The sequence below is a fragment of the Miniopterus natalensis genome, chromosome 12 (assembly GCF_054644295.1).
Source record: "Miniopterus natalensis isolate mMinNat1 chromosome 12, mMinNat1.hap1, whole genome shotgun sequence".
NCBI classification, from domain to species: domain Eukaryota; kingdom Metazoa; phylum Chordata; class Mammalia; order Chiroptera; family Miniopteridae; genus Miniopterus; species Miniopterus natalensis.
In genome coordinates, this window is record NC_142092.1 from 5,576,787 (window position 1) to 5,647,299 (window position 70,513).

At 54.5% G+C, this 70,513-nt stretch overlaps 1 protein-coding gene across 1 annotated transcript; it reads right to left on the minus strand.

Annotated features, from left to right (window-relative positions):
* Positions 1-39,665: 39,665 nt before the first annotated feature.
* GADD45G (growth arrest and DNA damage inducible gamma) lies at positions 39,666-41,074 on the minus strand. Its single transcript, XM_087823118.1, has 3 exons — positions 40,942-41,074; positions 40,670-40,771; positions 39,666-40,560 (listed from the first exon to the last, which is right to left on the minus strand). The coding sequence occupies exons 1-3, from the start codon at positions 40,992-40,994 to the stop codon at positions 40,158-40,160; spliced, it is 558 nt and encodes a 185-aa protein (XP_087679244.1). The 5' UTR covers positions 40,995-41,074; the 3' UTR covers positions 39,666-40,157.
* Positions 41,075-70,513: the final 29,439 nt, after the last annotated feature.

Below are 70,513 nucleotides of genomic sequence, written 5' to 3' on the forward strand. Positions count from 1 at the left end.
CCTCACCGCACTCCCGGCCAGCGTGGAGGGGACCGTGGAGCCACCGTGCCTTGGGACTCCCTCTGCCATGGAGAACCTCAAGTGTCCCTGGCTCTGCCCACAAATCACCAGATGTCCCAGCGAGCATCATTTCAGCCACAGTGTGCCCTTCAGATGCCCAGGATGCCCCTCAGAGACCCACCACAGGCTCGTTCCCACTGTGAGCGCCAGAGCCAAGAGACATCAGTCAGCCCAGGCAGGTCCTTGCACTGTACATCCATCTGTCAGGATTTCTGCACCTCTGTCTTCTGGGCATTGAAGCCTGACTTTCTGGGGTGAGGCCTTCCGTGAGCCCGCTCAGTACCCCTTGTCAACACCTAGACCAATGAGGCAAGAAGGCCTAAGGCCTGGCCACAAAAGGCCTGTTCACACACCCTCTGGGTGAGTGGGTGGGTGGGGCCCTAGTCTCATGGCCCTCCCAGGACCAGCCCTGTGGGCTAGGCCAGCTCAGACACACTGAAGGCCTCACATATTGGCAAAGAATATGTAAGTTACACGTTAGTCCTGGTCCCGTGTGGATGAGGGGCTCTGGACCAGGAAGCTTCCTCCCTCCCCCGATGGCCAAGCCTTCCGTGGCCTTCATATCAGTCCCCAGTCACCTCTGTACCTTCCACCAGAGCCAAGTGCGGTGAGTCCTCCTAAGGCAGGGATTGGAGTGGCCTGAGGATGAGGTGCCCAGTCGTGGGACATGGACAGAGCAGAGACAATGCCCAGCTGGAGGACTCCTGAGAGACAGCCCACCCGAAGCAGGAAGCAGGCATCGCCCTCAGCAAGTGAGAGTGACGCCTGCACTAAAATCCCCTGCAGATTTGGAACCACTTCCATTCACAGACGCCTGTGCCCGGGCCAGGAAGCGGCAGGGCGTCCAGTCGGGATCACATGGAAGCCTCTGTCTCCCGCTCTTCTTGCTCCCTTGGGCTGTGACTTCCCTCACAGGCCAGGGCACAGGGGAGCCTGCTGGATGTGGGCCGGCCCACCCAGCCTTCCCCTCCAGCTGTGCAGGGGGATGGAAACCCTTTGCAGCAGGAGGCCGGGCCCAAGCCTCTCCTTGCCTGCCTGCAGCTGTGCCAACCTCATCCACCCATCCCATCCACAAGGGTCAGACCCGAAGACACAAGGCCTGCCCCACCCCTGCCAACCAGATGCCGCTGACTTTTCTCACTCCCCTGCCACGTGACCAGCATTGAGCGTCTTCCTCTGAGAGGAGGCCTTGAGCTCCCAAATTTAATAACGGAGACAGGCTAAGATCTCCCTACGCACTGGGAATAAACCAGCCACAGGTGCCGAATGGCTCAGCTGTCTGGCACCACCAGCCAGGGGAAACCGAGGCTGCCTCAGCCATGCCCAGCAGGCGAGGATGGCGCCTGGTAAGGAGAAGGCACAGCCTAGCCCATATCTGTGGCCATGGACAAGGAAAACAGTGCCTCTGCAAACCAGGACTCGGCGCCAGGCTTGCTGTCCTCGCTAACCTCGTGCGCATCCCTTCCCTGCTGAGGTCAGCGCGGGCACGCAAACCCACGCTCTGGGGTGACGGGGCTTCCCACAGAACACAAGACTTGCCCACGAGCCAGAGAAACCAACCCCTTCGACCTCCCCTGCCGGGAACATTACCACCGGCAACAGGGCTATCAGGGGCTAGTGGAGGCTCTAGCCTCATGTTCGCAGCAAACAGGGTCAGTCAGCACTGGCTGGGACACCTGCTGGCAGGCATCTGGTCTCGAGGCTGCAGCTTGTGGCCAGGCTCTCAGGCTCATCCTCCGACCCAGTGCCTACTGAGGGAACCCTGAACTTGAGCCAGTGAAATTCTGTCTGAGCCTCTTCTGGGCCTGGTTTATCAGACTTTAAAGAAGACCAAGAATGACGCCCACCCACTATTGGGGAGGGGAGGCTGGGAACCAGAGGAGCCAGGTGACCCTGCAGGTGACCCTGCTGGCAGGAAGCTCTGAGGCTCCCTGGCCTCCTCGGGCTGGAAGACTCCTGTGGGCACACATCACAGATGCCGCTTTGGGGCTCACCTGAGCTCACCTGTGTAGGGCGGGGCACTGTACACAGAGGCGGCCGTCCTGAATCAGCTCCTTCTGACTCCTTCCTAGGGGAGAGTGGCCAAACAGGTTTTCAGGTGGCAGCTGAGTGCAGTTCTTGCATGCGGAACACTTGTCCCTCCAGTGTCCTGGCGGGCTGCCTGCATTGCCCAGGCTCACCCTGCCATCCGAAGTTGACAAAGGTGTGTGTGGGTGTCTTATCCTTCATGTGTCTCCAAGTGTGGCCGGGAGTATCCAGAGGAGGTGGAAAGTCAGACTCTGCCTCTGTGGAAGTTAAACTGTGATGAGTTGGGGGGGCACTGAATTCTCCTTTGTGTAGATTCTTGGGCTGGTACCATCCGGGAGCCCTGACTTTCCCACCTGAGGAGGGGCTGTGCAGATTGGACAGGGCGCCCCCCAGCTGCGCTCCCATAATTAAGTTGTGGAGAGAAGACCGCCTGTTCTCACTCTTTTCTTTAGTTGTCTGTAGCAGTGATTCCAAATCTGGGAGGGGATTTTAATGCAGGCACCAGGCACTGGCCCAACCAGAATCTCTGCAGGGGGTCCCAGGAATGTGTGCTTATCAGAGGATCCCGAGGGATTCTGAGGCTGCAGGTCACAGAGCCCAGGATCCCAGCCCCCACTCCAGGGCTGCATAGCAAAGCCTGAGGAGTCTTCAAAATTCCCATCAATCCCCTCCAGTGGCCCAGTTGTTTAAGTGTCATCCTTGTGCACCAAAGAAAGGGTCTCAGGTTTGATTCCTTGTCACGGCACATGCCCAAGTTTCAGGTTTCGTCCCCACGCAGGGTGCATACAGGAGGCAACCGATTTATGTTTTTCTCTTGCATAGATGTTTCTCTCTCTCTCCCTTCCTCTCTCTCTAAAATCAATAAAAACGTTTTTTAAAAAAATTCCCATCAGCCAGGTGAATTTCACCCTTCCCATTTACCTTTAAAATTTAACCAAATCCTGGAGCAAAATTCAATGCAGACTGGCCATCTCTTGCTGAGGCGTCCGTCCCTGTGTGTTGTGTTTACTGTGCTCCATAGGCTTTCCCTGCAGGCTTCTGTCTTAGGCCCTGTCTATGGCACCGGCACCCATCAACCAGGCCTCCCTGGAGCCAGCTGTGTGTCTCCCTCCATCTAGAGAGCAGGCTTCTGGGGAAAGGGCTCTGATCTTGGTGTTTGAGCTCCCAGGGATGCTGGGGCACCTTGTTCTGCACACTGCTCCCTCTGGGGCAGACACTGAGGTGGCCCCACCTTCTGACAGAGCCCTCTGGAGTCGCCTGGGACTCTTCTGAAAGCCACGTCACAGGTCTTCCTTCTTCCAGGAGGAAAGGAGCTAACAGTGGTTGAAATCCACCATCTTCAGGACTCATGTCTGTCTTCCCACATACAAAGGTCTCTGGACATCCGCTGAAGGAGGTAATCACGTCCCCGTGAGACGCCACTTGCCCAAGGCCACTCAACTGGCAGAAGAGCCAGGATTTGGGCTCCAGCCTGCCTGACACAAGCCTGACCCTCACTCAGAGGGTGGTGGACTTGGGGGGTTGCTCTTGTTTTGGAAGCTGACATCTCTACAAGGCAGGGAGTGGAGGGCCAGGAAAGCAGGGCCAGGCCCACCCACCCAACTCGAGGAGCCTTGGGTAGGCGAAGGCCAGGTCATCCGCCAGTGGGGCAGAACACACACAGAGGCCACCCCTTGCCAGCCCTGGGGACCTCAAAGAAGCCTGCTTGCCCTGTTTCCCTCTAGTCCTGCCCTGGTGGCCAGCAGCTCAGAACCTTCTGGAGGACAGTGATGGAGACCAGAGGTCCCACAGAAGCCCCAGGGTAGTGACCACTGTGAGGCCAGGCAATCAGAGAGTGTGGCTTCAAAGCCCCTGGGTATTCCTGGACCCCATTACCTTAGTACACTTGGGGGGGGGGGTCTGGGTCATTTGTCCTGGCATCCCAGTCCCTCTCAGACCCTCTCAGAAGTCTTCCTTTGCCTCAAGAACCCTGTACAAGTTCTGTTCTTCCCAAATCTGGGGTGTAAAGATGAGGCAGTTTTGGGGGTGACATCAGTACTTGAACAGACATAGAGCCCCAAGCCCTGACCTCCCAGCAGGCACTGTGAGCACCACCACCGAGCTGAAGGTGTTCATCTGCTGTGGAGTTAGGGCCCCCAGGGGTCTGGTGCCACAACTGTGGACCTCTGCAAATGCCATTGGAGGCCAGAGAGAGCCGAGTGGACCAGGAGCAGAGCCCTGAGTACTCTCCACATGGCCCACAGGACACATTCCTCAACTTCCCACAGAGCAAGGACACTGCCCCAGCTGCCAGGACTCCCACCCTCCCTCATCACAGCCAGGCCATGAGGCAGGGTGGGCCTGAGAGGGTGAGACGGGGTTAGCCTGCTGTTCTCCCACCTGTACAGTGGGTTACACCCCACACCGGGGCCTGCCTGGCAGTGTCCTGACTTCCCCCATGAACCCCCTGCCGATGAGGAAACTGAGGCTGGCAGCAGTGAGTGATGTGCCCAGAGTGAGTGAAGTGCTAGGGCCCTGCAGGAGACCGCAGTGAAGAGGCAGATGACAGGCTGAGTTTTACAACGTGTTGTGCTTCTGGCCTCCCTCCCTCTGGGGACCGCCATCTGCTGCTGGACCCCTTCTGAGGCCACAGTAGCACGTGACCATTTGTCTGTAAACACAGTGAGGAGCCCAAGGATGCCTGGGAGCTGCATTTCCAATTTACCAGGAGGCACCGCTGTTCCCTCCACTGTCAGTGCTGTTTCCAGTCTCTGGTCCCAGGAAGAAGCCCCTCCACAGGCAGGCCCAGTCCCCTCTCAGATCTTGGGCCTTCTTGCCTTTCCTCCAGGCCCGGGCCCAGCCCACCCGCGGCCGGAGTCCAGAGGAGGCGCTCAGGCAGAGGCGGCCTCGGGCCAGCAGACCGAGAGCCTCTGCGATGGTCAACAGCAGGCTGGCTCAGCACGGGCCTGATAACCCGTTGCAGCTGGGAAAGGCCCCTCGGGGCCCGTGGTCCTTATGTGGTGTTCTGCCCTGAGAGCAGGACACAGGGAGCCTGGAGCCTGGAGCCTGCAGGCTAGCACAGAGGCGGGAGAGTCGAGGGGCTGAGAGCAGCCACGCCCTCCCCTGAGGGCAAGCGAACCACCAAAAAGGAGAACCACTGACTGCACCAGCCTCCCAGGGAGGTGGCGTGCTGCGCGCTGACCTCGCCTCCCACTGCAGGCCTCTGTCCCCCCCCCCCCCCGGGGGTCCTTCCTGTCCCGGTCCTGGAAGGGGTGCACAAAGCTCCCTGGGCACTGGGTGAGAGCATCTGGTGGCCCCAGCACATGGCAGCTGCTCGCAAGCAGGTGTTTTCCCTGCTCCCTCAGAGGGCTTGTCCCCAAGAAAGCAGCCTTCCTGATGCAGCTTCCACTGTGCACGAGCCGGGCACACCGTTCTCGGCAGGGGAGGAAAGCATAACCTCTTAGAAGTTTCTCTTAGGACACAATCAGATCAACTCTGTGCCTTGAACCCAGATTCCAGCCCTGAACCCTGCAGAGGGCTTTAGAGCAACCCAAGAGAGAACACTGCCGCCTGGGCATCCTCGGTGGGCTACAGCTCTGGAGGTGACCTGCTGAAGTGACACAGAGTGACCTTCTTTCATCTCCCGACACCAACCATGGTAGTGTAGGGGGTCAGGGAGGCTGCACCCCACCTCACCCGACCCTTCCCTGTGAGGAGACCAGAGGGTTTGAAAGAGGGGCAGCTGATGGGGGGTTGGGGGAGTGAGGAACTGGTGCCAGCAGAACTGGGAACTCAGCAGGGGCTGTGGGGGACCCTTCCTGAGGGAGAGCATGGCAGCCCCACAGAAGGGCTCCTGGTGCCCATGAGTTGGTGGCAGGCCAGAGCTGGGAGAGTCCTGAGCCCAGCCTGGGAAGCCCTGACTCACAGCCAGGTGATCCCAAGTTTTGGGTCAGTGTCAGGGTGGCCATGTTACACAAGGCCAAGCCTCCCCCTCTGAGTTTTTATTAAAAAGGGCTGAGTTCCACGCCAAGCTGCCCGGGGCCCTGGTGTGAAGGGGCGGGAGACCTCCAGGATGAGTGGCTGGCTCTGTTAGCCAGATGTTTGGAGAAGGAGAGCCAGATGTGCTAAGACAGGAACAGAAGACTCAGACGCCACGGCCTGAGGCAGGGCACGGCTTGGACACCGCAAAACAAGCCAGCATCCCCTCATTCTCCAGTCGTGGCCTTGGCACAGGACACTCCCAGGGGAACGTGGCCCTGCAGGTGGACGGAGCCTGAGCCAGCTCCCACGCACAGCGTCGGTGCCTCCTACGCCTGCCCCCAGAGAAGGAGGCCCTGAGTGCTGGGGAACGGCTGGGCCTGCCTCCACCGCAGAGAAGCATCCCCGCTCCTTTAAGCCTTAACTAGACCCACCGGGCTCCTCCAGACGTCAGCAGTCACAGTTCCAGGAGAGCTTGGTGCCAGAGCTGAGGAAGCCAAGTGGGTGGCTCATTGTGGCGGGTGCCGCTGGGCGGCCACAGCTGGTTTCGGGGGAGCAAGCTGGAGGGGCATCTGCAGACGTGCTGTCCACCGGAGCTCCCGAGGCTGAGGGGGAAAGGATTGTGAGGGGTCACACTCACTCCTTCTTCTTGAGGCTCCGGGAGTGTCAGACCTTGACCCCAGGCCTCCCCACATTCCCACACACTCCCAGCCCTTGACCTCCAGCATTGCAGTGTCATCAGGATTGCAGGTTGGGAGGTGGGAGTGGGGAGGAAGCTGGTGAGCTCAACAGGTGAGCGCTCAGGACCCCAGACAGACCTCGGGACCTTGGGCAAGAAACCTCACCCTCATTTCAGTGCAAACTACAGGTGAGGATGGCCTTAGATGTGGGCCTTAGACGCTCGCTTTGTCTTAGGAGGGCGTGCGCTCCACGCCCCAGGACACCCGAAGAGAAGCCTCTGCCCGTGGGCCAGGCCCAGGGCCGCCGCTCCGGGGGCAGCTGGGAAGCACCTGCTCCGCAGAGGCGCAAATTTGTGACAATAGTAACCAACCACCTGCACACAGTCGCCAATTTCCAAAAGGTCCCAAAACGTCTTAGGAACTCCCCAAACAGGCAAATCTCACAAGTTATTTTTTAGTATTTGTTGTTTTATTACTAACAGATTATAAAATTTTGTCTTATTCTTTCATTATGAAAATAAGATCAAGTCAATGATTTTTGAATGTGCCCTATGGGTCAGGCAGGACTCGCCCCTTTCCTGATGCCCCCTCCATCCCTCTCACCGCCCAGCACTCCTGGCCAGACAGGAGCTGGGGAGAGGGGGTGATACCTCGGAGCCGCCGCTGCCCCTCCATCTCCCCAGCGGCCAGTCTCCCTGCGCCCGTTCCCAGGCTGCCCGAGAGACTTGCTCGCGACGGGCTGCAGCAGCAGAGATGCCTGGCACATCTGGGACTAGACACAGCAGCTTTGCAGCTTCCACCTCCTGTCTTGGAACCTTCTCACTCTGCGAGAGGCCAGCGGCCATGGAGGAAATCCAAGGGCCTGCAACAGCCATGGGAAAGGCCACCCATGGGTGCTCTAGTCAGGCAACTCCGTTGAGGCCCCCTCAGGTGAGTGAAGTGGTCTTGGACTCTCAGGACAGCGCACCGCCAGATGGGTATCACCAAGTGGCCTCCGTCAGCTCCAGGGGGAGCTGGGGACCCGCCAATGCGCAGCCTGTCCAACCTCCTGACCTGTGGGAAATCAGGACCTACAATCAAATGATTGTTGTTCTAGCCCTGGCCTATGTTGCTCAATGGTTAGAGTATTGGCCCTCACATCAAAAGGTCATGGGTTTGACTCCTGGTCAAGGTTCATACCTGGGTTGCAGGTTCGATCCCCTGCCCTGGTCAGGTCCATGCTGGAGGCAACCAATCAATGTCTCTCTCACATCAACGTTTCTCTCTCCCCCCCCTCCCTTCTCCCTTCCACTCTCTGTAAAAATCAATGGAAAACAATATCCTCAGATGAAGATTGACAAAAAAATAAAGATAAATAACAATAATAATAATAATAAATGATTGTTCTAAACCTCTCAGTGCAGGGTCACGGGTCTGCAGCACAGGAAACTTTCACTCACTTTTAATCTTGGTGAGCTCGCCCCATCCCCCAGTGACGCAGAGCATGGTGAAGGAGATGACAGCGATACTGAACAGGCATAGGCTAGCCCTGACCTCACAGCCTCTGGGGCACAAGGTCCTGTGAAAGGAAAGCTCCCCCGTGCACGTGCCCACCTCACCCGCCGCGGGGTCGAGTCTGAGACTGTGCGCGCCTCACCCCATGGCCGTGCGGGCTCACGCTGGGCCAATGTGCCTGAGCGAAGAGGCATTGTTAGCAGACTCTTGACTTGAACTGATTTCAGTTGTGTTTCAGTGAACACCTGCTGAGGTTGAACAGGTCCAGGCACTGCTCGCGGGTGCCTGCAGTGAGAACCGCTTTCCATGCCAGCAAGACGCTCTGTCTTCATTACCGGGCCCCGTGGGTTGATGGGAACCCTCATCTGCCTCAGCCTCTGTCCTGATAGTGTGAGATTCTTTCTAACAAGGGGAAATGCCCCAAGGGTGATAAAGTGGATTCAGAAGAATTGAGGACACTCAGCACCTTAGGGACGACGTGCCCGTGGAGGGAGCAGAAGACCTGACCATAGCCCTGCTCTGTGTTCACCAGCCAGGGACCCTGGAGAAGCTGCTTATCCTCTCGAGCCTCAGTGCCTCCATCTGGAAAACGGGCTGGAAGACAGAGCAGACGGGTGTACCAGCTTCAGTGGTGCTCCTGGAGTGTGCTCTGCCCACGGAGACACTCAGAGCCGGCCCAGGCCAGCAAGCCCTTCAGGACCACACTGGTCAGAGCCTTCAACATCCATCTTACCCATAATTCCAAAGAGGGAACCCCAGAAAGCACATTCAACAGGCCTATGCTCCCCACCACTCCCTCAGGGTTGCTTAGACACACCGACCTTCCCTCACCCACTCTAGGCCCCAACTTCTCACCAGTGAGACAGGAGAGGTGACCTAGGAGCCCCTAGTGTCCCCACCAGGAGGTGTTTGTGACATGGGCCACAGTTTACACTCGAGCCACCAGTGGTCAACTTGAAGACATCTCCTCACCGACCCAGCCACAGGAACAGTCTAGAGTGTCCATGGTACATGACCATCCGGGCAAGTGTCAAGAAGGCTTCTGAGGCTGCATTCGGACATGGCCCAGGATTGCCTGGTGGCGTATGCTGAGGAGGAAGGGGAAGTGGCAGCCTCTGTGCTGGTGCTTGGCTACCCCAGATTTATAAAAAGTCAGGGTAAGACTTCCAGAAGGACCAGCAGACAGTACTGAGCACATCCAGCCGTGCAGGCAGTGCCCCCACACTCAGCGTGGCTCCAGTAGCCCAGGCTGAGCAGCAGCTGGTCCTCCTAAGTCACTCTGCCCCAAGAGGACCACGGTGACCCAGCCTGCACCAGACCTGTGCTCTCCCCAGGCCAAGCCGTGTGCTGGGGAGTGACCAGCCCTTCCATCACTCCCCAGCCTCAGGAGGTCAGGAAATCAAACCTTGCGGCTGAAGGAGCCAGAGTTCTGCCTGCTCTCATTCCTGGGCTGAAGAGAGGCTTATGTGCACGTGGGAACAGCCGCATCAGACCTGGCCAGGAAGCTGCGGTCCCAGGCCCAGACCTCATCCAGCCTCCTTCCTGCGAGGGGGGTGGGCAGCCCACTCCCACCAGGCAGCTCCAGGAGCAAGCGCTTTTTCAGGGTTGCTCGAGGCTTTGGGATTTGAAGAACAAAATGTGTTCCTTTAAAAAGGAGCGACATGCAGGGTGGGCAGAGCACCCGCCACAGGGTCCTGGTTGAATCCTGAGCTGACCTGATAAGGGCTGTGCTGGGGCGGCCTGACCTTCTCCAGGCTGCAGTGGGGCTCCCAGAGGGCAGGCCAGCCACTGGCCAGAGTCCCCTGGGCTGGGGGCACCACACCTCCCTTAGGGCCGTAGTCTCACCTGTCCTATTGCAGGCAAAGCACCTGTGCTCCGTACCTGCCAGACAGTCTGCTCCACAGCTGTGCCCTGTCCCTCACCGAGGCCCTGGTGGTGCAGGCTGCAGGCACCCAGACTTGGTCTCCAGTCTCCAGGCGCGCAGGCCTTTAACTGAGAGAGAGACAGAGGCAGGGATGGTGTCACAAGGTAAGAGGACCAGGCCTGCTGTGCAGGGGCTTCCGCTGGTTGTGACATGGACAGAGAGGACGGTTTGGCCCTCCGCAGCTCCCTGCAAGGGAGTGAAGTTGGACTGGACTCTGAAGGTCAGCAGGGGCATAGAGGATGGGGCTCTGGCAGGAGGACCGGCTCTGCAAAGGCACAGAGGAGGCTGTGGCTGATCTGTGGCCCGCGGGGAGTGGTAGAGACAGAAGCAGAAGCCGGAAGGGCGCACCCAGCAAGGTCAGGGTTGGAGGCACCTGTCATGGTGGCAGGTGAAGGAGAAGTGGGGCTCTCAGGGATATCGGAGAGGCCGATGGAGGGGACTAGGACTCCAGGGCTGGGGATCTTAGGGCCTGGTGGAGAGAAAGAGGGGAGGGTGGGCCAAGCAGACACCTGTGTGAGCCAGGTGAGCCGGGCCTTCGGGCAGCAGAAGAGCCAGGAGAGGACTCTGGGGAAGAGCTCCTGGTTCTCAGGCCTTTGGGCCTGGACTGAATTACACCACCAGCTTCCCCAGCCTCCAGCTGGCAGGCGGCGGGCGGCGGCTCTTCTCAGCCTCATGCATGTGTGAGCCTGTTCCTATAATAAATCTCCTCCGACATGTGTCTATCTATCTTTCCTCTGGGTTCTGTTTCTCTGGGAACCATGGCTGTAAGGCTGCATCTGTTTTCAACATGGAGCCGTCTGAAACGACCACAGCACTTCTCACTCTCCCTCCACGACACATAGTCACAGGGAAGCTCCACTCCCGGTGAGAAGGCAAAGGGAGACTCTTCCTCCTGGGCTGCAGTCAGTAGCTGACTTTATTCTATTTGGAACACGCCATGTGACCGACAGCAATGGCGAAGGCACAGTCCTCATGAGAAATGAAGGTGGGCAACACCATTTCCTAGCTGGCAATTGCAGATTTGGATATTTTACAGCTTGGGGGAGTTGAGGCTGGTGCGTGGCTCCGGGGCCTGGCTTTCGCTGTGGAGCACCGTATGCACCAGTTGTGAGCATCCTTCCCGGGTCAGGGTCCCACAGATGCCTTCTCAGCACCGGCACTGGGTGCTTGGAGCTGCGAGTTAACAGGGGACAGGAAGTGTCAAGGGTCTCCATCAGGGCTGGGCAGACTGGAGCGTGGGCGACACGCGGGCCACCGGAACCCAGAGATGCCTCTCAACCCCCCGAAGGTGCAAGATCCTGGCCACACTGCAGGCAGACCCCCCAGCCCTCATCTGCTAACAGGTGCTCGCAGGAGCTGTGCGGGGGACACAAACACTTCAGGGCTACGGGAGGCGATCACCCGAACTGTTTCGTCAGGGTCCCTGTCCTCTTTCCCATCTTCGGCTGTCATTCTCAGTGCACTTGGTACTGGGAGGTGAGGAAGCGGAGCAGGTGGCACAGGAGGGCCACCCGGGCCCACCACAATGCAGAAGACAGGAGCGCAAGCCTACCCGGCGCCTCGAGTTGGGCTCATCACTTAGTGGAGCTCCATTTCCACATCCGTTCACACTAGACCAGAAACTAAAGTCAGGCAGATGTGACTCCAAAGTCGCAGCCTCTCCACTGTGAGGTGCTGCTTCTTTACGCAGACGCCTTCCCTCTCGTTTTCCAGCGTGCAGGCCCACGGGGCGTGGAGTGAAGAGGCCACGGTGTGTCAGCAGAGAGCCTGAAGTCCCACCGCTGCCCATTAGTCCTGGGCAGTGCTGTAAATCTGTGAGCCTCAGTTTCTCCTTCTGCAGGACAGGTATGTGACGCTTCACTGGCTGGGTTATCATGAGGATTCACTGAGCCGTACAAAGGGCCATGCTCCCCGGACCAAAGCTCTCGGCCGGCCTGCGTGTTCACCTGTGTCCTGGTGACTTGCTGAGCTCAGGAAGGGAAGCACTGATGACTGTGACAGCAGGAGGCCCCGTGGCCTGAGAGCACAGCACGTCTCAGGTGCCTTATCCCCTGGGGCTGCCCTAACTGAGCACCACAAACTGGCACTTAAACAGTAGAAATGCCTCATCTCACAGCCTGGAGTCAGAAGCCAAGGTGCAGCAGGGTGGCTCCCACCCAGACTCTGGGTGCGACGCCTCCTTGCCTCAGCCTTCAGGGTGCCATCAGTCCTCGGCTTGCAGGTGCATCGCTCCTGCCTCTCCTCTCACACAGCCATCTTCCTGTGAGTCTTTCCTCGTCCTTCTGATGAGGACTCTGTTTGTATTGGGTTAGAGCCCTAACTAGAGCCTGAACTTGATTACATCCGCTAAGACCCTATTTCCAAATAAAGTCACATTCACACATTTTTTTTGTGGGAGTGGGGAGTGGAAGGCATAATTCACTCGTAACAACAGGGAGCACACTGCTGCTGACGGCCCAACAAGCCCATTGGCTTCCAAGGCCCTCCAGCTGGCATGGAATCGACACCAGCCCCCAAAGGGTGGGATGAAAGGAGACACCCAAAGGATCTCTTCAGCGGTGGCCATGGCTGCAGCTGCCATTAGAAGGAAATATCCTCCAAAACATAGTCCCAGTCTGGTGAGGCCTCTGTGGGGTTAACTGGAGACCCCAAGGCCATCCTAGGCACTTCCACTCCCAAGTCAGCTGAGATCTACAGGGACCACCAGTCAGTGGGTGCAAGAGGCCTGGGCATTGCTGAGTGCCTGGACAGGAGTGGGTGCCAGGCTCCAGAGACTCTACACTGTGGCCTTTTCACCACGAGAGTGGGGACATGCTCATTGTCCTCGGGGTCCTGCTCAGACCCAGCCAAGAGGGTTCCACCTTCATGCAGGGCCTTCAGCTGCTTGCTCTGAGGCAAGTCCCCAATGCCTGCTGTGTGTGCAGGGCAACCCAGGCACAACAGAGGGGCAGGGGAGGCCAGGAGGGAGAGAGCCAATGAGGGCATGTTGTCCAGCAAGTCACACAGTGGGCAGCTGACGCTTGTCCTGCTGGGGGCTCTGGGAGATGTACAGGTGCTGCCCTGGGGTCGTTCGTGCGGGGCTCAGGAGAATGGCCACGGTATTTCCCCACTAACACCCAGCTCCCATCCACTGTGGGTGGCTCTCAAGGGCGTGAGCCCGAGGGCCAGACACCACTTGGATGCTTCCCCAGGAGAGAAAGAGCCCATGAGGACCCAGGTGAGTGCTCAGGTGGCACAGTGGGAGGTCTGGCCTGAGCCACATGTGCCCCAAATCAGCCTGCAGCCTGACCTTCTCCCTGGGATGGGCTCAGCAGTGTGCCTCAAAGAGCCCTTTGGAATAAAAGGCTCTGTCTCCACTGCTAGGAAGGCTGCCTGCAGGCTTCTGGGCTGAGAGCCCTCGGGGGCGACCCACTGAGGTGAGCTGCGCTGCCCCCCAGGCAGCCTACTCCGTGCCCACGGGGTCGCCACAGCCTGGTGGGCTCGCCTTGGGTCTCCGGCCTCCTTTCCGCCAGCACAGCTGCCTCCCACTCCCTTCTGCCGGCGTGCAGTCCGAGGCCCCAGAACCGTCCCCTGGGCGGGCCTTTGCAGGAGGTGGCCTCTGAGATACTGCTGTGCTTGGTTCCCCAGGCCAGGGTGTTTTCAACACTTCCTCCTCACGACCTCTGATAAGACCTAGCGCTCGAACCCCCACACACACTCCCCTAATCCTTCCTGAGACAAGTTTACCAAAAAGCAAACAGCGCGTGGGCTCAGCATGGACGACATTCTCGCAACATCTGCCAGAGTCTACTTGTCCACCCTGAACAGCTGTAGCAGAAAACATCCATTTTCTTACGAAACAGAAAGATTTCCCTTCCTGCGAGCTGCTAATCGGTACGTGCAGCCATCACGTCACCCCAGCTAAGCTCAGGGAAGCAAATACGTGTGTTCGGAAGCACCGACCGCGCTGCGCCTTCAAAAATGCACTGCCCGGCTTCCAGGCCCGGACTCACAGAGACCCCAAAAGCAAAGGCCAGCGCTGCCGCTTGTAACAGAGCCGGCCTTCTAGTCCATCCAGCAGCCCAGGGTCCAAGGCTGATGTCCAATCAGGACGCATCCCAGGCTCCTAGGTGCCTTTTGGGACATGGGACAAAGGCATTCGGAGCAGACAGTCCTGAGGGCTCAGGAAGCCCCCACCACACTGCTGCTCAGCCTGGCAGCCTCTCTGTGCTCATTCCCTGTGCCCCAGCCCCTCAAGGGGACAGGTGCCAAAGGGGTTGGCCAGGCTGGGGCGCAGGCAGTTAGCTGTGTCCACTGGGTTCAGACTCTCCTCCTCTATTTCAAGCACCTCGGCAGGGTGGGAATAAGCCTTCCCTGGGAGCCCCAGGTTTGATGTCCTGCTTATTTTGGAAAGAAAAGAGAGGAATGCACAGGAAGGGTCAGCTGAGCCAGGGAGAGGCCGCCCCAGGGCATGTTTGCAATTCTTATTCATCCAGGTTCAGGTGAATATTCCTAAACTTACAAAGGTGTTAAAATTTGCAAATTTTGAGAAGGCAAAGGCAGTGACAAAGGACCATTCACATGGCACACTGTGCCCTTAGCAAGGACACTGATATTCCCCACACCCAGCCGGGCATCACCCTGACGCCCAACAGCATCACTCACACCCAGAAGGAGCAGCTCCTCCTCCTCATGGCCGGGTGTCTGTGGCGCATTTCCCAGAGCAAGACATGCACGCAGAGGCCTCGGAGCACGACGTGGGCTCCTGGCCAACCCCTGCTTCCTACCCAGTGCAGGGGGCTGGAGGGTGCGTCCTCTCAGGTCAGCTCAGGAACAGCAGTTCCCCGTGGACTGGAACAGCGCTGTCTCCCAGACCCACTCATTGGCTGGGACTCCCCTGCACAGGACACTCTCAGAGCCATGTTCTCAGGAGTCTGAAGTTCACCCTTTCTTTGGAGGCCTTCTTTCCAGCAAGACACTGTGTCTGTGATTTGGGGCAGTGCCACTAAGCAAATAGCCACTGCTGCCTACTGGCCCAGGAACCAGCAAGTTAGAGCTTCTTCGGAGGGACCCACACAACGTGGTCACCCAAGGGATGCTCTATGCACTCAAAGCAGAAACAAAAGAGCCATATGCAGGTGTCTCAAAACAGCCACTTGCGATAGAAAGTCATCAAGAGACCACTTCATACCTTCCTCACAATCAGCAATTATCCCAGCAACTGCCAGCCTGACTCTGGAGGCGGGCCTCCAGAAAATGTCACTCTGACTCCCTCCCATCACATGCAGCTTCACCGGCTGTGGCTCCTACCAGATAGCTCAACACCAAGCAATTCAATTCTCACCGGCCCTGAGCGCCCTACAGTTTAACCCAATTCCGATCCTATCTATCTCTGGAGAGAGACAGATCCCTTAGGTTAAGGGTTCAGTCCTGCAAGACCGCCCTCCAGTTCAGATGCCAAATCCAAGTTGTCGTCACCCGGCTATAAATCAGAGGTTCCCATGACTCCTCCTCGGGTTCGACTAATTTGCTAAAGCAGCTCACAGAGCTCAGCAAGCCCGTTACTCATTAATTACTGACTTATTACAAAGGATATTAAAGGCTATGAATCAACAGCCAGATGAGAGGCACCCAGGGGAAGAGCCTGAAAGAAAACACGTGTGTCCTCATGTAGTTGGGAGCCTGGCATGATGGCAGACGTGCGGGCCACCCCGGGTCTTCTGGGTTTTATGGAGGCTCTGTTACATAGGCACCATGGATTAATCATTGGCCACTGGCCATTGACTTAACCTCCCTGGAAATCGAGGGTGGGATTGAAAGTTCCAAGGCTCTATTCATGGTTGGTTCCTCTGGCAACCAGCCCCCATCCTCAGTGTCCGAAAGTGACCCCATTAACACAAACTCAGATGTGATGGAAGGGAGCTTGTTAAGCATGGCAAGCCACCCATGTCACCTTTATGGCTCTGAAGCAACTTCATAAACGGAAGGCAGACTAGAAACCAGTATTAGAGCAAAAGATGCTCTGCTGCTCACATCTCAGGCAATCCCAAGGGTTTGGGGCTCCCTGAGCCAGGGACCTGGACAGGACCAGACTATATATTTATTATAAATCATAATATTACGCTTGTCCAGGGGAAAAGTGGGAATTGTAGTGTTGGGACGCCACCCCTTAGCTCTAGGAGCAGCAGCTGGGCCACAAAGCCAGACCACAGCAGGACGGCGCTCAGGGCTGGGGCACGGCGCCCATGTCTCCCACACTCTGCGTGGACAGGCACAGGGGAGATGGCCGCTGGCACACACGGGAGAAGGCAGGTTCTCCTTCCGCACAAGGGAAGAGATACCTGTCCACCACATGCTGGCTTTGAAGAGTTTGGTTTTGAAACAAAAAACGTGGAATTCAAAAGATCCCATTGCATTTTATCTGCCCCTACGGGGCATGTGGCTCCTTCTGAAGGACGTTCAGACTCCAAAGAGGCCTTTCTAGAACGAAACCTTCTGCCTTCACTAGATGATGGGTGGTTTCTCTAGAACTGGGAGCCGGGAGGGAACCAAACAGAGACGTGGTCCCACCCAGAGCAGCACAGAGGAGGGTCCTGGGCGCTGCTTTGGGGAGATAAAGAAAATCAACAGTGAGAAACTCGCGAGCGACCGCACAGGGCCTGCACCCGGTCTGGGAGCCGGTTCTGCTCGGGCGGCTGCAGAGGGCTCCCCCCCAGTGGGTCTCCTTATCGGCACGGGGTCCACACTCCGGGACACTTCCATCCGGGGCCACATTCCCAGGGAGGCCGCCCCCACTCCTGATAAATTCCTAGCTCTCCAGAGAGAAAGTGCCTGAAAAAGACAAGGCCGGCCTGGGGAGGCTGGGCTCCAGAGGAAAACCGCCGAGGCCATTCAGGGGTCCACGCGGGCACTGAGCCCACTGCTGACTCAGGCCAGCCCCCCCTGGACTCCCGGGGACCCCAATGGCCACCTAGCTCTCTGGGGTGGGGGACATGTGGAAAAGGAGAGCCAGAAAGGACAGTCACATGGGTGGAGCTTGCTCTGTGCCAGATCTGCGTGCCTGCAGAGACAACAGGGTCGTCTATGCTGTTCTCAGAACAACCTGACATAGAGCTCAAGCGCACAGATGGAAGAGAGGGTTTCTGAGTTCCCCTCGCAGGGGAGCAAGGCCACAAAGAGCCCACGTTCCCTCTGACCCCAAACTCCTGGAAACCAACCCCTCCCCCAGCCCCCTACAAACCCAACATCCCAGGCATCCAGGTCCCTACACCCCCAGGCCCCACACTCCCAGGCCCCACACTCTTATAGCTCCAGGTTCCCACATTCCCACACCCCTCATGTCCCCAGGATGTAATACCCCACACCCCAATACCCCAGATCCCCACACCTCCCAGGACCCATATCCCACACTCCACACCCCCAAGATTGACACCCACACCACAAGAACCCCTACCCCATTATCCTCAGGATCCATACCCCACACCCCCAGGTTTTATACTCCACACCCCCAGGCCCTATACCTCCCACACCAGGCCTGTAACCCCACATCCCCAAACCACCCCCAATCCATACCCCCCATGTCTCCACACTCCGAGCCAACAGGGTCAGGTGGGAGGGCACGCCCAGGGAGCAGAGACCTGGGGAGGACCAGTGACGCCCTCAGGCCACTACCTGCCTCTCTCAGTGTTGTTGGCAAAGAATTAAAGAACTGCTCACAAGGTCGCTGTGATAAAGGCAGGGGACCATGCCTGACACCTGTGGGTGTTCATGTCATATCAGTTCCACTCCCTTTTCAACAAAAAGGACCACAGAGACCCCCCACCCCACTTTCTTTTAATCATAGCAATTAACCCTTTGGGAAGATTTTGGGGTACAGACCCCTCCTTTGAAGGAGAACCCCCCACCCCTACCCCTGCCCCGCCCCACCCCAACCCCAGCTGCCTGCACCACCCCCAAGGTGGTGTACAGGCCTTCTGAGTGTGCTGCACAAAATCGCTCCTGGCTTTGAGGCTGGTTAGGCCCTGCCCACCTCTGTGACCCACTCTTAGGATGTGTTCTTAACCTGGCAGGTCCCTGCTACCAGGTCCACGAAGCAGCTTCCTTCTTCTGCAGAGGGGCTGCCTCATCCCCTCTCCCCCACAGCTACTGCTCCCTTCCCCTTCACTTCGCCACCTACACACACACACACACACACACACACACACACACACGGGGAAACAAGTTGTTCGAGGGATGCTTTCTTTCTTTTCAATTTTTTAATGTTTTTATTGATTTTAGAGAGGAAGGGAGAGGGAGAGAGAGAAGGAAACATCGAGGTGAGAGAAAAGCACCTATCAGTTGCCTCCCACACATGCCCCAACTGGGGATTGCACCCACAGCCTGGGTATATACCCTGACAAGGAATTGAAACAATGACCTTTCGGTCCACGGGACAACACTCAACCAACTGAGCCACACCAGCCAGGGCCAAGGGACCCTTTCTTTAAAGTAAATTCACGTTGTCAGTACTAGGCTATCTCCACCCCAGACCCAATGGCCTATAAATCCTGAGGAGACTGACAGCCTCCTACCCCAGGACCTTTGCAATGCTGTTACTTCTATCTGAGATAACCCCATACACAAGTCACCTAGATCTCTCTCACTGGTCATTCAGCAATCAGTGCAATATCCCCTCATAAGGATGTGTGATTTTGCACTATGTGGACTTGTCACACATGTCAACTTCTGTGATCTCCTGACATGTGCATGATGCTCCACCCCGAACCCGTCCCTCTGAGGACCACATGTCTGTGACTTCTAGCACAGTGCCTGGCATCCAGTAGGCATGCAAAATGTGTTGGGTGAGTAACATAATGCCACGGACACCTTAACTGAAGCCCCAAACCTACCTCCTGCCACTCCCTGCTGCCCCAGCGGCCTCTATCTACACCACAGGACCACTCACAGGGCCCAAGCACCCCGGCCCCTGGGGGACTTCCTGTTCACTCCACGAGGCGCTAGGAAGAAGGACAGTTTCCCTTTCAGGATCCCAAGGTCTGCATCTGACCTTGTCAAAGTTCCCTCCATTTCTCCCGTAAGTCCTGACATCAGGAGGTCTCCTCAGACCCCAGGCCAGAGCTGCACTGGAAGGACCACTCCTCTCAGTTTCCAGGGCATTTCCACATCCCCGGGGTGCAGCGTTCTCTATTTTTCAGGAGAAATGTGAGCACGCTAAACCTGGATTTATGGCAGTCCCATGAACGTTCACCCACTGGGTCTTTTGGGAATTCAGGGCCACTCTGTCCCCAGTAAGCCCCCAGCCCCATCAGATGGGCTGCTGGAGTCACCCTGCAGGATATCCAAGCAGATGGGCCCTAGAGAATTATGTAGGGGGAGATGGAAGATGAGGTGACTTCAGGTGGCACAGCCTCTGGGTTTCCATCTCCTGCTATCTCAGGTCCCCTTGAGCCATGAGACTGACTCTAGGCTGCCCTAGGAGCTGCCCACATCATGCCCCTTCCTCTGAGGCCAGTAGGCAGAGCGAGATTATCAGCCACGTCTGATGAGTGCTGGCTGGGGGCTGCTGGCTGAGTGCTGCCAGGGACAGAAGGGAGCCCGGCTGCTCCTGCTCTTGGAGAAGCCACGTAGACACTACAGGGGGAGAGCACCATGGGAGGGCAGACACTCCAGGGAGGGCCCGGGCTGCAGGCCACGTCGACCTGGTCGGCACCAGAGAGGCCCACATAGGCCAGGCCAGATATGACCAGGAGCACCTGAGAAACAGGGAGCTGCTCCAACGAATGGATCACCCCACCCACTGCCTGTGCCCCAGAGGGGCGCAGTGCCTGGCGTGCCTCTAAGAGGTCATCAGCCAACCAGACCTGCTCACTGCCAGACCACAGGCCCAGAGGACCGCCCCCCCCCCCCCCACACACACGGGATCCAGTGCAAAATGAGAAGGGGCCCTGCTCGAGGATGTGGAGATCATCAGGCCCGTGCACAGCTGCAGGCTGGGGACCCGCCTGCCTGCACGGACCCGGTTGGCTCCACGGAGAAGGCCGGTCTGGGCGCACAGGCTGCATGCGTGCTGGCTGGTTTGGGGCCGTCCTTGATTCCCTGGGTGAGGAAGAGCTTACCGGGAATGCACACGGGCTATGGAGGAAGGGGAAGCCCACTGGGGGGCTGGGTAAACCCACAGGGACCGCCCAGCCTCCCTGCTCCCCCTTTGGCCCCCCCAGGCCCCTTCCGTCTGGGCCCCGGGCCTTCCCTGTCCTCACGCCCCGTCCTGCCATCCCAGAGGACTGAGGAGCCGAGGGAAGGAAAACTCCAGCTGCCGTAACTGACCCTTCGTGTTGCTCCGTGCTGGGTACCGAGATGAACTGTGACAGGCTAAAGGGACGCTTTTGGAAGCTCAGAATTGGCGGCCTCGTGGCTGTTTGCACTCCGCTGAGCTTCATGAACAGCCTGAGGTCGCGGTGGCGCAGCCAGAGCCTGAAGGGCGAGTCAGTGCCAGGAGCCTGCGTCCAGGGTTGTGGGGGCGCCAGCCCTGGACCGAGCGAGCCCGGTCGCGCTAACGAGGGCGGCCACCACACGCGGGACAGACCTACCAGCAAAAGGCTCGAGCTGCCCAACGGCGAATAAAAACCCAGGTGTGAGACAGAAAGTTAGCATTTAGCTTTAAGCTGAAACAATCCTCATTATTGACAACCCTGAAAAAGGTCACTTTATTATCTCGTTTCCATGTGCCCGGTTTCAACAACAGTGGAAACGCCCAGTAACAGACGAAAGTGGTATAAACTCCATGGTGCTCAGGGCTCCACTGGCTGGTGGAGCAGCCCCACTCCAGGGATCACGGAGCCAGCGCTGGGCACCGGGAGAGAAGGTGTCGTCTCACCGACTGTCTCGTCCCAGCTTCCACGGGCAGGGTGCCTCTACCTGCAGGCCTATCCTCCCAGCAACAATGACAGAGGCATTCATTATGAAGAAAGCACATCCCTGTCCGGTTTGAATGGGCACTTCTCTTGGCACTTGGATGCCTGGTGGAGGCAGCCACCTGATTGTTGTCCCTGTGGCATCACGTCTCCTGTCCATCCCTGCAGGCTGGACCACAGCCACTGGTGGACAAAACAGACCCTCTTTCCCTGGGGGCAGGAGCCTGGCTGACTGACCTAAGAGCCTCACCTTGCCCAGCCCAGCCCCTCGCCTTGAAGGGGAGCTCCCAAAACCTGTGTAACCTGAGTAACCGAACCCACCTCTGCATCTGTGAGGGGGGTCCCCAGGAAAGAAGTCTGGGTCATCCTCGAGAGAAAACAAGCCCAGAATGTTCCACGGGGGTGCTAAAGAGAAAGCCACCTCACCCTGCGGGGTTTTGACCTGGCAGCTGTGAGCAGGCACAGCCAGCTGGCCCATGCACTCAGGCCCAACAGAACCAGCAAGGCCCTGTCCACACCACCTCCCTCTCCACAGCCTTCCTTCGGGCCCCTCCTGACTTCCCCACCAGGTACACTATGGGAGCTGGTGCTCAGATGCATCCCTTCCAGCCAGGGCAACATTCCGGAACAGTCCATGAAACAAAAAGACAGAATGAGATTTTGCATTGTCCCCTTGGGTTTTGTCATTTGTCTCCAAAAGTATTTGGGGACAGCTCACCCAAGCTGAGTTCTGGACAAGCTGCCACAGAGTGTCACAGCTCCTGCGCACAGGGCTCAAGACCCTGGAGGGGGACATACCAATGGGGCTGCCGAGAACCACAGCTGAACACACACCTAACGGGTCACACTCTCTCCAAGTGCCCCTGGGGAGTCCTGGAAAGTCAGAGGTGAGCCTCTGGAGACTTGAGGCAGGACACGTGTTGGGTAAAGGTTAGGACTAGGTGGATCTGAAGTCCTCTCCAAGTCCCAAATCCTGTTCCCAAGAGGCACACATATGGGGGCATGCCTCCCCCTCCTTCCCACCCCAGCAACAGTGGAGCCCTGAGCCTGTCCTTCACACCCTGAGCCAGGCCTCCAAGGCAGGTCCAGAGGAGGGCCCTCCGAGACTCTGCCAGCCAGCAGCTCCTCCCTCCTGCCTTGCCGGGGTCTCCCAAACAAGCAAATGCCCTTTGATGACTCATTCCTGCTGTCCAGAGGAGGACCAGCTAAGCAGCAGACCAGCTGTTGCCTATGGGGGGCGCCCTCTTTCCTTGTTGCTGGAAGGGGGCCAAGCACTGGAAAAAGGGTAAGCTGTGGGCAGAGCTGCCTGTGGACCTGTCACATGCACTTTGCTCAGAAGTAATGACAGCTATTAGGCTGCATAACTGACCCACAGAAGGAAGTCGTCACTGCTGAGAAACGAAGGGCACCCCGCGCTGCCTGGCGGCCGACCAGCAGCCCAAGGGGGTAGAGGGTGCCTCCTGTGGGCAGCAGCTTCCCTCCCCCATGGGGGCCTCTGCCCTTTCCCCTCCCAGCGACCTGTGCACGGAGCACGTGCACCCCCCCATACTGAGCACGCTGACCAGAGCCAGGCCCAGTCACTTTGGAGGGACACAGCCTGGCAGTGGCACGAGTCCTTTTGCCTGCTTTCCATGTGCTTTCTCACTCGGCCACCGGTGGAGAGATCCCGCTGGCCACCCCTGTGCTCCTGAGAGCCCTGGGCCTGCCAGAGTTGGAAGTGCAGGCAGGTGTGTGTCTTAAATGCCAAGAAGGGAGGCAGGCAGGGAAGCTGCAGCCTGTGTTTAGGGGGAGCCGGAACAATAAAGGTAAACTACCACTCAACACAGACATAAAAATAACCCTGGTACAGGAGGTGCAGCCAGCAGCGGGCTGTGCTCGGTGCCTAATAGCCACCCAGCCAGGGGCCAGGGCCCAGGCAGTGTAAGGACACGGGCTGGTCACTCCAAGTTGCCAAGGGAGCTGTGTCTGGCTCTGGCTTCAGTCAGGATCGGGTCATTTCTCTCCCACTTCTCTGACTCCTTGGTTCCTGCAGACATACGAGAAGTCCAGTTGCAATCACATCTCCTGGCAAGTGTAAACCAGGCCTGTAAACAATTCCCAGCGCAGCATTGGCAGGGCCACGGGGCCTGGCTCCAGGAATCGTCCTGACGCAAGTGACCCACCAGCAATGCCGTGGAGACCGGGCACTGCAAACTGGGCACCTCCATGGCCTCACCATCCCAGAATGGGAGAGCATACGACCTCTGAGGGAGTCTAATTTGGAGACAGTCCTTTGCTCACCAAGGAGCATGGGGTGTGAGGCCTGAATCATGGCCCATCTGCACTGTCCAAAACACCCCCCACCCCAGGGACACTGGGAGCGTCCAGGGTAAGGTGACACCACAACCCATGCCATCCCATGCAGAGCCCGGTTGACTGCCTGGAGGCAGTGCCAAGCCGAGGGCGATGCTTCATGTCCCAGTGGCAGCACAGGGTTTGGAGGCCTGGTGGAGGCTTGCTTCCTGCTTCAACAATAAAATGGACAAATGTGCTCTTTCAGCTCCTCTCTGGCTTATGACAAGGTAGCTCTGCCAGCCTCTCGTATCCCCAGAGTTAAGGTTTAGGGAACCTTAACTCTGCCAGAAAGACATGGTAGGTCCCCTGGCTACCTGGAAACCCTCTCTCTTTTTTTCCCAGGAAAAAGAAATGCTACTGCCCGGCCGGGTGTGGCTCAGCGGCTGAGCATCAACCTAGGATCCAGGTGATCGGGGTTCGATTCCCGGACAGGGCACATGCCCAGGTTGTGGGCTCGATCAATGACTCTCTCATCATTGATGTTTCTACCCCTCTCTCCCCCTCTCCTTTCCTCTGTCTGAAATCAATAAAGATATATTTAAAAAAAAAAAAAAAAAAGAAAAAGAAATGCTACTTCTCCATGTACCTAAAAAGTTTGTAAAAGCTGTTTCATTCAGGGGGCTGCAACTGACTGCGGCCGTTCCCCGCCAACCCTCCGGAGCACAGTTCTCTCCAGCGCCTTCTCTGCCTCTGCAGTCCTGCTGTGCTCCCTGAGAAAACCCCCACAGTGGCACATTCCGACAGTCCAACAGAACATCTGTCCCCAGAACCCACACCCCCCAAAATCAGGGGGTCACAAATGGAAAGGTGGATAGGGGCGAGGCTTCTTGGGGGGTCAGCCTAACAGCCTCGTACACATGACTACCACACGGTGGGGGACACCCTGGGGGGAAGTTGCAGGTACAGGTTCAAGGTGAAGTAGACAGTCAGCACCACTCACATCCCAGGAGAGGGACCCGGAGCCAGCTCTTACTGGGCATCGTGATGGAGGCCATGCTCAGTCAGTCCCTGCAGTGGCCCCACAAGGTCCTCTGAATGGGCTTGATGGATGGAAGAGGAGCCGCAAAGAGGCTGGGCCTGGATCACTCAGTGGGGCTGGCCCTGGGTAAGGGCAGGGAGTGGGGCTGGCTTGCCAGAGACCTGTTTTCCAGAAGGTTCTACCTGGAGTGCCAGGTCCCTTCTCTGCAAGGGCAGATACCAGCCAGAAAGGTTTCTTCCTGCCTCTTGAACTCTGGAGCGCAGCATCGCTTTGCACAGACACCTATTGACATTGGAGGTCTTGCCAAGGCCAGCGCTTGTCAGCCAGGTGCACAGAGGCACTGGCTCCGGAATCTGCTCCCTGGGCCCAGTCCCAGCCTGGAGACGCCTCAGAGCTCGAGTTCCCCGTCACTCACTGCTAACCTGTGCAGGACGGAGCAGAATGGGAGCCACCAACTGCAGCTCAGAACAGAACGTGCTGTGACCTGGCCGGCCATCGGTTGCCTTAGCCCGGGGTCCAGAAGGTGCAATGTTCCCATAAGATAATCATTTAGTAGAAACCAAGTGTTCCAGCCACTACTTTCCCTGTACTAGCCTGTTTATTTGAAGTAATTTGCAGATGTGAAAAAACAACAATAAACAAGTGTTAGGACAGAGAATGCCTGTAGGAAGAAGAGTTTATTTGATAACCACCCTGCAGAAAAAGACAAAGGCCTTTTGGATCCTAGAGCTTTGAAACAGGATGGCCTTCTTGCATTAAAAAAAAGTATTGATTTTTTATTGATTTTTTTTTTTTTAGAGAGAGAAGAAGGGAGAGGGAGAAACATTGATGTGAGAGTGAAGGATCAATCGGCTCCCTCTTGCACACCCCCTACTGGGAATCGAACCCCCAACCTTTCCATGCACAGGATGATACCCAACCAACTGAACCACACCAGCCAGGGCAGTTTCCCTGCATTTTTATGGGACAGATGTCAGCCTCCCTGGGAAGGAACAAGGAACAGAAGCAAAGATAAAGGGCAGAAAGCACCTGGGATTTTGTTCAGCATGTGGCAAAGTGGTGACAAGGTCAGAGGAAGACAAAGGGCAGGATCACACTTGGGCACCCCCAGGCTGTCCAAGAGTGCAGCCTGGGAGAATAAAAAATAGAAAAAAACACAGCCAGTTTATTTTCCAGGGCTCGCTATTTTAAAAACAAACCAGCAGGCATGTCGAAAAGGCTCTCACAAGATGTGGCCATGCCTTCCAGACTGGGTTATAGTCTATCTCAGGCAACTTCCCGAGAGGCTAAGGCAGGCCCTTCTCATCTCACCCATCTGCCGTCTGTGGTTGGTACAGTGAACCCTGCAGACCCGATGGAAAGCTGAGGGTCCAGCCAGACTGAGACTGGGCCTCACAACAGATGGTGGTGGGAATGTGTGTGCATCCACATGTGTACATGTGTATGCCATGTGTGTGTATGTTGGACAAAACTGCTAATAGAGCAGGTTATGGGACCCTAGGAAACTGGAATCCTATAACTGAGTAACTTCAAGACGCCTTTGACTCAACCTTTTGTTTGCAAGTGAAAAGGCCTCTGGCTCTGACCTGAGCCTAGAGGCTCTAAGTAACTTAGGCAAGGACTGCCAGCACCCAACTCCAAGTTCAGGTCCAGAGTCAGCAGTCACAGTGAACATCCCTGAGCCTGCAGGCACCGTGTGAGGCCAGAGTTCATTAAAATATGGACATGCATGCTCGGTGGTGCTGAGGGTTATAGCTGGGAAGTAGTCGCAGCCCTGGCTCCTCCCCCAGAGCCCTCTGACCTGGCCTGACACCGTCCAGGGGCCAGGGAGCAGCTCCTGCCTCACTGTGCAGCTGGGGCTCCTCCCTTTCCTGATGGCTCCTCCGCGAGTTTCAGTCAGCCCTGGGGAGGACAGACCCTCTCCCGGCAGGCGCGGGGCTGTGGGCCGCTGTGTTTTGGGTGACAGTGGACACTTCCATCTGAATGACTCCAGAGTTAGCCCTGCCCTGCTGGTGCAGGGGCCCCGTGCGCCTCGGTGCGCCTAGTGCTCCGCAGACCAGCAGCTGCAGCCCTGTCAGGGCTTGTCAGAAACAGTTTCCAGTGCCCCAGACCTCGGAATCTACACTGACCCAGGGACCATCAGGCACTTAGAGATGACAGTGGGCTACACCCCCAGGGGCAAGAATACACGCCAGTCAGAGCTGGAGGAACAGGAAGAGTGGCCCTGGAGTGCACCCACCTCACCTCCAGGGGCCCTGACTTCCTCCTCTGGAGCATGCTCCTCCCCAGCCCCCAGGGCAGCCCTCACACACCCCAGGTTTGCTCCCCTTTCCTTCTGCCTCCTTCCCAAACTCTGTCCTTGGCCACACTGGGTGGGTGTCCCATGCTTCCATGGATGGCACCTCAGCCACTGGGTGGTCTGATCCTTGGGGCTGCATGGTTTTTCCAGCTTAGGGTTTAGTGCCCAAAGTCCTTCCTGCCAATAAAGTGTAGTGCATAGGAGCAGCTACACAAAGCCCCTCGTCCTATTCTTTTGTAAAAAAAAAAAAAGGGGGGGGAGAAATCCTCCCCTTGAAAACAAACCAGCCATGGGTACTCTGGCCAGCTCTCCCACAGGCCTGGAGGTGTAGGAGTGGTTCTAGGTGCTTTTTACTAATTTGTCCCACAAGAACCTTATACCATCTGATGGGGCAGGTATGACCTTCCGGGGGGTTTACCTTGACCAAGGTTCCAGAGCCAGTAAGCGGTGGGATTCCTCCCAGGCTCAGAGGGAAGTTCCAGTCTCAAGTCTGACTCCAGAGGCTGACACAGGGTCTTGGTTCAAGTGATTCATGGGGTGCTCCGGAGAGAGGGGCATGAGGAGGCTGGAGAGGGTGGGGCAGCTCTGCCTGACTCCCCAGGAGCACGCAGAGTGGGTCCCTGACGGCAGTGGGGTGGCCCTCGGTGCCTCCCTTTGACTGCGGGCTTCAGCTGAGCTGCAGGGGCAGAGCCCTCGCTGGATGGGGGCTCCCTGTGAGGTCAGTTCTGTAGAGAAGGCTGGTGGGTGCACCTGCTGGTAGAGGAATCTTAGTGGCACCACTGGGGAGCACAGCCTAAGCGTGGGCCCCTCCTTGGGCCATATGCCAACTTGCGCTGCTCTGTTCCTTGTTTGGGGCACAGCCACGTGCCTTGATTTGGCCACAAGAGCGGAGGGGCAGGTCCCCTGGGCTTGAAGCCGGGTCCTCTGCCCATGAATGAGTCAGCCCTGTGCCTGCCGAGGTGAGTAGGGAAGGAGGCCACCCCAGAGCACGTGAGGAGCAGAAGGGAAAGGGAACAATCGCAACCTCCCCCCCCGAAACTCCTGTTGGCCAAGTCCAGGGAGAAGCCCGCAGGGATTGGGCAGTGCCCTCCTCTGTCCCGGGCACACACGGGGCCACAGGGAGAGGCAGGGGTCACACGCTGAAGAATGTCGAGCCCAGGAGGTCCTCAAGACTAGATTCCAAATGTTAATGTGTTGATATTTTTATTACTCAAACCTAATTCACTGTATAACTTTATACTGCTTTTCTCACTGAATACAGAAGAGCAGTGAGTGAGCAGAGGAGGCCCAGATCGGACCTGAAAGCCCATTCTCATGGCACTGGGCCTGCCCCAGCCTGCGGCCCACTCCCAGGGGAATGAGGGTCTCTTGGCACCATGGAGCGGCCTCCCCTCAGTGAACCCTCAGCTTTAGTCCAACAGATGCTCAGACCTCCCAGATGTTTCCAAAAAGGATTCCTCTTTCAGAAATTTAAAACCACACGCTCAGGGAGGAACATCTGAAGGGAGTTGGGTGAAGGTTGGGGGCTCAGGAAAGTAGGGTCCCACAGGATTTGCTTCTGGGGAGCAGGGTCTGGCTGGGGAAGGCTGGATCTGGATCGCGAGACAATGGGATCACAGCTGTGAAGCAGGAGAGCCCAGTGACTGGGCAGGTGGCTGAGCCTGGTGCCCCGCCTGGTATCATCAGGTGCCAGTAAAGGGTGTGTATGGACAAGGACATGCCCTCATGACAAGCTGCGGGACTAACCCACGCACTAGGCTGAGGAGGGATGCATCTGCTGTCAAATTATCTCAGCAATTTCAGTTCTGTGAAAGTCCTTTCTAGAAGCCTTTCCCAGCAGAAAGCAGCAGCCACACGTCCCCCTACCTGCAGCCATGTCTTGTGCTCTGGGGTCTTTCCCAGAAAGTGGATTATATAAGCTAAATACCCCTCCAAGGGACTCACCAGCTCAGACCTGACTCAGAGGCATGAGTTCCAGCTACTCTCCAAAGACAGCCCCCTGCGCCCCCTGCCAGGATTGCCTCCCACACTGAGTGCAGGCCTGGGACTCCAGGCAACCACCAGGTGCAGTGAGAATGGCTCCTGCCTGTTCTGGACGCTGCAGAGGAGGCGCACAGGGATGCGGAGCCGCTCAGGCATCTCAGCATCCGGGCACTGGCTCAATCCAGCCTCCCACCACACCCTCCAGGCGCCACCAGGGAACCTCTAGATGAGCAGCAGCACCAGGTGCAGCAAGAGGACTGCAGAGCCCAAGCCAGCCAGTCAGGAAGGAGGGAAACCCCCACTCGGCTTGCGATGCTTTGTTCTGCTGGGGATCTAAGACATGTGCCAAAGTCCCTCAAGTAGTCGAGGAATCCCTGGCCAGACATTCACTTCAATGCTTGCTGCCAGGTCTGCCCAGGCCCTAGGAGTCTCAACTCGCCAGGGCCCTCAGAAGCCAACTTGCCCCTCCAGGAGCACCCACATCTCGACTGACCCTTCTTGTCCGTCCTCAGCGACTGGCTGCCATTCCCCTCACCATGAGGCCCATCTTACTTCTACATAGGATGCGCTGCAGTTTTCAGCTGCTGGCAACAGAGAGACTGGAGCCTCCCGTGTGCACCCCGTATCGGAGTTTCACGGCCTGCGCCCCTCCTTCTTCCACCCTTCTCGAAGGTGGTGCTTTGCACTGTTTGTCTTCCTACTGATCTTTAAAAAATGGTGTTGCTTCTTATAAAATGCAAGGTCTTCTAATTGTCCAGCATCTATATTCCATTACCAGATGGGCACCCGGCAAATATGCCGAGGGTGATGGTGATGATGGTAATGATGTCGATGGCAATGAAAACAATGAGGGGGAGAGAGGGAGAGAGAGAGACACGGTGTGAGGAGAGAGACGTTTCTGCAGTAGGACGGGCAGGCCCAGCCTTAAGGGCACTACTGCCTGCTGATGGCTGGAGAGGGAACACAGGGTCTAGCCCGGGCCTCACGGAGCGCCAGGCCTTCGGGGGGTGAGGGAGTCAGAGGGTGGGACGGCCCCTTGCCCTGGGATGAGCTGCTCGGGTGAGGGCTCCTTCCCCATCAGTACTAGCACGATTCTGGGCAGGGGCTTCGCGTGGGCAGACAAACTCCCGGTTGCCAAGGCTCCTGGTGTAGCAAAGGTGTGCGCTTCTCCCTGGCCCACATTTGCCCCCCACTTCTTCAGCCCCACCTGGTTGGATCACGCTTTCTCCTCGGTCTTCTCTGTGCTTTTGGTTGAGGGTGAGGGCCCAGGGGTGTCCAGGCCACATGAAGGTGGCACTGCTGGCCCTGGCCCTAACCTGCAGCGTGACTGCAAGCCTGGGCTCTGAGTCTACAGTGGGGACCCCAGCCCTTGACCAAGCCAAGCTGAGCGTCTGATGACTGAGGGCCAACAGCCCCATTCCCTGGGCTTTATCTTGCCATTCCTCTGGCCCCCACAAAACCGGGACTTCGAGTGATTTGCGGAAACCCAAGGGCAGAGCATGAGCGCGGGGTGGCTTCAGTGAGCCTCCGAGCTCCGCCTGCCTCCTTCCTGGAACTTTTAGCGTCAGAGTCCCCTGGGGCCAGGAGTTCCAGGAACGGCTCTGCTGCCGTGAGTCAGCCCAGGGAACCCTGGTCCTCCGAGAAGGAGGAGCCTTTCTCGTCTGCTTCTTGTCTTTCCGTCTGGCTTTTATTGCCGTCTTCATGCAGCTGCTTAGAATTCTACTTGCCGGTACTTTATCATAATAAGAAAACAGCAATTTAAAGTCATCCTCCTGAAATATTCCCACTCAGGGAAGATGGGATTAAATGAATGTCTCCCGAGCCACTGTCACAGAGGCAGGGACTGTTGAAAAAGCTGATTCAATTCAACCACCTCACTCAAAATGAAGGGCTCACAGGCTACCCCCCAGAACAAACCCTGAGCACTGAAAATGGGTCCTGAACCCCAAGCCCCCTGAGTGATGAAATAAAACTACATCAGGCCCGTGGTATGAGATAAGGAAATGGTCAGTGGTTGTAGGATCAGAGCCCACTTTGGGGGAAAAAAGAAAAAAGCTCCTATATCCTTTTAACAACGTTCCCCTAACTGACTTGGCTCTCTCAGCCACAGCTTTCAGCCCGCACCACCTGCTTTCCTGCGTTTCACTGACCCGCTGTCCTCACGCCCAGAGGCTGGAGACGGGCAGATGTGTTTCCTGCGGGGAACAGGAAGCCACAAGCAGCCACGAGAAAGGGGCTTGGCACTAGCGGGGCCCCAAGCATCAGCGGCAGGTTGAGCCCGTTCCAGTCACATTCTCCCGGACGGTCCTTCCCTCTGGAGAGTTCCGTGTCCTCTGGCACCACCTGCATATGCACACAGCTGGGCCTCAGCGGCCGGCTCCTGGGGAGAAGCCCAGGGCCAGTGCCTGTCACAGCTTCCAAAATGCTTGTAAGATCCCGAGTGATGAGGAGAGCAGCTCTCCAGTTTTTCATCACAAGCCCCTTCAGGCCATTACTGAGTGTATGCTAATGAGATGACTGAGTGTATGCTAATGAGATGACTGAGTGTATGCTAATGAGATGACTCTTTCAATGGTTAAAACTTCAGCCCCACCTCCGACCTCCAGGGAGGGGAGAGGGGATCTAGATGGAGCCGTCACCAATGGCCAGGTGCCTCACCTATCTCCGTTAAGCCCTGGAACCTCCAGGACACCTCTCCCCATATTTGGAGAGCTTCTGGCTGGTGAACACATCAAGGTGCCGGGAGGGCGACAGCCGAGGCGGAGCATGGAAACTCGTGCCTCGTACCTCGCCCTGGGCATCTCTTCCCTCAGGCTGTTCCTGAGTTGTTTCCTTTGTAATAAACTGGTAATCTACTAAGTAAACTGTTTTCCTGGGTCCTATAAGTTCGTCCAGCTAATTATCAAGCATGGGAGGGGTTGTGGGAACCCCCAGATTTGTAGTTGGCCATGCAAAAGAGGTCTGGGCACTGTATTTCTGAGACCAAGCCCTTAACCTGTGGTAGTCAGAATTGAATTGAATTGTTGGCCACCCAACAGGCATTGGAGGTTTGGAGAATCGGTGTGGAAAGCACCAGGTATGGGGTGTTGAGGGAACAACTCACTTTTTTTCCCCACAATTAACCAGAGAAAACTCTCTGCTTTTCATGGGCTCAAGTGACTAGGCCTGGCATCTTCTCACTTTCAGATCAACTGATTATTAACCTTAATTACTTAATGGGATTTAAATACCTTAATGGGATTAAATGCCTTAGTCTCATCAACATGGTCGTATCCTGGGCAAAGGTGGGATCCTGCCTCCCACAGGGAATGAGCACAGGCTGGGACAGGACTTGCCAGAGGAGACAGCCGCTTCTTGGGGGCAACTAGGATGAGGATGACACATGCTGGTTTTGTCTGCCAGCTGGATTTCCCGGTGAGGAGCCCAATGATCGCGCAGGTGCGGATCCAGCCATCGCCCTGTGGGGAGGGAGGCGCCTGTCCTGGACCAATAAGGGGGAGGTGGCTCGGGGGCTTTGGTGGGCCTCCTGACATTACTTATAGGACTCTTACCAACATAAAGCTGTTCATCTCAGGGAGGATTTTGTGAGGTCCTCGAGCTCCCCTACAGTACATGACTCTCCCTGTTATCTCTCCTGATTTGCAGCCTGAATCAGTTCCCATCCAAGGGTTCATTCCTTCATATCCGTCCAAACACCACTCCCTTCTGCTTAGAAGACAGCTCTGCTGGAGGAGGCTGCCCCCCTAAGAGGCAGAGAAATAACTAGGCTCTGGTTCCACCCCAAGTCCCCAAAAACTTCTGCCACTCATTTCTGGTCAGGCTCTATTCCCTGCAATGATGCGTCTCCTGAGATGCTATACTGCATGTTCTCCTGTGAGCAAGAGCCAGGGAGGGCTCCGCGCCCTGGGCTCCCAGAATCACTGTTCCATTCCAGAGCTGATAGCTGTGACCTGGTGAGCAATCGCCCATCTGCTTCCACTTTGCACCACTGGTCTGATACCTCTCTGAAGGTGAGACAGGCCGGTAAGCCTGGACAAGCAGAATAGGGAAACTGAGACAGGTAGTTAAACACCAACCAGTTTACAGCCATCTAGCAATCGATAACTCCTATCTTCCCTAACCAGGGACACTGCAGAGTAGTCCCCACACACAGGGTAAATAGTTTAAATCTCCCCACTCAGGGAAGTAGACAGCAGAAACCCAATTAGGGCCATTTGCCAACCACACCCAAGGAAAAAGGAAGTTAAAAGAATTAATCTCATTTTGGTTCATCAGCATAAAACTGATGAATAGTCTACTGATCCTCCCCGAGGACCTCCCTTAAACTCCCAGCCTTTAAAAAACCCTCAATCATCAAACTAAAGAGTTTCTGCACAGCAAAAGAAACCAGCCACAAAACAAAGAGGCAGCTGACTGAGTGGAACAAGAGATGATATTTGCAAACAATACCTCCATCAAAGGTTTACTATCCAAAATACTACCTAAAGAACTCATAAAACTCAACACCAAACAAACCAACAATCCAATTAAGAAATGGGCAGAGCCTGGCCGGCGTGGCTCAGCGGTTGAGCATCCACCTAGGATCCAGGAGATGGCTGTTGATTCCCGGTCAGAACACATGCCAGGGTCTCGGGCTCGATCCCCAGCAGGGGGCATGCAGGAGGCAGCCGATCAATGACTCATCATTGATGTTTCTCCCTTCCTCTCTCTGAAATCAATAAAGACATATTTAAAAAAAAAAAAAATGGGCAGAGGACCTGAACAGACACCTCTCCCAAGAAGACATACAAACGGCCAGCAGAGACATGAAAAGATGCTCAGCCTCACTAGCTATTAGGGAAACGCAAGTCAAAACGACCTGAGACCCCACCTTCGCTGCTGGAGCGGCCACTGCCAACAGGACAGGTGGTAAGCGCTGGAGAGGCCGCGCCGAGAGGGAGCCCACTCACTGCGGGGGGCGTGGGGACTGGCGCAGCCCCGTGGGGAGCAGTCTGGCCGGTCCTCAAAAAATTAAGGAAAGAGCGTGACCCAGCAGCCCCTCTTCTGGTTACAGACCTGAAAAACTCGAAAACGGGGCCCTGGTGGGTGTTGCTCAGTGGTGAGAGTGCTGACGGGCCTCGGGTTCGAATCCCAGTCAAGGGCACGTACCTGGGTTTCAGGTTCCCTCCCCAACCCTGGTGGAGCACATGTGGGGGGCAACCAGTTGATGTGTCTCCCTCACATCGATGTTTCTCTCTCTCCCCCACTTCTACTCTCTCTGAAAAAGCACTGGGAAAAATATCCTCCGGTGAGGATTAAAAAAAACTGAAAAACATGTGTTGGCGAAGATATATTCACCCCTATGTTCATTGCAGCATTATTCACGGTGGCCAAGATGTGGGGACAGCCCAAGTGTCCTGAGATGGAGGACTGGACAAAGAAGATGTGGGACATGCACACAGTGGGTGCTACGCAGCCTTAAGAAAGGGTGGAACACTGCCATTTGCCACAACATGGGTGGACCTTGAAAAGGTGCTAAGTTAGTAAGTCAGTTAGAAAAAGCTACGAACTATATGATTTCACTCACGTGTGGGATATAAAACTGGAACTCGAGGACACAAACGGCAGCGTGGTGGTTGCCAGAGGGAAGCGGGCGGAGGGGGCCTAATACACAGTGACGGAAGATGGTTTGATTTTAGATGGTGGGCACACAATTCTATATACAGATCTTGTATCATAGAAACGTACTTGAAACCTATATGATGCTATTAACCAATGTTATCCCAATAAATTTAATAAAGAATTTAAAAAACTCAAAAGGAAGATCCCAGAGCATACTCTCCCTCCCAGGAGCATGCCCAAGCCCTTCTCTCCCCTCTCCTCATCTCCCACAGGCATGCATCTGCTAAGGGACCCCACGAGACTTGTAACCAGGGGAGCAGTGGCACCTCATCCCAGGCTAACCCCTGACTCTGTCCCAAAGGCCCCCTTTTCTCTGACTTCTTAGTGAGCCAAAGCAGCCCAGCCCAGGCTCATTTCCCCGCCTAGTCTCTCCTGTTGCTGCTTCTATCCTGGCCCTTCCTTGTTTCACTGTCCCCAGCTTCAGTAAATGCCCTCTAAACATCACCTGGACTTGTGTTATGAAATCTTTCCCTCAAGAAGTCACCAATCCACATACTACCAGCCGACCCCAGGCAGACCTGCTCAGGTCCAGGTCCCCTGTCCAGTAACAAGGGGAGTGGCAGGCAGTCCCCCACCTCCTGCCCGAAGTGAGCCCTGCAGCCCTGGGCACCCAGTTCCCCTCCTATCATGAGCAGGCTGTCAGGTGCCAGCCTCTGCCATGCACGCTCAGGGACAGGCAAAGCAGGAGATGGATGATGAAGCCGAAACGTGAGGGACGGCCTCCTGTGTCCGGCAAGACTCAGCATCCTTCCCACTCTCTCCAGGGCCTCCTTCTACCAGGAGCTCTCCCACTGCCAGGCACCAAACCAGGCCTGCTTACCCCCGTGGGAGGGCCCAAGGCACTCAGGGCCCAGGCGGGAGTGGCAGGTGGACTGGACAGAGAAAGGACAAAGGTCAGAGAGGCCGGATGGGGCCCTGAGAGTGACATGAAGACAGGGTGCCATGTCTGGGAGACCTACCTTGTGGAGCCCACATTTGCCCAGGGTGGAGACATGCCAGCCCCTTCCCTGGGATGTGTCACTGCCTGGTCATGACAGCCCTACCCTGTGTGACAAGCCCACTTTAGAGGTGAGGATCCTGACTCCTAGAGGGACATAGCGTCACTCTTTTACTGGCTCTAGGCAGGCCCCAGAGCAGGGGTGGAGTCAGTCAGGAGTGTGTGAGGGCTTAGCCTCCAAGAGGTCAGGGCCTGCGTGGACGGGGAGGGGCGATAGGGTGGCATGGGCTTGGGTCACCAGGGAAGGAAAGCATGAGGAGAGCCTGGAAGGGAGAGCCGCCATACCCCAGGGAGTACAAGGCTATATCCCCAGGGCCTGCGCAGGGATGGAGCTCAATAATTTGGGGTGGAGGGAAGGGAAAGGGAGGGAAACAGGAATAAGGGGAGGGGGAAGGAAGAGGGGAGGGAGTGAGGCCAGGAGAAGTGGAAGGGGAACCACCCAGGGAGGAAGGGAAGCATGATTGGTACAAAGAGGAAAGTCTCAAAGTTTTGGGAAGGAAAGAGGTAATCACAGCCTGAGAAGGGCTGGCCTGGAGAGGAACCAGAATAAAGGAAATAGATGGGAGAGGGAGTGAGGGAGAGAGGCAGAGGGTAGTTAGAATGCCATGTGACCTGCAGGGCGAATGAGACATATTTGTTAGGTGGCCTGTGGGGTTCCCATAAAATTAACTATCCTGCCCTGCTGGCGTGGCTCAGTGGTTGAGCATCGACCTAGGATCCAGAAGATCGTGGTTTGATTCCCGATGTGGGCACATGCCCAGGCTGCAGGCTCGATACCCAGTGGGGGGCATGTAGGAGGCAGCCGATCAATGAATGACTCTCATCATTGATGTTTCTATCTCTCTCTCCCTCTCCCTTCCTCTCTCTGAAATCAATAAAGACATTTTTTTAAAAATTAACTCTCCATGTGGGGAAGTGATGCTGCTGTGTTCCCATCTCACTGTGTCCTCCTGGTTAAGTTTTCTGGGCCGTGAGTGGGTGACCCCGAGGACGCAGGCCCCAGCCTCAGCACAGCACTGTCACACCACCATGGCTCTCCCTCTGCCGGAGTCCGGGCCACCGGATCTCATCAGCAGTCCCTGCCTAGGGAAATGTCTGGAACAGCAAATGTCCGCTGAATGAATGAAAGGAGCAATGAGGAAACGAATGAATGAACCAACCAACAAATGAACTAACATCCAGTCTCTCTCACCCTCAAGCCCAGGGCCAGGGCTGTGCCTTCCTCCCCAGGCCCAGCTCACTCAGGCTCTGAAGATCTTTGCTGCCTGTTGGGCTGGACTCAGGCAGCGCTGGAGGTATTTCTAGAAGCTTCCAGCAGCCACTTGCTCCAGAATCCCGACTCAGCCAGCAGCCCTCACCCCCCACCGATGGCAGTTGGCCACAGCGTCCTCCACGCCCGGAAGAGAGGGCTCAGGTGATCTTTACATGTATACCTTATCTGCCAAAGAAGTAAGTTGTCTGGCAATATTTTTCTAGAAGTTAAAGAAAGGAAGCTTGATCTATTCTTAAAACAGGCTGCTTACAAGGGCCCAGCGGAGCTTTGCCCCAGCACAGGCACCAGAGGCGTGGCATGGCCTTGGCACCCAGTGGTCCCCAGCCTCCGCCCGACAGCTCCACCCTCCCTGGGGACCTGTCTCACTGCCCCCAGTTAAGTAATAAAGTCTCTCCTCGGTGGCTAAGGAAGGGCCATTCCCTTTTGACTTCTGCAGGGGACACCCCCAGTGAGGAATGCAGGGCTGATAGCTTCGATAACCAAGCAAAGTTCAAGAATTTTGAAAAAATCAACATTGATTATCTGCTCAGTGAGCTGACCCATAGCCTTGCTTTGTTTGCCAATATTCTTGTTTTCCTCCTGAAAAACTTTTTTTTTTTCATTTTTCTAAGTGGCTCTTGGTAACAATGCCATTGTGGTACTGAGGCTGATGGTTTACTAAAATACGCACGACACAGCAGTGGCCTCTGAAAATAAAACAAGTGTCAGCAGTCACTGTCCTGCTGTCTTACCAGGGAGAGAATGGAGGCTCTGCTCCGTGTGCACAGGTCACCTTGAAATGAACATGAGCCTCACCCGCTCTCGTTGCTCTGGGGCAGGCAGGGGTTTGCTTTAGGCCTGCGAATAGCTGGCAACGGTCTCGATTGGCCAGCCCACAGGTGGGGAAGACGCATGCTTCAGGGAGCCTACGGCCACCCAGCTACAGCCGGGAAAGACCCGCCTCCGAGGTCACTGAGTAACAAGGGGGCAAGCAATAGAATGTTAAGAAACGTTAAGAAACAGAAGCAGGAGGTGACAAAATGCAGGGTCTGAGGAGCTGTTTGGAGGAGCGTTGCATGTGGTGTGTGCACCTCAGAGGGAAGAAAGGTGAGAGGGAGACACCACATGCGGTGATGGCCTGCAGAGGCGCCTTTAATCTTTTCTTTCACTTTTTTGTTTTACAAGATAGAAAATGCAAAATGAATGAATGAATACAAACAAGTGAATGTCTACAATAACACATCGAACTTTGATACACTTACAGAACTATCTTACGAAAGCAGCCTTCCTTCCAAGTCTGCAGGCTGGCGCCTGAGTGTGTGGCAGCAGGGCAAGTGTTGGGCCCTGGAACCGGACAGCCTGGTGCCAAACCCACCCATCCACTTCGTGTTCTGTGATCGTCAGCAAATGTCTGCAGTAACTTTTAAATATCTCGTCATTAATGTTTATTTAGTGTTTTCTAGATGCAGAGGACTGTGCCCAACAGTCCCCACGCTCACCTCAACACACACGTGTTAGCTATGTACCATCACCACTTAGGGTTGTCAAAGTATGACTGCAACAATGTATTTATAAGCACTGTGCATTTTAGTACCGATCCTCTGAGGTATTTCATTTTAATAGCATTAGATGCCTGTTCATCCAAAAAAATTTAAGCATGAACTTTGGGGCTGGCACTGTGTCCCAGCATACATTTTCCCCCCCTGCAAATTCTCCTAGCCCCTGGGGCCCCATCAGGTGCCCTTGCTGTAAATTCTAATCTGCGAGGCCAAGTTTCTTAAGGGCTGCCAACTGAATTTTCTACAAGGCTCACTTGGCCAGCAGGGTCTGCCCAGCTGCTCCGGGCAATGTTCTGCTAAATATATTCATTGAAGGGTCGACTTTAAGAAATCACGCCCCACAGGTGTTTACTATGGCTTGCTATGGCAAACAGCCCCCGAAAGGTTCTGCCTCAGCAAGGAAAACTCAGGGTTTTAAGCAGCAAATAGGTAAACTATTAATGAAACTTGGGCACAAACACAGCTGAATTATTTCACTGGGCTTCTGTCTTAAGGAGAAATGTTTTTTGAGCTGATAAATGTGAGACATGACGCTTTCACTCTGGGAATAATCAGTCATACAGTCCTGTCATACTGAGAATGCGTCCATGGTTTGGAGAAAATTTTAAAAGTGGCACCTAGTAAGGCAAACAGCCACCTGGAACTGCTGCTAAACCAGAATTTCCTTTTTAAAAAACAGCACACAGCCCCTGCCCAGAACTCGGTGGACGCCAGAGCCTGTAGCATGCCGGCCCCATGTGTATTTCCCCTGCTGAAGCCGCTAAAGCCAGGCAGGGGTGAAATCAGCTCATACTGGTTTGATCAAAAAGATTCACTCAGGACATTCTCCCCTAGGTCCTTCTTAAAGTAAGCCTTTGCTGAAAAGATTTAAATGATCTTCTGAAAGTCCCTTAACTGGAACTGTGAACGGCAGCAGTCCTCCTGCGACGTGGGCAGAGAACACTCGGAATAGCAGGCAGCAGATAAACTTGGGCACACCTATTTGTATAGACGATGCCTTCCCATTTTTGCTCAGATCTTTTTTCTGTCACAGCCATGACAAAACGGTGACTCATGCTTAAATGCAGCCATCGTGTCATAATACCTCGGTGACACTGCTGTGCCATTCCTTTAAGAGGAAAAGGTTCCTGAGAGCGGTCTGCAGCCAGCCTCAGGGACCACAAAGGGTAAGGTCTGCACACGCACCGCTCATTGTGCAGCAAGGCCGCCTGCCTCCTGCAAGCTGTTCCGATAAGCAGCTGTCGGAGGGGAGGGGGCGGGGGGAGGGGAGGGGGCGAGGCCGCTGTTATCAGCTCGGATGGCCAGCCTTCAGCTGCTGCACTTACGTCTTATCTCAAGCATGCTCCCATCTTGCAAATTAAAAAATCTTCCTAAAAGGAGAAAAATAGGAGCAGGGCTCAAGTCCTGCCCTAACTCCCGGCAGCATCCCCTCCCCCACGCCAGCTCCCTGGGAGCTTGTAATTCAGCCCAGGCAGGAGGAGGGAACAGGTGCCACCCAGCTCCAGGAGTTTCAGCAATCATCTGCGAGCCTGCTGACCCTCTCCCTCTCAGGAAGGGCCCCCTCCCCTCAATAAAGAGAATAAGTTTGTTTCAGTACGTTTATTGCAAAATTCAAAGCTGCAGCAGCATAATCCTTTAGAAAACGAAGCATCGCCTGGATCCGTCCTGAAAACAGTAGTGCAGACTGCTAGGTCCGTCAGGGCTCCAGGACCCGTGCAAGTCCAGGCCGCCGGCCTGCCTTCCCTGCTTCCTGCCGGCCGGCTGCTGAGTCACGCCGCCGGCCGGTCCGTCCGTCCTTCCCAGCACCGCGTCCAACGTCCCGCCCGGCGGTCCCGCGAGCGGCCGCTCCCACACTCGTAGAGTCCTGGGCGCCGCGCCGGGCCTGCCGCCGGGCCCCTCCTCCGAGGGATCCGCGCCTCCTCGCGGTTCTCCACGCGCGCCCCGCTTGCCAGTCTCCACGCCGAACTCCAGCGCCCTCCGAGGGCGCGTCCACTGAGCCAGCCCCGCGCTAGGCGCCCCGGGGCGTCTCCGCAACGATCAGACCACGGACGCCGCCGGCTGTCACTCGGGGAGGGTGATGCTGGGAACCCAGTCGTTGACGCTGCGGCTCTCTTCGCAGAACAGGCTGAGCTTTTCCAAGGCGGGATCCTTCCAGGCGTCCTCATTGGGGTTCTGCGGGGAGAGCGCAGGGGTCAGCGGGCGGGCGGGCGCCGCCGGGCGGGGGGGCGAGGGCCCGGGGCGCACACTCACCGAAATGAGGATGCAGTGGAGGTCGCCCGGCGCGCCCGCCTCGTCGCCCGCGCCCACGATGGCCGCCAGCCGCTGCACGTCGCCCACGCGCACGATGTCGATGTCGTTCTCGCAGCAGAACGCCTGGATCAGCGTGAAGTGGATCTGCAGCGCGATGTCGCCCTCGTCCTCCGCGTCGGCGGCCAGCACGCAGAAGGTCACGTTATCGGGGTCCCTGCGCGGGCAAGGAGGGAGTGTGATGCCGGGCAGGGGCCCGGGTGCCCGCCGCCTCCCGGTCTCCCGCGCCGCCCGCCCGTGGCTCGCGCGGCCGCGGCGGTACTCACACGTTCAGGACTTTGGCGGACTCGTAGACGCCGGCGGTGAGGCAGCCCTGGCGCTGCGCCGACAGCAGCAGCTCGTGCAGCGCCTTCCCGGCGCCCTGCATCCTGCGAAAAGCCAGCGCCGTGAGCGAGGGCCCGGCGAGACGCGACGGGTCCCCACCACGGGCACGCAGCCCCTGCGCCCCAGCCCGGAGACGCACCCCCGCCCGCCTCCCCGGGGCACGGGCTCCCGCCCGCCCAGCCGCGGCGCTCGCCGCCGTCCGGCGCCCACCCACCTGGCTGTGCTTTCAGGAACCGCGTCCTGGCCGCGGACTTCCTCCAGAGTCATGGTGCGGTCGGCGAGCAGCTAGAAATCCACGGGAGCCGGCGGAGCGCGGCCGGGACACTGCGTGTCGGAGCCCGTCGGCGCGCCCACCGCCAGCGAGTGCGCCCCGGCGCCGGCGCGCGCTTATATAGGCCGCGCCGGGCGCCGCCAGCTGGCGCCGAGCTGCCAGCCCATTGGCCGGCGCGCGCTTTCTGATGCAAATGAGGGGGCGGCCGGCGGCTCGTGCCAGGAGGCCACGTGGGGAGGGCCGCGGGGGATGACAAAGCCTCGGCCCGCCGCTTTTGTCGGGGTGTTACTAGGCAGACTGCGAGCCTGCAGATTTAATCTCGCTGCTTTCTTTAAAGTCCTTAAAAGGAAAAGTTACGTTTTTAAAAACCGTATTTGTGAATAGGACTCTGCAGCTTTTGAAATGCACCTTTGGAGAATCTAAAGGATTTTATTTTGCGTTTATTTTTGTTGCTACCTTTCTATTTTGGTCTTAACTTTTAATTTGGAGTTTATGAGGCTGTTTCTTTGAAACCGAAACTTAGAGTAAAAATCCGCAAAGCTGGCTTCAAGCTCGCAAAGGTCAGGTCGCCCTCCAGCTGGCACTGGAGCCCCAGCGCGCGCCGGCGGAGCCCCAGCGCCCGCTCCGAGTCCCGGCCCGACGCGCTGCGGGGACCGCGCCGCGCTCGCCGCGCGGGGCGGAGGGCTGCGGCCGCGGGCGCGAGCGGAGGGGCCGGCGCGCGCCGCTCATTTGCATGTCTATAGAAGGCGCACAATGACCCAGGTCTGGCGCGTGGTGGCTGCAGGAGGGACAATCGAAGCTTTCTCTTCATAGCGACACTGTCCACCTGCCGCCGGGTGGAGTGGGGTGGGCAGGGCGCCGCCGCGCGTGAGGGTCACCGAGCTGCCCCGCGCGTGGGGGTCTGGGCAGCGTGCGGCTCCCGCGTCCGTGGGCGCGCGCCTCCGTGCACCCCAGCGGGCCTGCCTGTAATTCCGCCCACCCGGTCCCCGCAGCCGTGCGGAGCGGCCGCGGGAGTTGAAAAGAACACCTGGCTGCTGCGCTCGGTGCGCTCCTCCGGGACGCCGGGGTTCCAGTCCCCGGGTGCTGGGGAAATGAGTCTTGGAATCCCTTTCTCGGGGCGCCATCTACAGGCCTCCAGGAAGATTCTGACCGTCTCCTCCTCGCTTCCCTACTTCCATTGGCCTGGGGCGGGGGTGGTGGGGGGGGGAAGGGGCGGTTGGCCTCCGGCCCTCGGGTCGCGGGGTGGCCCTAACAGGGTCCTCTGAGCCCTGTCCAGAGGATAGCTGCAGAATCAGGACTGCAAAACGCATCGGGGAGGAGAGGGGCACGAAATGTGGAGGAAGAGCCCATATTCCTTGTTCTATTTTGAAAATTTTTATTTAAATATGCATATGTAAAAAGCTTGTTTTCCAGTAATAAATAGAATAATAAAACTGGAAGAGACCTTGAGAGAGTTTAAGAGACACTGCTGTGATGTGACCGTTTTGGACCTGCAGCATTTGAGGCTGTTTGCTCACTCTGGGGCGCGCGTCGGAGCCCGCCCGGCGCGGGGCGGTGGACGTCAGTGACCCCCCCTTTTCCAGCGCGGAGGCCTCGGGCGGGGCGCGCCGGGGGCGGGCGGGATTCCTGGAAGCCCAGGCGGCTGGCTCCGCCGGAGAGAAGAAAAGAAACCGGCGAGCTGGCGGCTGGCGCCCCCTGGTGGCTCACTGGCAGAGGGCAGCTGCAAAATCAGGCCACCTCTTGGATTCCAAGAAGTGGGTGTTTGTTCACCTAACATTCCCGAAACGAAACTCGATGTCGCTTATCTTCCCACCAGCCAGGCGGCGTCGTGCTGCGTTTATTTACTATTGTTTCCTTCCTTCCTTTCTTGGTGGTATAGAAAATGATGGTGTGCCTCGATTGGACAAAATCTGTTTAAGTGGTTGTTAGTTGTTCTTTTAAAATGTATTTGTTCCAGGTCCTCAGGAAACGTTGCAAATAAGACATATTTGACATCCTAGCGCCCCCCCCACCACCACCATTTACAGCACTGGAAATCCGCAGGCACTCCAGGCCTCAGCCCCTGCTCCCAGAGTAGGCACTGGACGGGCCTGTCAGGGGAGGGCACAGGGGCCGCATTTCCAGCTGGCGCTGAGCCAGCCCTGAGGAAGAGAGCTGATTGACAGCCCCCGGGGCTGCTCTACTTTGCTCGCGTTTTTAAGGTATTTCGTTTCAGGAAAACCACCTTTCTGACATAGGATATGACTTCACCTGGGTTTATTAGGTCAGTCCAAATGGCCCTAAAGCCCTCATCTCAATTAGGGAAGAAAGGTTTGATGGAGACAAGGCCGGCCCTCCACCAGAACCCTCCAGCCCCTATCCTGCCGTTTAGACAAATGCAGAAGCTGCTGTGTCTGGGACAGCCCCCTCCCCTCAGACCACAGGGGGAGTGGAAGAGGCTGCCCATTCCCGGTTTCCTTCAGCCGGCAGGGAGACAGAGGATTGACAACGGGGAATGGTGCGCCTGCCCCGCTGTGACGCTGATACATTTGCAATTAACCTTGTTATTAACAGGAAAGGAACAAAGGGTACAAGGGGCATGTCACTTGGACAGCTTCACCTGCAAGCTGCAACTTCAACTCCCCAGGGGACTGGACAAAGAGAAGATAGAAGCATGCCCAGTAAGGTTTGGGGTGACACAGGGAAGGTGCTTTCTGTCAATCACACCTGGGGACAGAGACGGTTGGCCAGGATGGGCATGGCTACTGCAAGGGCATGACATTTAGGGTATTTAAGCCCCTGAAAAAAGGAGTTTGCTCTTTTGTGCTCTCGTGCTATTGCTGCTCTTGGGACTCTTGGGACTTGTGTGACTCCTGGCCTGTGAGGCTCTCCTGCACTCACCCACAGGGCCCACGGCCATGGACTCATGGGCTGCATCTAGCCTGGTGCTGAACTGGACCCAGCTCCAACGTGGAAAGGAAACTCTGGACTCTGACTCTGCTTCCAGCTTTACTGAAGGGATGTAATTCCACGGAAATAAAGCTTCTACCACATCTCGTCCTCCGAGGGGCCTCCGGAAATGTTTATTCCAGTGGTACCCCAGGAACCCACTTCTATTCCCAAAGGGGAGAGACCACCCATGCTTTTCACCAATAACAGTGCTCCCAGGCTCCCAAATAGCATTCAGCCAATGTCTCAGCCTGCCGAAGCCCCAAGTCCTAGGGGGGCTGTGTTGTTACCCCAAGCTCCCTGTGATTGCACCCTTAAACCTTCCCCTGAACCTTAATAATGCAAGTGATGGTGACTTTGTTAATAATAGAGACTCCCTCGGAGACGCTCTGCTTTTAAAGCCTTTGGAAATGTTCACAGTGTGACTGGTGTACTAATACATCTTGGAAATGCACGTCTCGGTTACTCTCAAGCCTGGCTGAATGGTGGCAGAGTCTGGAAAGAAATGGGCTTTAAGTAAGCAGTCCACTTTATGAGACAGTCCCTGTTGCGGTTTCTCAAGTTATTTGCACTTAGAGCATGCACAAACACTGTCCTCAAACAGGAGGTTCGCCCCCCCTTGTACCCACAGCCCCACCAGAGGCTGCAGGGCACGGACGCCTGTCAGAGGTCCATGCTGTCTACAGGCAGTGTGCCACTGGACTGTGGGGTGTCTTAGGAAAAGCCCAAGTCATTGCCACCTTTCAAAATGGGCAGCTTTCACATAAAAATCTGGATTTGCAGCTTCTCTTGGCAAATGAGATTTGGCCACCATGTGCCTGCAGTTACCACTACCCCCATACACCACAGCAACCATCAGCTGAAAGGGGGGCACTGGGACCCCAGACTGGGCAGCGCTCTCCAGGTCACCGCAGTCCTCACTGCACCCTTTTGAGGACCCCTGCTGCTTTGTCCATTCATACGACCTGTTTGTCCCCTGCGGGCCTTCACATTTGCAATGTTTGAAAAGAAACTGAAGTTCGAAAAGCAAAATAAAGGGACCAGGTGCTTAAAAGATGAACTGAAATAGGGCAAGCATTATTTGTGTCCCAGATTCTGCAGGACGGGTCCCCACGCGGGCACCAGGCTCTGGGAGCAGTCTGGGCTGACCCCTTTCTATACGGCTAGGGCGTCGCTCTCAGTCCCTAACGCCCACCCCTTTCTCAGCCCTTTCTCAGGCAGGACAGGACTCCTTGGGTTTCAAAAAGAGTATTTTTTCCAAAAAAAAACCCTCATGGATGGGGTGAGGGGCAGCAATGAATCAGTAACAATACAACAGTAACTCAAAAAAGAAACCAAATCCTTGTGGAAGATACACACTTAATACTTAAAACCCAGCAGTGTCACAGCAAATGTGTCCCAGAATCTGACAGGCACAGTATGGTGCCCCCACCCACTGCCTCGCCCCCCCACCCTGTAAAATGTGAGGTCTGAAGATGGGGAGGCTTCAGATGACAGCCAAGACAGGAAACAGGAAACGGAAAAGGGAAACCCCCACCAAGCAGAAGCCAGACATCCGCGGTCAGTCCCCACACGGACAGGGACTCACAGGAGCAGCACGTGAGAGGTCACGTTAGTTCAGTGCGATTCCTGAAATGGGGTGGGGACAAATCATGCATGCACTTGGTACTTTCTCTGTCGGGAGTAAGAAATGATTGTGACACATGTCACAGCCATAGGCTCAAAACCCTGAAAAGCCGCAGATGTGCTGCCTTGACGGCTTGGCCATGTGTCTGCCCCCTGAGCCTTGGTTTCCCTGAGTGAAATGAAGATGTGCCCTTTGCCCTTCGTGAACCTCATAGCACACCTCTAAAGGCCACATCTGGTCACCATTTGGCCCACATTCGGGTTGTGCTTGGGCAATGCTCTAAAACGACTTACAAATTCAGGTCTGACTTGTTCGTTTGTGTAAGCAGGAGTGGGTGGCATGCACTTTCCATGTCACCCTAGATATGTCCCAAATGTCACATTAGGCCTGCTGGCACATTTAGCCCCGGCCTGGCCGATGCAGGCATTTGAGTTTGGCATGAACTTTCTTTTCTAACAGCATACAGTGAGCTGAGATACTGTGGTCATCTTTCTGAAAACATTAACATACAGCATATAACAGATTAATGGAACTTTCTAACTGAAAACTCTATGTTCTGAGAGAGAATTTAAAGTAAGTATATAAATAGCCAGAAAAGGCCATGTGATTTTGAGCAGAACAGGCTCGAAGCTGGGTTTCGTTGCTTACTTAACTTTGACCTTAAGCAAAAAGTTAGTGCATGATTTAAAGAGGTAAGACAAGGAGGCAGAAGACCTGCACTTGGAAACCTGTATTAAGACAGTGAGGAAAGAAACTAAAGATATAAATAAATAGAAGCATACGCCATGTTCATGGATAGGAAGAATTAGCATAGATAAAATGTCCATCTACTCAAAGCGATCTATAGAGTCAACACAATTTCTATCAAAATACCAATGATGTGTTTCACAGAACTAGAACAAATAACCCCAAATTTGTATAGAACCACAAAAGACCCCTAATAGCCACAGCAATCTTGAGAAAGAAGAACAGAGTTGGAGATATCATGCTACCTGATATCAAACTATATTATAGGACCATAGTAAAAAAAAAATGCAGCACAGTACTGGCATGAAAACAGCCACAGGGATCAATGGAACAGAATAGAGAGCCCCGAAATCAACCCACGCTTATATGGTCAGTTAATCTAGACAGAGGGGGCAAGAGCATACAGTGGGGTAAAGACAGTCTACTTAATAAATGGTGCTGGGAAAATTAGACAGATACATGCAAAAAATGAAACTATACCACCTTCTTACACCATATACAAGATAAATTTAAATGGATGAGAGATTTAAATATAAGACTCGAAACCATGGAAATCCTGGAAGAAAGCAAAGGCAGTAAACTCTCTGACATTTCTCTTAGAAATCTTATTTCTGATACATCTCCTCAGGCAAGAGAAACAAAAGAAAAAATAAACAAATGGGACTACATCACATTAAAAAGGTTTTGCATAGCAAAGGAAGCCATTATCAAAAAAAAATATAACCTACTGAATGAAAAAATATATTCATTGATGATGGGTTCCATAAGGGGTTGATATCCAAAGTTTCTAAAGAACTCAGGCAACTCAACAAAAAAAATAAACAATCCAATTAAAAAGTGGGCAGAGGACCTGAATAGACACTTCTCCAAAGAGGACATACAGATGACCAACAGACATGAAAAAATGTTCAATGTCACTAATCATCAGAGGTGCAAACTAAAACCACAATGAGATACCACCTCACAAGTGCTGGCGAGGGTGTGAGGAAAGGGAACCCTCGGGCACTGCTGGTGGGAGTGCAGACGGGTGCAGCCACTAACACTGTGCAGGTTCTTCAAAAAATTAAAAATGGAGCTGCCTTATGACCCAGCAATTCCACTTCTGGGTATATGTCTAAAGAAACTCAAAACACTAGTTCGAAAGAATGTATGCACCCCTATGTTCATTGCAGTGCTACTTGCAATAGCCTAGATATGAGAGCAGCCCAGTGCCCATCCACAGATGAGCGGATAAAGAAGGTGTGTTCACATGTACACTGGAATATTACTTGGCCATTAAAACGAATGAAATCTGACCATTTTCAACAGCAGAGATGCACCTAGAGGGTATTATGCTAAGTAAAATAAGTCAGAGAGAGAGAGACAAGTACGATATGATTTTACTTATATGTGGCACCTGAAGAACAAAATAAACAAGCAAAACAGAAACAGACTCATGGATACAGAGAACAGACTGACGGTTACCAGAGGGGAGGGGGGCCGGGGACAGGGTGACAATGGTGAGGGGACTGAGAAGTGCAGATTGGTAGTTATAGTACAGATAGTACTAACTGGAGTTAACTAAACTACAGATTGATAGTTTAGTTATGTAAAGTACAGCCCAGGAAATACAGTCAATAATAATATTATAATAACCGTGTGGTGCCAGGAGGGTACTGGACATATCGGGAATCACCGTAAAATATATGATGGTCTAACCACTACACTACACCTGAAAGTAATAGGGAATCACAGTGAATGTAAACTGTAAGTGAAAAATAAGACTTTAAAAAGAAAAGAAACTGAAGTGTAAGGTAAGAGTCCACGCTTATCAACGCGTTACATCTACAGTGCTGCCTCGGTTCTCGAACACGCCTCGGAAGTCGAACACACCCCGCGGCTTCCGCTGGGGCAAGATCCTGAGGCCTCGCCGTCGGCTGTGGATCCCTCGGTTTTCGAACGTTTCCGAACTCGAATGGGCTTCCAGAACGGAGTACATTTGAAAACCGAGGCACCACTGTACTTTCATCGAGTTTTCCTAAAGAAGTACATTCCAAAATATACATTTCAAAGGAACGTTTGCTGCGGTATTTCTCCTAATAGCGCAAACGGGAAGCCACAATAAGGGGCGAGTGCCGATCACAGTGTGGACATGCAGGAAACGGAGGCCTCTCCTGCCTGACGGGGACAGCAGGTGCTGAGCTGTGTGGCTCTCATGCAAACGTGTCTAGTGCACACGATGAACACCGTACGGATGTCAGGGTGGGGACGTGGGACATCTCCACGTGGTGAGATTTTAGACTATTTCTATTTTTTTCACTGCACTTCTCTGCAATCAAGCATCTGGAATTCGATTTCGTATAATGCAAACCTTCGCCCCAGGCCTCGCCAGCCTGACTTGCTTCAGGCGCTGTGCGGGCTGACCCTTTACGGTAACAGATAAGACGCCAGGCATCTGCGGGCTGTGCTGCGGGGAAGGCCAGGCCAGAGCGCGACCTCTGCGGAGCGGCTCGTCTTGCTGGGATGCCGCCTTGTTCTCAGTTGAGTGAAGACGGTTCTGCTGCACTCAGAGGTTGACTCTGGAGGGACTGGGATGGAATCTCGGGTGACACACTCGGGGCACGAAGGTGGGGCAGCAGCCAGGCACCTGGGACGCCCATGCCACAGAGTGCAGTTCCCCAAGACACACATTTTAGCAAGTAGCGACAAATAAAACTCTTTCACTACCTTTTTGACAAACGTGTCTACTTTTCAGAAATGAATTACAACAATAGATTAGAAAAATTGTTTCCACTGTTTATATAATACATCAGGAATTCTAAAAATTCAAAATCTTTAGGTATACTCAATCCATTTTGAGACTCTTGTAAGTGCAATTCAATTTTGCAGTGTTTAGTTTTACCCATTTAAAAAGCGTGTGGCAGGCCTTGAGTGGTAATGGCATTATGACTTTATCTACCAGACTTTCACAGAGGTTGGTATGTGCCAGGCACTGTTCCAAGCACTTTTAGAGCAGCACTTAATCCTCATGCCCCTGATGGGTAGGGACTCTTCATCACTGACAGATGAAGAAAGTTGGGCACAGAAAGGTGAAGTAGCTTGCCCGAAGTCACACAGCCGGAAGGTGGCAAAGCTGGGACTTGAACCTAGACAGGCTGGCTCTGGAGCTCCCTCCTGCTCACCGCCAAGAGGGTTGATGCCACTTCTCTGTAAAAGCTTTTCTAGAGCCATGGGGGCAGACCATTTTGTCCACAAACGGCAAGGAGATCACCTAGGTGAAAAGATTTCGAGAAGCTGCTTGGCTCTCCTTGGGAGCCCCTAGTGCCCTGCCGGATGTCGTCATTGCAGGGGGCCATCCTGTGGTCAAAGAGAATACAATTTTGAGCTCTGAAAAGGAGCTTCTGTCTAGCGTCTCCATGTGTCTCGGGAGCCCACGGGCTCTGGTGCCACACTGAGGTTAATACGCAGAAGCAGCAGTCCCGGGAGCAACGAGCTCCGTCTGCCACGGGTGGGCAGCTTCTGAGAAGCCAGGCAGCCCCGAGGACGCTTCTGAGGGGTCTGCCACTTGTAGAGACACGCAGCCCGAGCTGCCAACAACAGGGAGAAGAGATCCAACCACCGGGACACTATGTGTCAGGGGAAGGACTCCTGCCACCTACAGACAGGAAAACGGGTCACACAGCTAATGATGGAGCTGGGGCTCTGGCCGCCTTTGCCAGGCCTCGGCCGAACCCCCTGTTCTGCCTCCACACCCACTGCACGGGGCCGGGGCTCAGCGCGAGGCAGCCACCCTGAGACACGGCTCCGGAGCACCCAGCCACGAGTGGGGGGTCCCCGGGACTCGCACGCCTGCTTTCCTTTCAATCGAGGGATGCTCTCAGTCTCCCCATGTCCTCTGACACTCTGACCTCCACTCGTCAGCCACATCATAGGAATTATATGGATTATTTTTTCTTACAAACTCATAGAGGCAAATTTAAATTTGCAGGTACCCACAAGGCAACAGTCTTCAAAATGCTGCCAATTTTGGACACAGCACCACGAGACAGGTTTGGGTGTCCGAGGCCCCGCGGGAAGCCTCGGTGAGCAGCGGTAGATGTGGGACATGTGGATGAGATGCCATTTGCCGAGTGACCTCTGAATCTGGGAGAGGGCTGTTGGCCCGGCTCGTCCCCTCCAGTCCACTGCCCCTTCCGCACAGGGCCCCCGGGGAAACACTGCACCCCAGCCCCCTGATTGCCAGACCAGCTCCAGCTAGTGTGGCCTTCAGTCACTGGCTCCTCCCTGCAGATGCAGTGGGGCCCCGGCAAGTAGAAGCCGGGCAGCCTTAGCAGACAGGCCGGGGTCCCCCCGACCGTGTGGCCCCGCCGCCCTGATGGCCTTATTCCTGGCGTATCTGAGGCCGGCTGATGAAGTGAAGTCCGCCAGGCTTCTCCAGGCTGCCGTCCCCACTGACTGTCGAGTGAGCGAGTGCAGCGGGAGCTGCGGGCCTCGCGGCCGCGGGGTACGCCCGGGCTCGGGACTCAGGCGACTTTCCGCTGGAGCACAGCCCGCAGCAAGCACAGGCCCCGAGCTCCCGTCAGTTGCTGGGAACGTTACACTCACATCCCTCCCCTGGTATTTGCAATAGACGGAAAACTATTACTAGTTCCCCGGGACACATTCAACTTAAATAGTAATGGTTAAAACAGCCCAGAAGGGCAGGGAACCTGTGTGGTGTATTTCCATTTTGCCAGAAAAGTCCACAGCAGGAAAAGTAGTTCCTGGCTGCGAGGACTGGGAGTCTCTCCATCCGTTAGGGCGCTTCAGTTTCCAGGAGAGATGGCCTGCCCGGCCCCCGCTTTGTCCTGGGTCCCAGTCAGGGAGACCCCTCATCACAGGACAACCTATTTAACCACCACCCTCCCAGGGCCTCAGCCCCCAACGGAGGACCATGTGTGCTGACCTGGGAGGTAAGGACAAAGGAGGTGGCCAGTGGCGACCCGTCCTACCAGTGGTGACTCGGCAGCATCAGGTGGATACAGGCCGCACGCCCACCCTGGGCTGGGTACAGCGCCCAATGCTCCGCCAGTCTCTCCCCATCCACTCCAGCTACCTCAGCTGTCCCCAACCCTCAGCACATTTTGACATGGCCGCGGCCCCTGCTGTCCCCACCCCTCCCTTTCCTCCCCAGCACGTCCATCGCAAGGACACCTGCTCAGCCTTTGTCCCGCACACAGCCTGGGTCACGTCCCACACGCAGCGTCCCCACAAGAAAGGACTGATGGATGAAGGGCCATGTCTGCGTCCCCCAGTGCAGGCGGGAAAGGAGGTCCCTCCCCACGGAACGGTGAGGTCCCTGCTGCGCGGGCTCGGGACCACGGTGGTGACCCAGCACAACCCAGAAAGAGGAGGAGGGGGGACTCCAGAAGAAATGAGTGAGAAGGGGAGCCCGTGAGGTGGCAGGAAGGTGCAGCCCCGGCACCCCCGCCCGGCGCCAGGCTCTGCAGGTGCGAGACGGCTTCCCGACGAGCGATGGCGGAGTGAATCGGGGCAGGAGGAGACACGACTGCGCCGTGCGGTGCCCTCAGCTCCCCAGCCGACCTGACGATGCACGGGTTCCCCTTCTACGTAAACAGGCGGCACTGGCAACCCTCAGCTGGGTTGCGCTGCTCACCCCAGCTCCTGCTGCCAAAGCGGGGCCAGGGCTTGTAAAGCTGGGCCCCAAATTATTCAGACACTGCAGCCAGCCGTTCCTACACATGCCTTCCCAGGAGGCACCATTCCTGGCCTGTGTCCAGGCTGCTCCAGACATGGGCCACGCTGTCCTGGGTTCCTTGAAGTGAAACGAAGTGTCCACCTAGCACTCCGTGTGGAGTGTTTCCTGACGGGTGCAGCTGCGTTCCGAGGGCCTGGATCGCATTTCCCCGGCAGAGAGCACGCCCGCCTCCCCGGGGAGTACGGGCGTTTTCCGCAGCTGAGGGGACGGCACTCCGCAGAGGTTCCAGAGGTTTCGCTGGTGCATGTAAGAGGGCAAAACGTGAGCCAGACCTCTACTCACCTACCTGCTAAACAATTAAAACAGGCAAGCATTTAAGTAAAGAAGATTTTATTTTCTCTAATGCCTAGACAGAGAAATAACCCATCAGGTACCATGAGTAACCAAGGCGACAAGGTAATTCAGAAAGAAAATGAAAAATCTCCAAAAAATAAACATAAAGACAAGAAAGACTGTGAACTCAAGATGGCAGTTCTGAGAAAACTCAACAACACACAAGAAAACTCAGAAAGGCAGTTCAGTGAGCTCAGAAATAAAACCAACATCACAAAAATCTAGAACTGAGACCCATTACACACACAAAAAGAGGGAACGCGGGAAGCCACAGAATTCCACCAAACTAAAATAATAGAAACACAACGCAAAAGAAACAATGGAGACACAGAGCTACCAGAAAACAAAAGATGAAACGGCCACAGGAAGTCCTCACACATCAGTAATCACGCTGAGTGTAAGGGGTTGACAGCGTTTGAATAAAAAAAAGAAACCCCGCTATCTGCTGCCTCCAGGAGACACATCTCAGCTGCAAAGACAAACACAGACTCCAAGAGTCCAGTGTGAATGAGTCAGAATTATACCTGGTGGCTGGTTTGTCAGATTAACAAAAATATATATATTTTTTGGTGTGCTGCAGAATTTTAGTAAGTAGTTTATGTGCCATGAGATGAAAAAGGTTGAAAATTGCTGCGATATACAGATGATGTATTATAGACCTGTATACTTGAAACTTACGCAATGTCACCCAAAGTCACCCCAATAAATTTAATTCAATAAAAGTATATATAAAGGGAAAACACTTTTTAAAAAAGATGTCACCTTTCTGGCAGCCAACTCTGGACAACCAGCAGGCTCCACGCTGAGGCCTCTCTGCCTCAAAGCCGTCCTGCCGGGGACCAGGCTAGAAGGGAAAATTAGCACCCTGGCCATCCACAAGCCCCCCACCCACATCCCCTCCAGGGCAAAGTGCTGGTCATATGACCACGTGTTCCCCACAGGGCAGGGAGCGGCTTGCGAGACCTTGTCCCGAAGCCGGGGTGACTCTGTGTGTGCGGTGGTGGCTTGGGCTACGGCCGCCAGCCCTCAGGAGACCCGGCCGCTCTCACCACTGCTCCGCCCGGCAGGCTGGAGTGCCGTCGCCCGCAGAGTGCAGGGCCCCTAACCCAGAAACCTGGGGGGCTGCAGGCACAGTGTGTCCGGGGCTCTGCCAAAGGCAGGCCTCCGAGAAAGTTCAACTGCCCGCTGCACGGGCACTGCCCTCTCCAGCCCTCGGAAGCCAGTGTCACCGGGAAGCGGCGGCCTGAGCTCAGAGCCCCCTGATGCCAAGACGGGGAGGAGGGGGCACCACCAGGCACTTAGGAGATCTGTCATCAGTGTCCGCGTGGCTGAACTCCACCACGTCAGAAAACGGCTCCTAAGGGATTGCCGTGTGCCCCGACGCCCCAGCTGCTCCTCCAGACCGGCTCTCCTTTCCGCAGGAGAGGAAAGGGCAGCAGGCGCTGGGCCACAGTCTTAGTTGAATACCTACTGTGTGCAGGGCAGAATGCTGGGGCTGGGCTCTGACCTCAGGAAGTCGACAATGGGGGTACAGAAAATCCACCCACTGAGGGTCCCCCAACCCGGCTAGTCATCATCGCCTCTTCTTGCGACCTCTGACAGGAGCTCCCTGAAGGCCAGGAGGAGCTACCGAAGTGGGTGGGAAGCCCAGAAGGTCCGCAGGTGTAAGCTGAGGGACAGCCAACAGGGCTCCAGAGGGTCTGCAAGGGACGAACGAATCAGGGGGCTCACCCACCCCTGGACTGTGGCAACATCCCTGCTGACAGGTAAAGAAACTCTGGGGCAGCTTCCCAAACTCATACCTAATGGAACCCTACCTACCCCAGGGTAGAAGGGGTGTTGGCAACAGATGTGCTTCATCGTTAAATAGGTTTGGAAAATGCTAGGTGCAGAAGCCTGACACCACAGGCAGGGGTTATCACAGTGAATGCTGAGTTTCCCAGAGAAACCTTGGCTGGCCACCATGAAGACTTGTGTGACCACAAGCCCCTCCTCATGGACCACAGATCCGGGCTCTAGGGGACATCGGTTAGGGGTGCAGTGCCCGGTGTCTCCCAGTCCCAACACTTCCCCAAAGTGTTCCCACCACCGGAGAACTTGTTAGAAATGCAGATTCTCAGCCTCATTCCAACCTCCTGGATTGGAAACTAGGAGTGGCCGATGATCCGCTTGGCATCCTAACAAAGCCCTCAGAGGAGTCTGATGCCAGCTCCAGTGTGAGAACCACTGGATTAGGGGCCTGTGACAACAGCTAGGACACCCTGGGACCCCAGAACAGGATCTGAGAAGCGGCAGGGAGCAGTTTTCCGAAAACCACCACCACAATAGTACACAAAATTTAGGTGAATTTTTCTTGATCCTGTGGTGGAGGGTGGGGGCCCTCTCAGCCGGCACAGGCTGCTCTGCAGGGTGGCAGAGCACCCCCTGGTGTTGGGTCCCTGTGGCTACTCTTCGCCCCCTGCAGCCTGTCACCACCAGGCCCAGGAAAGGCGGGGAGGGGCTCTCAGACGCTGACCCCATGAGGGATGCAGGCTTCCCTCCCTTGGGGTCAGGATTGTAAGCATCCATGTCAGCTGGGCCCAGCCAGCCCGTGGGAACCTGAACTCCAGGGCCAGTCCGCGGTGACAGGTTTGTGTGGAGGACTGCTGGGGCAGAGGGGGAGCAGAGCAGCGCCACCCAGACCCCAGGACACATGTCACCACCTTGACATCTCCCCTCACCCCGTGTGTGCAGCACACACTCTGGTGGAACTTTTATTGATGGAAATTGGGCCAAACTGAGCAGAAGTAACAAGGTGAGCTCTGGCAGGCTGCTCTGGGGCAGCGGCTCAGGTGCAGGGGGACAGCCTGAGGCTGAGGCCAGCCACCCACTCCCCACCCCACCTCCCCCTCCCCCAGGGCAGGGGCTGGCTGCAAGATCACCCCATGGCTCAGCTAACGGGGGCACATTTTACAGACTTCGTGGATATTAAAGACAAGTCAGGGAAAGCAGCTTCTTGATTGCTTTTAAATCTTGGAAATTTCTACTGGGGACAAGTGTTCTCTCTGCCCTGAATGTGACTCATTTTGGAAGCCCCTCTTTAACTCAAGTGGTGTGACATTTGGGGAGCATTTCCCATAACTGGGATCTGAATATATACATATACAATTTCAGACAGTAGCAGTAAATCAAAATGTCAGAAGCACGTTGGAAGCACTGATTTATCCCTCAGTGCCCGCAGGCACCTTTGGCCCCGCCAAAGCGGAGAACAGAAGTGAGGGAGTCAGAGGGCCGCAACCTGCCCAGACCTCTGCGGCCAGTCTGGGAATCGTGGCCACCCAGGTGGATCCCTGGGCCTGTCCTCACAGGGGGAACGCCGGACCTCTCCTTTGTCACCTGAGTCACGTCCCACAGTGTGTGTGACTAGGAAATTCCTGGGAAGTGATGCTGTTGACAGTGGGCGCATCACAGTCTCCACCTTCGATCACTGAGAGGTTTGCCATTGCCGCCTGAATCTGGACTCTCCCTGAGTCAGGAGCCCTTCTGTGACTATTTCCCTTTCCAGTGCCATCCGCAGCCCACAGCCATGGTACTAGAGTAATGGCACTGTGGAGCGCTCTGTGCCAGGCGCCTGCTGAGCACGGTACTTACATACGCTCGGTAGTTTCCCTACCAGCCCGATGAGGTAGCCCTGAGTGGGGAAACTGAGGCTCGCAGGGTTAGGTAATGCACCCAAGGTCCCGGCAAGCAGTCAGGACTGAACGCTGGCATCCTGACCCCAAAGATCACCCTCCTCCTCACCTTGTTGCTGAGAGACAGCAGGCGCCATGTGAGTGTGAGCTGTGGGCTGTGTGAGTGTGGGCTGTGGGCCGTGTGAGTGTGAGCTGTGGGCCGTGTGTGAGCTGTGCGAGTGTGAGCTGTGGGCCGTGTGAGTGTGGACTGTGGGCCGTGTGAGTGTGAGCTGTGCGCCGTGTGAGTGTGGGCTGTGGGCCGTGTGAGTGTGGGCTGTGGGCCCTGTGAGTGTGAGCTGTGCGCCGTGTGAGTGTGGGCTGTGGGCCGTGTGAGTGTGGGCTGTGGGCCGTGTGAGTGTGAGCTGTGGGCCGTGTGAGTGTGGGCTGTGGGCCGTGTGAGTGTGAGCTGTGGGCCGTGTGAGTGTGGGCTGTGGGCCGTGTGAGTGTGAGCTGTGGGCCGTGTGAGTGTGGACTGTGGGCCGTGTGAGTGTGAGCTGTGTGAGTGTGAGCTGTGCGCCGTGTGAGTGTGAGCTGTGGGCCGTGTGAGTGTGAGCTGTGTGAGTGTGGGCTGTGGGCCGTGTGAGTGTGAGCTGTGCGAGTGTGAGCTGTGGGCCGTGTGAGTGTGGGCTGTGGGCCGTGTGAGTGTGAGCTGTGCGAGTGTGAGCTGTGGGCCGTGTGAGTGTGGGCTGTGGGCCGTGTGAGTGTGAGCCGTGTGAGTGTGAGCTGTGCGCCGTGTGAGTGTGGGCTGTGGGCCGTGTGAGTGTGGGCTGTGGGCCGTGTGAGTGTGAGCTGTGGGCCGTGTGAGTGTGGGCTGTGGGCCGTGTGAGTGTGAGCCGTGTGAGTGTGAGCTGTGCGCCGTGTGAGTGTGAGTGTGCGCCGTGTGAGTGTGAGCTGTGTGAGTGTGAGCTGTGCGCCGTCTGAGTGTGGGCTGTGGGCCGTGTGAGTGTGAGCTGTGTGAGTGTGAGCTGTGTGAGTGTGAGCTGTGTGAGTGTGAGCTGCGCGCCCGGCTCGGTGCGTTTCTATCCCGCGTGTGAAGGCTGCGGTCCTGTGAGCACACGCCTCGACCACGCCGCGCAACTGTCTCCGCGTGCGTGTCGAGAGCAGGTAGAATCTAGCCTCAGAAGCTTGAAGCCCATAGCGGGAGCCCAGCCCTTAATCACATTCGAGTGGTGACCGATCTCAAAATCTCAAAGTTGGAAGAATTCTTGTCTGAATGCCTAACTCAGAAGAGACAGAAATGGGGTGCGCCGTCGTCGGTTTACCAGGTAAGCGAAGAGCTGCGCTGCCACACCGCGGGCCGGCGAGGGGCTGGGGGCACTTCCCTCTCCCCCGCAGCTGCAGCCCCCAGCCCCCAGCCCCGCAGCCCCGCAGCCCCCAGCCCCCAGCCCCGCAGCCCCTAGCCCCGCAGCCCCCAGCCCCGCAGCCCCGCAGCCCCGCAGCCCCCAGCCCCGCAGCCCCGCAGCCCCGCAGCCCCTAGCCCCGCAGCCCCCAGCCCCGCAGCCCCGCAGCCCCGCAGCCCCGCAGCCCCAGCCCCCAGCCCCCAGCCCCCAGCCCCGCAGCCCCCAGCCCCCAGCCCCCAGCCCCGCAGCCCCCAGCCCCCAGCTCCGCAGCCCCCAGCCCCCAGCCCCGCAGCCCCCAGCCCCGCAGCCCCGCAGCCCCGCAGCCCCGCAGCCCCAGCCCCCAGCCCCCAGCCCCCAGCCCCGCAGCCCCCAGCCCCCAGCTCCGCAGCCCCCAGCCCCCAGCCCCCAGCCCCGCAGCCCCGCAGCCCGCCTGACGCGGGGGTGCCCGAATGCCAGCCAGCGGCGCGTCCTTCAGCCAGAAGTTGTTTTACAAAGGCGTTACCCGAGCCAAACAGTGTGCTTGGAGGCCGTTGGTCTAATCCTGTCACTAACTGCTTCTCTCCTCACAGATGCTGAAGGTCGTGCGACCGGTCCGAGCACCACACTTGGTGCAGACCCCCTGGCACCCCAGGTAGGCAGAGCTGCCGCCGTTTCCTCCAACGAGAGAGGAGAGAGGGCATGGAGGAGCCGGCCCTCCCGAGGTCCCGCGTCGCTCTCGCCCCCTCTTCCGTGGGTAGAAGCTTAGCCACGTGCCCGCGGGGCCCTGCAGCGCTACCCCGGCCAGGGGAGGACAGCTGGCCTCCCGGAGCCCGGCCCGAGGGCCACACGCCTCCCGCTTCTCTCTGCGCGCGGCTGGCACGGGGCTCCCTGCGGAGCGCGCGGCGGAGACCGGCTGCTTTCCTGGCGGTGGCTGGGGAAGGCCACCCTTTCCTCGAAGTCCACGTGTGCTGCGTGGCTGGGCTCGTGGAATAAAGGCAGAAGAGGCATGACCCCGCCTCCTGCTCCGGGCAGCCCCCGGGACCCGCAGCCCGCACGCAGAGGGAACCGGAATGGGGATGGCCCGACCCAGGTCCGACTTCGTGCGAAAGAGAACTGAAACTGTGCAAACCACTGGGTGTGGGCTGGCCTTACTAGCCTGTCCTGACTCGCACATGTGGCTGCGCTGGGCTCTCTGCGTGCCACTCCTGGGTGGCCCAGGGCCGGCTCCCCCCCTCACTGCACAACTCCGAGTGCCCTTTCCGCCTGGTGCCCTGACCCAGGCAGAGCGGCCCTGCACTGGCCCCGGGGTCCCATCCAGCTGCTGGTCCAGCCCCAAGCCCGACGCCCGGGGGCGGTGAGTGTGGCCCGCGCCGGCCTGCACTTTGTGGTGACTAGAGGATGGAAACGTTCCCGTTCACAGGAGGGCGGGAGCGGGGAGGCCGAGCGGTGCTGACAGGGAGCAGAAGGCCGCGGGGTGCCGCCTCCACTCCGGCTGCAGGCAGCCCCGGGGCGGGGACGGGCCTCACCGGGAGAAGGCCTTGGGTGCTGTCGGGCCTCGTGCCTGCCCCTCCCGCTCACCATTTGCGGGCACTCTGGATGCCTCTCCCCGCAGTGCCTGTCTGCCTGAGGGTTCTCTGGCTGTGCAGGCTTACCTGGCCCACACCCAGGCAGGCAGGTGTGTGCGGGGAGGGGTGACCCTAGAGCAGTTCAACCAAAACCAAGCAAGACTTGGCAGCTGAATCCCCTCTCCCCTCAGGTGAGATGACTCTGAGGGACGGCCTTTGCCGTCTCCCAGAAGTCCCAGAAAGACTGCACCCCAAGTGCACACATTGGCACCTGTCCATGCTTTCTTTACTGGTTCCAGATATTTATTTGGTAAAACGCTACTATAGATGTTGTTATGAAGGTTTTAGATGTGATTAACATTGAAAAGCAGTGAACTCTGAGGAAAGCAGATTACCCTCTGTACTGTGATGGTCTTTGTCTGATCCGTTGAAGATCCTAAGAGAATCAGACTCAGGCCCTCTGAGGAAGACAGCCTACGGGCTGGAGCTACAGCATCGGCTCTCCCTTGGGCCTGCAGCCCCCGCAGTTGTGTCCTACGTACATATGACTAAGGCTGCCTCTGCATGTGGGCGAGCTGGTAAATCCAGGCGAGATGTGGTTATGATCTGACAAAGTTGGAAACATTAATACTAGAGGAGTGGGAGGGAGGCCTGTGACCTACTAGCAGGAGTGCCCCCAAGACATGGGTGCCCTCCAGGTTCCGCCAAGACACAGGCAGTGCCTCGCCCACCCCCCCAGTTAGGAGGCACTGCCCACATCCCACCCTCCCAACCCCAGCAGCCAAAGAGAAGGCAGCTCATCCATTTCTCATACAGGAGGAGGCGCAGGGACTGCACTGGGCTGCCCACGAGTTGTCCACATTTTGTTTGGAGTGCTCCCCACACCGAGGCAGATGGACAGAAAGGCCAGGCACCTCGAGTCTGGCTCTGGCTCAGGAACTGGGCCCGAATGAACTCCTGCTACTTAAGCCGCCCAGTCTGTGCTGCTTCATTACGTGGCCCCGGCAAACTCTCATAGCCCCTAAAGACCTTGTAGTGGTTTTAAAACATCTTCAAAAATTCCAATGAAAGATGGAGTCCAGTTCCCCTTGGCTCAAACATCTGGTTTGCATCTGACTAACAGCCCTGGGGGGAAGTGATGTCACACGACTTCCGAGGCCAGGTCATAAGAGGTGACAGCCTGGTTCTCTGAGCAGACTCACCCTTGGGCCCCGGCAGCCCTGCTCCGAGGGAGCCCACGCCACACAGGGAGGCCATGTGTCCTTACCAGCAGTGCCAACTGAAGTCCCAGCCCAAAGCCAGCCTCGGCCTCCAAACGTGGGAGTGGAGAAACCTGGGGAAGACTAAGCCACAGTGACGGCCACCACCTGAGGCCCCTAAGAGGACAGGCTTGGGCCCAACCAGGCTTGGCTCAGTGGTTGATCATCAGGAGATCTTGGTTCGATTCCCAGTCAGGGCACGTGCCCGGGTTGCAGGCTTGATCCCCAGCAGGGGGGTGCAGGAGGCAGCCAATCAATAACTCTCGCATCATTGATGTTTCCATCTCTCTCTCCCTCTCCTTTCCTCTCTCTGAAATCAATAAAGATATATTTTTTAAAAAAGAGGACACACCCAGAACGGCAGAGGTCAGGACCCAGTCACGGCCCTGCTTTGCGGCCCTCAGCTGGGGTGGGGGGTTGTTAGGCACAGTGGAGAGTGAGGCAGGCCAGACCCACTGGAATAGAGAGTAACCCCAGAGAATCCCAATCACAAGGCAGAGGAAATCTCAGGACACTGCGGGGAGCCCAGGCGAGGGGTGACAGAAGGCTGCCAGTCCACGTGCAGTGCGCAGAACACACTCCAAAGACAGCCCTTAATTCCCAGAAACCTCACCACCTCATCTGAAGGAAGGACAGCTTTCCCAGCAGCCCCAATGCCTGGAGGCAGGGGGAAGAAGGAACCTCCAGAGCCTCCTGCCTCTGTCACAGAAAGGCGGGCAGGACCAGGAGAGCAGGCCCGTCCACCTGCATCCCACTTTCAGGGCAGCCTGCTGCTGCTGCAGGTGCTTCTGGGTGGAGGGAGCAAGAGCAGACCATTCTTTCCAGGAAGGCAGCCAACCCCAGGGCGTGTGGCTTGCACCCGGAGAGAGGGAAAGGATGCCCCCTCTGCCCCTCAAAGAGGCAGCAGCCCTGATATAGAATTAGCCCCTGAGGGGACAGAGCACTGCTGGGCACCACCCTGAGAGGTCGGCAACAGCAGATTCCAGTGGCTTCAATTGCCGTGGTCCTGGGGTCTGCTTTGGCCAATAGTCATCTGCCGGTGTCGACAGGGCAGGCAGACAGTCACGGGGACAGCCTTGGTGGGGAGTTTATCAGGGTGGCTGAAATGTTTTATATTACAGTTAGCGGTGGTCACAAGACTGTTGGAATTCTCTGGGTTGTTTGCTTAAAATGGTGAATTTTATTGTATGTTAATTTTACTCCCATAAAACTGACCAAATAAAGGGGAGAAAATAAGTACTTTTAAAATCATATTCTTAATATAAGGCCACTTTGGAGAAAGTTGAAAGGAAAACAATAGTTTGAGAATCACATTAAATTTATAAGGTTTAAACTTTAGCAATGAAGCTCAGTTAATGCTAGGGCATCAAAAATGGGGGCACAGCACCGTCTAGTGGTAAAATTGTGCATTTAAAGTATACTAGATTTACCCCAGAAATGCCAACCCGGCAGTCTGCTGAACAAACAGACTCATAGACATGGACAATGATGTGGTGACTGCCAGGCCCGGGGCGGGGGGACAGAAGGGATACGTGGTGATGGACAGAGACCTGACTTGGGGTGGTGAACACACAATACAGTGAGCAGCTGATGTGCTGTAGAATTGTGCACCTGAAACCTGTATAATTTTGTTAACCATTGTCACCCCAATAAATTCAAAAAAAGGGGAAAAAAAGATATTAATGTTATACTTTAACATTAAAAAGTCCAGTAGAAATGTGTTTTGTTTAATTCACAAAAGTAAATTTTTAACAGTTAATACCTTCTACTAATAAACAGTTGAGAAACCTAAAAAGAAGAGGGTAATATTTAATTTTGGGTGACAATTAAAATCATACTTCAGAGATGTTCTCTCTCTCTTTTTTTTAATCTTTACCTGGGGATATTTTTCCCATTGCTTTTCAGGGAGGGTGGAAGGGAGCGAGAGAGAAACATTGATGTGAGAGGGACACATCAATTGGTTGCCTCCTGCACGAACCCAAGCCAGGGCCAGGTATCGAGCCTGCAATCAAGGTACGCGTCCTTGGCCAGAATTGAACCCAGGACCCTTCAGTCCTCGGGCCGACCCTCTAACCACTGGCTAGGGCCTGATATTCTCATTTTAATTATAAAGGAAACAAAATTGCCTGCTATCACTATAATTTAACACTTTTCTGAAAGTCTTCAACAATGCAAAAGATTAAAAAATTAATAAAGTAAAAATAAGACATTATTATTTAAAAGGAGAAAATAAAATTACCACAATTGGACCTGGCCGGTGTGGATCAGTGGTTAGAGTGCCAGCCAATACACCGAAGGGGTCTCAGGCTCGATTCCAGGTCAAGGGCATGTGCCTGGGTTTCAAGTTTGCTCCCACCACCCCAGTCTGGGTGCTGGCAGGAGGCAACCCAGTCGATATGTCCCTTTCACATCGATGTTTCTCTCTCTCTCTCTCTCCCTCCCCCCCTCCCACTCTCTAAAAAGGAAAGGAAAAACACATCCTCAGGTGAGGATTTAAAAAAATTATCACAATTGGAAGATAATGGAATAATTTACTTAACAAAACATAGTGAAATGATCTTAAAATTCTTATAATGTGTTAAGAGATCAGATGTAACATCAAAGGATGAAAAACTAGTAGCTTTCTTATAACACAGCAATTACAGAATATAAGCTATAATGCAGAAGTAGCAGCAACAAATACATAAAATGCCTACGGATAATTCTAAAAGCAATGGACAGTGCCCAAGGAAGAAAACGCAACACTTACTAAGTGGAGCACAGAAAAGTTTATACGATGAGACATGCCGTGTCTTGATGGAGAAGCTTAATAGAATATGTATGTTTCTTCTCTTCCTTATCTTATGTTTTATGGAGTTTACTCGAACATTACAGTATTGTGGAACTGGTTCATATAGTTGAAGTTAATCTAAACACTGCCTATGGATATATCCATAAAATGGAGCGCATGGTAGTGCTTCTTTATTTTTAATAGTGGCATCATATGGAATGCATCTTTTTGCAATTTGCTTTTTTATGCACAAAATTACCACTTAGAGATGCATTCATGTAATTGTGTGTGGTATTATATTGTAGGCATGTCCCCAGCGCATTAATTCTCTTGTGGGTGGGCATTTACATGGCAGCGTACTTTCCAAGATAGTACAGCTGTGGCTGCCCAGCTCAGATCTGCTGGTGAACTTGCACACGCCTCAGAGCAGATGGGCATGCACCCGTTCAGCCTCACAGACTTGGGGGACTGCTCTCCCAAGAGGTGTGCACCCCTGGGCATGAAATTTTCACCTTTTAAAGGCTAGATATGTGTTACGGGCTGAAGTAAGTCTCCTCCAAAATTCGTACTAACCCTCAGTTGGGATTGTATTTGAAGGCCTTAAGGAGATAATCGGGTTAGCCCTTCCCCACATCTGCAGTTTCCCTTTCCACAGTTTCAGTTACCCACTGTCAGCCACTGTCCTAAAATGTTAAATGGAAAATTCCAGAAATAAACAATTCTTACGTTTTTAATTGTGTGTCCCTCAGAGCAGTGTGTTGAAATCCTGAGCCATCCAGCTCCATCTCACCCAGCAGGTGAGTCATCCCTTGGTCCAGCTCACTCACGCCGCACACACTGCCCACCATTTGTCACTTAGCCTTGGTCACCAGACAGCTGTTGCAGTGCTTGTGTCAAACCATCCTTATCTTACTTAATAATGGCAAGAGAAGTGGTGCTGACCCCTTGGATGCACCAGACAGAAGCTGTAAAGTGCTTCCTTTAGGTGAAAAGTGTAAGATTTGGCTGCCTATGTTTTCTTCTAGGATGTTTATGGTTTCTTGTCATACATTTAAGTCTTTTATCCATTTTGAGTTGAATCTTGTGTATGGTGTGAGTTGGTGGTCTAGTTTCATTTTTATGCATGTGCCTGTCCAATTTTTCCAACATCACTTATTGAAGAGACTGTCTTTATTCCATTGTATGCTCTTACCTCCTTTGTCAAATATTAACTGACCATAATGGCGTGGGTCAATTTCTGGGGTATCTGTTCTGTTCCATTGATCTATATGTCTGTTCTTGTGCCAGTACAGGCTATTTTGATTACAATGCCTTTGTAGTATAACTTGACATCTGATATTGTGATCCTTCCAACTTTGTTCTTCTTTCTCAAGATTTCTGAAGCTATTTGGGATCTTTTTGGTTCCATATAAATTTTTGGAGTATTTGTTCTAGATCTGTGAAATATGCCTTTGGTATTTTAATAGGGATTGAGATGACTCTGTAGATTGCTTTGGGTAGTATGGATGTTTTAATGATGTTAATTCTTCCAATCCATGAACATGGTATGTGCTTCCATTTGTTTATATCTTCCTCTATTTCTTTTTTCAGTGTCCTATAGTTTTCTGAGTAAAGGTCTTTTACCTCCTTGGTTAAGTTTATTCCAAGGTATCTTATTTTTTGTTGTTGCAATGGTAAATGGGATTGTAAGTCATAAAACCATAAACATCCTAGAAGAAACCATAGGCAGCAAAATCTCAGACATCTCTCATAGCAATATGTTTGCCCACCTCTTAGGGCAAGGGAAACAAAGGAGAAAATAAACAAATGGGACTACTTCAAAATAAAAAGCTTCTGCACAGCAAAAGAACCATCAACAAAATGGAAAGGGAGCCCACTGTATGAGTGAACATATTTGTCAATGACACATCTGATATGGGGTTAATTTCCAAAATATATAAATGTTAACGTAAGAAACATTCAAACCTGTAAAGAATATTTGAGTTTATTTGAACCAAACTATCAACATGTTCTGGGAAGCAGAATCTCAATGGATTGAGATAATGCTCCTGACAATGGCAGCTTTGCACCTTGTTTTATGCATTACAGTCAAAAGAGGGGATATAAGTGGGTTACATGAAATCCATTGGTGATAGATTAGGGAGGTGGGAGAAAGCAAAGGGGGAAACCTCTGGGATTGGATAAAAAGTAAAATGATAGACACACACTTCTTTTACTTAAATGGGTGTGGGATAGTTAACAGTCAACAAATAGCTTAATAACTATGAGGGGATTTGTGGTCTCTGCAGAGCTGTGCCTGTGCTTTGAAGTATGGAAAAAAAGAAAAATTACTTTGACATTCCAAAGACATGTTATGGTAGATGCAAGAAGACAGTAGACAAGCTCAGTTAAGGTGAAGATTGACCTTTGTCAGGGAAGATACCAGCCTAGGACATGGCTGCCCACTATAAACTGCTTTTAGTCAAAAAAGTTTTAGTTTCGGACCATCCTTGTGGTTATTTTAGGTCTCTGAGTTTGCTAGGCTGCCACACAGGCCTCCTCTGAGCTTGTCAGGTTAGCATGTGGCACCTTTTTGTCCACATAAAGAACTCATACAACTCAGCAAGAGGAAGGCAAACAATCCAATTAAAAAATGTGCTGAGGACCTGAATAGATACTTCTCCAAAGAGGACATACGGATGGCCAAGAGACATGTGAAAAAATGCTCAATGTCACTAATCATCAGAGTGATGCAAATTAAAACCACAATGAGGTATCACTTCACACCTGTCAGAATGGCTCCATCAACAAATCAACACATGACAAGCACTGGCGAGGGTGTGGGGAAAGGGGAGCCCTAGTGCACTGCTGGTGGGAATGCAGACTGCTGCAGCCACTGTGGAAAACAGTATGGAGGGTCCTCAAAAATTTAAAATGGAGCTGCCATTTGACCCAGTGATCCCACTTCTAGGAATATATCCTAAGAATCCTGAAACACCAATCAGAAAGAATATATGCAGCCCTATGTTCATAGCAGCGCAATTCACAATAGCTAAGATCTGGAAACAGCCCAAGTGCCCATCAGTAGATGAGCGGGTGAAAAGCTGTGGCACATTCACACCATGGAAAACTACGCAGCTGTAAAAAAGAAGGATCCTTTACTCTTTGGAACAGCATGGAGGGACCTGGAGAGTGTTATGCTAAGCGAAACAAGCCAGTTGGAGAAAGACAAGTACCACATGATCTCACTTATATGTGGAATGCGATAAATAAAATAAACTGAGGAACAAAATAGATCCAGGGACATAGGAGCATGGAACAGACTGAGGGATCTTGGGGGGGGCAGGAAGAGCTTAGATGCATGTAGCATAACCCATGGACACAGACAATAGTGCAGGGAAGGTCTGGGGAGGGGGCGGGAGTGGGAGGGAGGGGTCAGTGGGGGGAAAAGAGCGGACATCTGATACTTTCAACAATAAAGACAGATGTATATTTTAAAAGTGTGTACACAGAAGGAAAAACACAGTTTGGTACTATCCACAGTTTCAGGTGTTCCCTGGGCCTTAAAAAATATTCCCTCTGGATAAGGGGAGACAAGTGTAATGACTAAAATTTTACTGCCTTAATTAATAAATTTCCCCCAAAGTTGTTTTCTCATTTCAGTCAGATGTGTATTTTCAAACAAGCTGAATCCATAAATTTAGGTTACAGTGACATTTCCATATTATTATTTTTAAAGATCTATTGCATATATCATGCCTGAAATGTTATTTTTAACTATGTATAAAAAATGTTGGCAGATTCTGATAGTTTTTTCTAAATTTCTTCACTTGTCTAATTAATATTCTTCCACAATTTTTGTCCCTAAGGGTATATATCAAACATTTTTTTATGTATCTGATTCATAATGTTATTTTATGTTTGTCATTGAGGATTACAAATTTTCTTTATTTGAACCATGAGCTACCAAGATATTATTGCCCATTCTGATGTGTTTCATACTTTAAAATTTTAATGACTTTCAAGGAACATTTGCATCCAACATTTATGACATTAACAACAAAAATAAGCCACCCATATTTCTTGAAATTAGCAAATATCTCATGCCAGAAAATGACAGTATCTGTTTACTGTAAGGTTATCACATTTTTATACCTATTAAAAATTTAATCCAGAATCCTTCACCAGAAATATAAATCTGCATTCAGAAAAATTATGTATTGTCAGTTCCATATTCTGGGCGGATATAGTCCTTCTGGGACCCTCCTCTTGCTACTCCCTGGGGAGCCCGCTCTGCAGGCTCGGAGACCTGGGACATCAAGCAACAAGTCCTCGTGGGCATCCTCTTACCTGGCTTACTTCCTGCGTCTCTTGCTCTTCTTTCTGGATTTATTTCCTTACTTTGTAAAGCTCCTCAAGATCTTTCAGGACTGAAATGCCATTTTCCACCCTCCTCCTGACTGCTTACCCTTCTGGGTCCAGGATGTCCGTGGATGAGGTCTCCCTGCAGTTTCGGGAGGCATTCCTTCACTGCCTGTGAGCCCCCGTGTTGTGAGCTTGGGCCCCTGCTCTCCCTGTCGCAAGTCTCAGGGTCATTCTCGATCTCAGTGCTTTCCTCTGGGGAAGGCCTTTTCTCCTCCGTTTTGCTGGACGCTCAGTGGGTGCTCACAGACTGGAGACCCAGGTCCTTCTGCTCTAGGATTTTTAAATGATTTCTTTGATAGTTTCCGCCTGCCTGGTTTCTGTCACCTTGCTAGTCGGTTCTTTTTCGGGGGTGCCAGGTCTCCTGGAATGCTCCCCCAATGTTCTTCCCCCTCTTCTCTTAGTCTCCTTCTAAGTTTCTTCTTGGAAGTGCCCTGTCTCCTTCCATTGCCTCCACCGAGACTTGTCTGTTCTTGTTTCCGTTTCCCAGGCCCGTCTCCATTCTATGGCTATTTGTTTTTTTGTTTCTCCCTGCGCTTAGTTCTTAGGGCAACATTTTTATTCCTTGGAGAATAGAAATCATAGTTTCTAGGAAATTTTTTTTTACATGGTTTCTCTTTTCTCCCAATTTCTTTCTTTCTCTTTCTTTCTTTCTTTCTTTCTTTCTTTCTTTCTTTCTTTCTTTCTTTCTTTCTTTCTTTCTTTCTTTCTTTCTTTCTTTCTTCTTTCTCTCTTTCCTATTTCTCTGGCTTCTGTTTCTCTCACGGGAAGCTGGGAAACTTTCTTCAAATGTCTGAATCATGGCTGTCTGATCTTAGAACAAAAATGCAAAACCTCCCGCTGGAGAGTCTGGAGGGAATGCGGGGACAGCTGCTTGGCCGGTGGGCTTCCTGGCAGCGAGGCTGTTAGTCACCTGGACTGCTTCACCTGAACACCCTTCTCTTGGGCCGCTGGACGTCTCTGGAGAAGGCCACCCAGTCTCCTGCCTGCAGGGCACCCTCACTGCTGCCATGTCCTCAGGGCTGCTGGAGAGAGGGAGCCTGGCCTTTCAGCACAACGCCCCAGTGTGTGTGCCATGTGTGCGTACCAGAGGGGAGAGGGGCTGGGGCTGTGGGGTGGGCGTGGGTGGGCGTGGTCCTGCCGTTGGGACCCGCTGTCCCATCGCTCTGATCCCACAACCTGTCCTCTTCACTGCTCCTGACATCACTGTCGGCTTCGGGGGAACTTCACGGACGCGCTGAATCAGGGCTGCACAGCAGCCGAAGGAAATGAGCCAGACAGCAAATGCATATCTGGCTGGTAATTAAATTATTCATTTTTCGTAGAAAAAAGACCCCAATTACATCCCTTAAAAGAAAGGCACACAATGCAATACACAGATGATGTATATAGAATTGTGCACTTGAAACCTATATAATTTTATGAATCAATATCACCCCAAAGAATTTAATAATATTAAAGAATAAATTATAAAGAGGAAGGCAAACAGGTCGTAAACAGCATAAAGCAGAAGGTGATAAATGACAGGGTTTGACCCGAGAGGTGGCAGATTTTCTGATTGTTCTGTTTAGATCTGTAGCTGATACTCAGATTCTTCATAAACAGTTAAATGAATGAGCTTTGTCTAAAGAAGCAACTTCATGGAAAGAAATGGTCCTGGAAAAGGCGGGGATAATACGAGAGCGTTAGTTTGGATTCAAATGTCGTGGAGACGCCACAGTGTGGTTAGTCACTAGCTCCCCTCCTTTCAAGGGAACAGAATAGAATTTAGGGAAGTGCGAGGCGGTTGACCAGTTCTGACCTGAGGAATCCCGCGGCCGCAGCTCCACGCCACCCTGGCCCCTGAAGCCTGCGATGTGGGAAGGGGTTGCATGTCGGGGTGTCAGCATTTCAGACTGACAAACTCAGGCCTGGGATGCTGGAGTTCACAGCAACTTCCTCAGGAAGGCAGGAGGCCAGCGAGCCTGGGGACAGGAGTGCTCGGCAAGCCTACGGAGAGGGGCTAATGGGCCCGGCTTGCCCCGACCACGCGGTGGGAGCACAGGAGCTGTGTGGGAGGGCGCAGGTCTGGACCTTGAAGCCCTAGCCCAGCTGTGTGCTCCTGCACTGAGCCCACCCCGATGGAGAGGGCAGGATGCCATACACATGCCATGAATGACGGAGCTTAATGAAAAATTTGGGCACTTCCTATGGCACGAACTTGGAACATTCCGGAATAACGCCTTTGAAACCATGAGAGTGCCAGGCACTGTGGGTGGAGTCCTTTGGGCAACCAAGAGCAGCAGCACTGCTGAAAAAAGTGACACTAAAAAGTTTCCACAGAAGTCTAGTCACAGGGAAGACACTGGTTGTTGTGATGACTGGTTTTATGTGTCAGTTTGACTGGGCACAGGTGCCCAGATATTGGGTCAAACATGATTCTGGGTGTGTCTGTGAAGGTGTTTCCGGATGAGACCAGAATTTGAGTCTGTGGACTGAATGAGCAGACACCGTCCCCAGGGAAGTGGGCCTCTTCCAATCAGTTGAGGGCTTGAATAGGCAAAGCTTCTATAGACAGGAGAATTCATTCTCCCTGCCTGTCTTCTCTGAGCTGGCGCATGGGTCTCCCCGTCCCTTCACGTGTGGGCTCAGACTGAAGCTACACCGTCGGCCCTCCTGGGTCTCCAGCTTGCCAGCTGCAGACCTTGGGATGCTCAGCATCTGTCATTGCATGAGCCAATCCATATGATAAATTAGACAGATGGATGATAGATAAGTAGAGAGATACATGATAGATACATGATAGATAGAGGATTAATAGATAGATGATTAATAGATAGATGATTGATAGATAGATGATAGATAGATAGATAGATAGATAGATAGATAGATAGATAGATAGATAGATGATAGATAGATGATAGATAGATAGATAGATTAGATAGATAGATAGATGATAGATAGATAGATAGATTAGATAGATAGATAGATGATAGATAGATAGATAGATGATAGATAGATGATAGATAGATAGATTAGATAGATAGATGATAGATAGATAGATAGATAGATAGATAGATAGATAGATAGATAGATAGACTTCCTCTAGAAAACCCAGACTAATACACTTATGTTCATTA

What these genes read in the sequence shown, in the direction of transcription:
- GADD45G (XM_087823118.1), bottom strand. Translation starts at nt 40,994, where the DNA reads ATGACTCTGGAGGAAGTCCGCGGCCAGGACGCGGTTCCTGAAAGCACA. An exon ending in GTTCCTGAAAGCACAGCCAG is followed by an intron (nt 40,772 to 40,941) that starts GTGGGTGGGCGC and finishes GGCTTTTCGCAG; the next exon opens with GATGCAGGGCGCCGGGAAGG. An exon ending in TCCGCCAAAGTCCTGAACGT is followed by an intron (nt 40,561 to 40,669) that starts GTGAGTACCGCC and finishes TTGCCCGCGCAG; the next exon opens with GGACCCCGATAACGTGACCT.